Consider the following 60948-nt stretch of genomic DNA (forward strand, 5'->3'; position numbering starts at 1 on the left):
CGACGTTCGTTTCTGGTATGGAAAAGAGCAACGCCAATGAAGGTCCTTATTAAAATTTTTGAATGGTTAAAATTTTTAAATTATTGAATGAGATTTTTTTATGGGTAATTTAGACGAAGTGTTTTTCTTTTTTTTTTTAATTTTATGGGCCAAATTTCCAATTCATTGTTCACATTCAATTCTCCATTGTCTACTTAGCGGAGCCATTTCATCAATTCTATTAATCAAAATTTATTTTACTTTATTGGATATAATTATACAATTAGTTAATATTTTTAGTCCATATCAGTTACTTTTTGAATTATTTTATTTATTTTAAATTTTAAATCATAAATTTTTAATATTAAATTCTAAATTATAAATCACAAATTTAAATCTTTCAAAATATACAAATTTTTAAAATTAAAATATTAATTAATATAGACTATCTAAAAATTTATTTTTATACTTTATTTTTTTTAATTTGTGTATAATAAATTAACAATTATTTAATAAAATATATTATTAAATTATTAGAATAAAAAAATTAGATTAATGACTAATAAATCAGCAAAAACAATAAATTGTGATGCTGAAGGCCATATAGCATTTTTCTTATTTAATTATTTGTTCTGTCTTGCGCATCAAGCAGCAGAAGCAACCCTAACCTCCTGCAATAATAACCTTTATTTTGACGGAAGAAAATTAGAGTCCTCAAAATGCATCGTTCTCTCATCAAACACAGAAGAAAAAGAAGAATAAATCCCCATAATTTCCATTTCCATACACGAAAAAGAGAAATTTATTTTCATTGTCCGAGTCATGCGATGGAAGCGGAATTCCAACGCCGCTTGTTTGCACCAGAATCATCGCCTCCATCATTCAGTTGGTATACGAATCCATTATTGCGCCGCCCCCACCAAGAACGCCAAGAACAGAGGAGTAGTAGAAACTGGCTCCATCTTCCGGTGGAACTCATTCTTATCATCTTCGAGAAGCTCGGAGCCATAGAGGTTCTCACCAGTGTACAGCGAGTGTGCATGCTCTGGCGGACCATCTGCAAGGATCCGTACACGTGGCGCGTGATCAACATGCGCGTCGTGGGGTTTCCCAAATTCATGGACTACCAATTGAGTTCGCTGTGTCGCCGTACCATCGAACGCAGCTGCGGTCTCTTGGTGGACATAAGTATTGACTATTTTGCTACCGAGGATCTCCTCAACGACATCGCTAATTTGTAAGTGCTTGTTTATAATATATATTGTGTAAAATTGTAGATTGATTCTAGAAAAGAAATTCTCATAATTTGGAAATAAATAAATATTTTAATAAAAAATATAAGGAGCCAACTATAATATAAGTGAATTTAAGCTAATTTTTTGTATTTTTAAATTTAAAATTTTAAAAACTAGGGTTGTAGGGAGTTGTGTTTTTTTTTATAACAAATATCTTATTTTTTAATTAATTAATTTTAGTTGGCTACTCTCTTAATTGATTCTCTGTGCCGAGTGAATTAAACACGCACATTTTTTATTTTTATTTTGTTAGAATGTATTTCAGTTTATGAATGTATTTCTCATCAAGAAGACAAAAACTTTATGTCTCAAACTCGAGTTAATACTCAAATTGGCCCCTGAAATTTGATCCCCAACTCAATTTAGCTCTCAAAGTTTCAATTGACTCTAATTGTACTCTGAAATTTTGACCTGGGCCTCAAATTGGCCCTTCCGACGTTTTTCGTCACCGGAAAGCTGACCTGTCGATTTTGGTTGACACCTGACACCCTTGCAGTTAGATGACATGGCAAAATGTTTGAAGGCATCAATTTAACCCCTAAAAATTTTAAATAAAACCTAGAAGTCCCAATTTTCCCAAATCGTAAGAGTGTCTCTAAGAGTTGAGAAGAATGTTGGGAAGCAGCAGCTAAGGCTCAGGTAGCTCTAGTAGAGCTCGTTCGCATGGTAGCTGGGTGAAGAACGCACACCGTGACAGAGGTGGAAAGGTTCCGCATTGGTGCGGTTGTGGGTTGCGTCCTATTCTTCGGTGGTCTGGGACGGATTCCAATTCAGAAAGACCATTTTATGGATGCTCTAACTATAATGTGAGTTGGTTGAATTGTTGCAAGTTGATTGTGTGTCTTATTTCTCAAATGCTTGTTGGTTTTGTAGTTGTTCTCCCTCTCAATTTTTTTTTTTGGAGTTTTGGTGTTGTAGACTACCGGTAAGAAATGGTGCGGCTTTTTTAAATGGGCAGATGTTGAAGAAGAATAAGCCATAGTTGGCAGAAATAAAAGTTCAGTTAGTGAAAACCATTGGAAAATATTTCTGGGATGGAAAATTAGTGCAGTTGAAGCTGAAATTAGAATATTAAAAATGTGAAATATTATGTTGTCTGTGTTTGTTATTATTTTTGGAATTGTGATTGTAGCTTATGGATTAGTTTGGATGAAATATATGTAACTGTGATGTCAGTTATGTGAATGAAGCATTGTTATGTATTTAATGACAAAATAGAAATGGAATTTTATGTTCTCTTGGTAATGATATATCCTGTAAAAATTCTTTAAAACTGAGATTATACAAAAGATGAGGTATAACTTATGACCAAATAAGTATCAGAAGAGCATAGTTTGATCAAATCGGTCAAGCTGTTATGAGTCTGTATATGAAGACAAGATCAAGAGCTAGCTCTGATAATTATATATGTAGTATGCACTTCCATTAGTGACAAAAGAAAATCTAATAGAACCTTTTGTGGTTCTTGCAATTGACAGAGGACCCACAAATAAGTAATTCATAAAGTAATTCATAGTCATTAATCATTGTCAATATCATAGCATTAGCAATAGCAGTATCTGTATCATACTTCAAATACCCTAGATAACATAGTTTCAAATATCCTAAACCAAAACAGATTACTCTACATAACATAGTAACAAAATATCAAAAGAGCATAGTTTGATCAAATACTCTCTACAAAATATGTTGTACACAACTTTCAATCAACATTGCAAATCGTTTTCTATTTTGTTGTTGGTGATTTCAAGCCCGGGATGGGGACGAATGTCATAAACTCTGCCAAGAGTGAAGCTGTCCTAGAACTTGCTCCTTGCATTGGGTCCACATTGAAAGTTTTTTTCCTCTTAGATTGCAGCTTGTCAGGCCTTGTGACCTGTTGTGGAGGTGGAGGTGGGTCTAATGGAGGGACCTAGTGAAATTGTTAACAGAATTAGTGACCAATACAACCCAATAAAAACCAAGCAATATATTATCAAATAGTATCAATCAATTGGATCTACCTAATATTTACTCATGTATTATAAACCAATACAAACTAGTTAACAGTTAATCAAATATTAGAAACCAATCACTACATGTTCCTGATTTTTTGGCTGTGAGTAAGTGGGTTGGGTGAGATCAATCTCTGAAGCATTTGCATCATCAACAGCTTGCCCTGGTGTTAATGGAGTATTTTCATTAATCTCAGCAGCTTGGGTGTTAGTAGTAGCAGCATTTGCTGGATCTCTAGTCTCTCCAGCCTTAGAACCTTTTTCTTTTGCAACAACAGCTGTTGCTGCATTAATAGTCCTCTGTACTCCTGCTCTTTTCATTGTTTGTTAAAATTCTTTCATAGATGCCAGACACAGAATCGATGGTGTACATTGGGCATGAGCTCCTTTACTGCTGAAGCCAAACCATGAACCAGTAACACATGAAATTTCAATTATCGTGCCTCAAACAGACCCCCAAAAAATATTAAGTGACCTCAAACAGACCCCCCAAATATATTAAGTGACGTCAAACAGACCCTCGCAACGAATACATTTACTAATCACAGTCCTCACAGCAAGTATGAATTGATTATACAAATACATTTACTAATCACAGTCCTCACAGCAAGTATGAATTGATTATACAAATAAATCTTTTTAATCACAGTCGTCACAGCATATATGATGTTAATTATACAAATACATTTACTCATTTACCTTTTACATGTCTAACACAAAAGTTATTTGTTAGCCATGTAGTCACCCAACTCATCAAGCAGCAGGTCCAAAAACCACCTCCAATTCTCTTTATTCTCAACATCAACAATTGCCCACGTAATTGGATATATATGGTTATTGGCGTCCTGAGCCACTGCTGAGAGTATTTGTCCACCAAACCAAGTCTTCAAGAAGGCTCCGTCGAGTCCGATCAGTGGGCGGCAGCCAGCCTTAAAACCTTTCTTACATCCATCCAGGCATACATACATTTTTTTAAATATAGGATCATCCCCTTGAAGATATGTACCAATCTTTACTATTGAACCATGATTACTCTTAAGTAGAGTTTCTGCATAATCTCTAACCAAACCATACTGGGCAACTGCATCACCGTAAACAATATTTCTTGCATCCATTAAAGCTCTGGTTAGTGATGATTTGTTTAGATCCAGGTCACACCTTCTCCTGAAATATGCTTTAGCTTCACTGTGCTTTAAGCTCGGATACCTCCTCAATTTCTTTACCAACTTTCCAGCAAGCCATCTCCTGTTGGCTGCCCTGTTTTTGCTCATCCTAGGACATATGTGTTCATTCTTAAATGTTTTTAATTGCCAGCATGTCTCCTCAGAATCCCTGGATGCATAAGCAACCCATGGACATCTAACCATATCCTCATCTTCTCCAGTTGTCCACTTGCAAATAGCTCTGATTCTGTAGCTCTCATTCCTTCTAAATTTAATCTCCCTACCCTCTTGAATGGTGAATTCTCTCACAGCATCCATAAATTCATTCTTGTTACTGAACTTCATTCCAACTTGTAGCTTTAGTTCACCAAATCGGCCACCCTCAGAGAAGATTGGGTGCACATCATCAGCATCATCGTCATCACTCCACTCGTCATCTGAGTTTGGGGGGTTTTCAATTCTTCGGACTTTCAAGAGTCGTTTCCATCAGAATCATCATGAATTGGATCATATGTATCATAAGATTCTTGGTTGTTTTCTCTGTTGTCCAGCACTTGCGCCCAATCTACTTCTTCATCAGATCCACAACCAGACCGTCATCTTCTTCTACTATTTTCTCCTTGCCCTTCTTCCATGCAGCACCTGGAGCATGCTTTAACTTAAATTCCCTCAACCTAGCTGCCGAAAGACCATCTTCAATATCTGATTCAGTAGAACTGTCTTGTGGTCCAGGCTTGTATAGGCTGTCTTCTGCAGATTCGTACGAGTCATGTGAATCACTGTCACTGCCATTATTGTCATCGAGGCGTATATAGGTTTTCTTGCTGCCAGTATCTTATTTTTGTCCCACTACTCTTCCTTTTAGTCTAGCAGAGGATCTTGTTGCACTATGAATTGATTTGGATGAAGTGTCTTTAGATTTGAGGGCTGATTTGGGTGTTGGATTGGGTTTGGACCCGGACTTGGGTATGGACTTAATTGTATTTGATGTGGGATTGGGTTAAGGTGCTGGTTTGGATGTGGACTTGGGCTTAGGTGTAGGTTTGGGTATGGGCTTAGGTGTCTCATTAGGTGCATGTTTGGGCTTAGGTGTAGGCTAAGTTTTCTCCTTAGTTGCTAGCCTGGGCTTAGTGTGGGTTTAGGTGTTGGTTTTGGTTGGGGTATCTCCTTCACCAGGGGGATGGAAGCAGATGCTAGTAGGGACTTGGATGCCTCTTTAGAAGGGCCTTCACTTGTGCTGTTGATGGGTGATTTGATATGGGATAGAATGGTTGGTGTATCATTCTTTGGGCTAGGTGTGGTCCCCTTGACAACGTTTTCAGTGGCATTGGGTGTTAGCTCTATCAATTCAGATGCTTCTTCCTCTACCATGGGTTGAGAAACTCCATGCTCATAGTATATGTGCACTGTCCCATTGTTCTTTGCATAGAAGCACATCTCTACTAGCTCTTTGTCATGACTTAGTGCTCGCAGTCCACTCTTCATAGATCTACCAGGAACAAGCCACCAACACTCAACCATGTATCATAACCTAGGATCTTGTAGTAGTTTCTTAGTGAAAATACATCTAATACGTCCTCATGCAGCCCAGTCAACTCATCAGTGTGATTATTGTCATAAACCAAACTGCCATTTGATTTGGTGACAAAACTGCCTCCATGATGATACACAATCGTTATACCTTCATCCATCTATAAATAAGATTCAGGAGACACAATGATTAAAAATAACACTACAATAAATTGAAAATAATAATTTAGATTACAGACAATTCAGTTGGGGATTAGTTCTAATATATTAAACAACTTAATCAATTAAAAGTGTTTTGACTACCATTAAAAAACATGAATATTTTGTTAAAGGTATTTGGTTTAATTTCAATCTGTCTCATGCAATCCTTAATCATGAAACATGAAAGAATAAATCAAGTAAAATCAACAATATTTGGATACAATTACAACTTTGCTAATCAAAGTAAATTCAACTCTGGCTCAAGTATCAAACTATTATGCCATACAACACTACCAACATTGCCAATACTTCACAAAATATAATAAAACAAGTACAATTCCTTTTACTTTATGAATGGCCAGAATGAATAGGGACTAGGACACTAGGTATCTTTAACCATAATAATAATAATAAACAGGGAAACCTTCAACAAAACATACCAGCTTGATCTGCATTTTAATTATTGTTAAAACCAATGAGTATTATTTTTAATCTATAAGTGGAAAAGAAAATAAGAGAAACTCATTGTCCTATCTAAAAAAAGAAAAGAGAATAAAAGGGCAAAGATTTGTCACAACTGATTGCCAAAGTAGAACAAAAAAGTTATAATCTTCACACAATCAATTACATAACTAACAGTCACAAGTATCTGAAATACTTAAACATAAAGGATTATATGCTTTTTACAAGGATAATTAATAGCAGAGTAATTCAGACACCAGAAACAAAAAAAATTCATTTCACTTCTCATTTAACAGCTTATTTGCTGTACCACTTAATGCAATAATCTGCACAATAATTATGCATGGAACAACAATATAATGTTCACATCTCAACAAAAATAAGTAATTTGTAATGAATCTCGTAAAAACTTATTAAGAAAGTACGAAAAAGTAAACTATCACATGCATTATCAAAAATATTAAGCATTTAAGAATATGCCTTTTTTGCTTTTTAACAAGTGCCGTGTTAAAATACTCATTGGAAAATTTAAGGGAAGGGTTCTTGAGAAATAAAATAGACTCCACGTTAATCATTAAGTCATTCTTTCCCTCAAAGATTTCAACTAGTAATCACATCCTCAAAGTTCATGTATAAAAGTAAGATTTTTTTTATCAAAATTATTAAGTTATGATCATTACATAATGTAGTACTCCCTTTTCACTATATCAGTACTCTTGTAAATAATAGTACAAGAAGGAACAAGGAAACACATGAAAGCAAAATTGTCAAGTGTGTTCATTAAGCAAAATTATATTCCAACTAGTAATCACACCCTTAAAGTTTATGTATAAAAGTAGGATTTTTTTTATCAAAATTATATTCTTGTTATGATTATTACATAATGCAGTACTCCCTTTCCACTATATCAGTACTCTTGTAAATAATAGTACAAGAAGGAACAAGGAAACACATGAAAGCAAAATTGTCAAGTGTGTTCATTAAACAAAATTATATTCCAACTAGTAATCACACCCTTAAAGTTCATGTATAAAAGTAGGATTTTTTTTTATCAAAATTATATTCTTAATTTCTTATTATGATCATTACATAATGCAGTACTCCGTTTCTACTATATCAGTACTCTTATAAATAATAGTACAAGAAAGAACAAGGAAACACATGAAAGCAAAATTGTCAGGTGTGTTCATTAGTCAGGAAACACATGAAAGCAAAATGGAATACGAAGAATCAAAGACTGCTCAAACTGACAAAGAACTGAACGATTCAGTTGATCACAGTCACACACATGCAAAAAAATTAAACCCTAACAAACAAAAACTCTATCATCATCAACAACCATAATTAACCATATTCTCCCAAAGTTTCACTGATGAAGTAGAGTGGAAAAAATGAAAAACAACCCACAACCAATATTTTGAGAAAAACAGAGCATGGTAGTTGAGAGCAGCGTTTTTGTTACTAACCTGTTTTTCAAAAGATTACTCCCAGGTAATTAATCTTCACAATGGGAGCGAAACAAGTAAGAAAAGTTTCAAACCTCTATTACTGCGACACCCATGGCGCTTCTCTAACGGAAACGTATACGACGGGAAGAGAAGGAAGAGAAAGGGTCAATTGGGTTTCACTTTTGAAGTGGTTAATGTTTAGATTTCATTTAACCCCTTTTTTCATGTCAACGACGTCGTTTCTAAGGATTTCGGCGCCAACAGTAAAATGGCGTCGTTTTGAGACTGCCAGGTGTCATCTAAAATTGCCAGGTCAGCTCTCCGGTGACGAAAAACCATATAAGGGCCAATTTGAGGCGCGAGTCAAAATTTCAGGGTACAATTAGAGTCAATTGAAATCTTGAGGGCTAAATTGAGTCGGGAGTCAAATTTTAGGGGCCAATTTGAATATTAACTCCTCAAACTCTGAGTGAGTTTTCTTTCTATAGAATAAAAAATATATTATTTTCAACTCTTAACATGCATGTGTTTGATGAAATTAAAATGTGACTGTGACCGTTGAAAATCTTTGAATTTTCATAAAATTTAATTGTAATTCTCAATTTGGCAATTGGATTATCTTAACTTTCATGACACTGCAGTTTTAATTTGATAGAAATCGTGTGTTTTTGTTGATTTTCTGCATGTTTTCTTTTGTTTAAGTCCAAATAAATTGTATTATTTACGAGTTTGCATTTGAATTTATGCATATTTGTGTCTCTTTTGATTGATTTTACCTTTAATATAATTTGAAATTTATACAAATATCACTCCTTATTTGTATAATAATATTAGTTAAACGATAAACTAAATTATACATTTTTATTAAATTTTAACAAAATAAATTCATAAACCATCATAAAAGATATGAAAATATAACTCTAATTAGAGAGTTATCAAGGTATTATTAACACTTTGTTTTGTATTATATTTAGTAAATAAAAAATATATATTTGTGTTTACAATTTTTAAAAATTAAGATACTTTTAAAAATATTTAAAAAATTATTTTTATTATATTTATCAAAATTAAAAGATCTAATATAATATTTTTTTTAATTATAAAAATTATTTTACTGAATATAATTATTATTATTTATATTTATTAAAAATAATTTTTTTACCAAATATATGTACTATAGTATTAAATAAAAGGAAAAACCCCTTTTGACTTTCTATTCTTTTACGATTTAGACAACTTATATTTAACGATTGAAAAATGATAATTTGTTGCATGCGTTTTTTTGTAAAAATTTTTCATAAAAAATGACGAAAAATACTTATGTATGACATAACTTATATATATATATATATATATATATATATATATATATATATATATATATATATATATATATGACCTGCCCTTTATTAGTTTTAATAACCATTTTATTGAGATACTCCTATATAATTATCATCTATTTGCAAAATGGTTTGAATGACTGTATAAACGAAAATAGTTTCTATTATGGTTATTATTCATGTAAGACATGTGAAAGGCAGATCATAAAAACTAACGTTACATCACTCATATATAAATATTTTTTGCTATTTTTTATCAGAAATTCTTATAGAAGAATTTATGTGTCTAACAAAAAGAAAAAATAAGAAACAAATTGTTATTTTTCAATGTTAAAATAAATGTGAGTTGTCTAAATTAAAAAAAAAATTAAATAAACCACATTTCAAAACACTTCTAATAATAGAAAAAGAATGCTTGTATATTTCTCTTATACTTATAAAAGATAAATTTATTTGTCTTATTTCTATTCTTATTAATTAATTTTAATTCTTATCAATTATTTCTTTTAATAAAAAATGGTTACAAAATAAATATTTTTTATTAATATTAATCAACACTTTATCAATATCTTAATTTTATACTATTAAAATTATAGATTTAGAATCCAAAATTTAATACTTTAAATTTAAAATATTATCTAAACATTAATAAAAAATAATAAATTTTATTAATCATAACGCATAATAAAATTCCTTTTGATAATAATGTTATGAATTATGATTGTATTGATGATTTTATATACAGTTGTGGAAGTCGTCTTCGACGTTTACGACTTAACCGGTGCTACTACCGCATATCACCAAAAGTGTTGTGTGACTTGGCAAAAAAGTGTCCTTGGCTTAAGGAGCTTGATATTACCCATTGCTATTGTATTACCCCAAGTTTTTTGGAATCTTTTGGTCAAGCTTGCCCTCTTCTAAAAACCTTCAAATTCAACTACGACCGCCCACTTGATCATTATTACATTTCTTCTAGGCTGCGCCGCACCAATAATGAATATGCATATGCTATTGCACGAAGCATGCCACAGTTACGCCGTCTCCAACTTCTTGGAAGCACGTTGGATTATGATGGTTTGCATGCTATTCTTAACGGTTGTCCACATCTGGAATCTCTAGATCTACGTCACTGTATCAACTGTGATACGAAAAGAGAAATAATAATAGAAATGGTGCAAGGAAGAATCATGAATTTTAGACTTTCAATTCTAGGTGCATCAACAATTGACTATGAGTTTTGTTCGTTACTACCTTACGAAGAGGCAATGAGAGATTGGGGTTTCAACGCTTTAGTAGAGGAATGGCACATGTTTCAAGCTAGGATCAAGAATGAAAAAATATCCAAACTTGCCTTAGTAAAATATGAAGACGAGGAGGTTTGGGAGGATATAGATATGATATGGGTCACTGTGAAAAATAAAAGAAGACATAGGTGAGAGAGTACTAATAATTTCAAAGCGCTTCAAAGATCTCGCCGGAGAAAAAAACACCACACTGTATCCAAAAAGAGGAGAAAACATGGAGAAAAGGCAAGCAAGATTGACCTCAGAAGCATGTGTTTTGGAGAGGAGTTACAATTATTATTCTGAAGATTGAATTCAAGAACAAGAGGAGATTTAATATGTGTGTTTTATGGTGTCACTCTGTTAAGTCTGTTTTTTATCTGTTTATTGGCTGAGCTCATTTGGCAGGTGTAGTGTGCTTGGCTTTTTACTCTTGGAAGGACATGGACTATGCCAGATAACCTAAAGCAATAATTTGAGAGTTGGACGAATGCTTCACAAAGAAAGAATAAGAGGAAGCGGTGGTTGATTGGATTCTTTGCTGTTATCTGAGAAATTTGGCTTGAACAGAATGACAGAGTATTCAATAATCAAGGCTCAAGTATGGTGGAAATTTTAAATAGATCCTTGGTACTTTCCGACGAGTGGAGTGGTGGCGAACCTTTTGGTTGTTGATGGCAATGTCGAAGATGACTAGAGATTGATTTACTTTTGAGTTGTTCATTGACGTGTTGTTCTTTGAGATTTTTGTTACTTGACTTCCAGTTGTTGCTCCATCCTCGCGTGTTGAGCTTTTTCTTTCTTCAAAAAAAAAAAAAAAAAGAACAAGAGGAGGTAGGGGCGGATAGAGATATCATATGGCCAAATCTGAATTTTCAGCGGGACAAAGTGTTTTTTTGTCAAGGTTATTTTTTTATAAATTTTTATGATATTATTGATTTATAAAAAAATAAAGATGATAATTGAAAATATTCTAAATTATATTTTGGATTATGTTCTATATTTGATTGATTAAAAATTTAAAGATGTTTAATTATATGTTTTGGATAATGTTTATTTTGTTTTAGATAATATTAGTTTTATTATTTTGTTTTTAAAAATTTAATTTATGATTATGTTTATTATAAATTTATAATTATAAAATCTTTAAAATTTATAAATTTAAAAATTATAATTTTTTTGTATTATTAGAAATTATAAATTTATTGAAATAATTATCGTTTAATATTTAATGGTTTATAGTTGTGAAATTATAAAGATTTGAATGTGAAATTATTTTATTTTTAATTTGATTTGAATATTAAATGACAGTGAGATTTTGTATACTAATTTGTGATTATTAGATTCTTTTTTCAGATAAAGGTAAAAGTGAATGTGATTATGGTGCATTTATGTTAATTTTATGGATATAATTAATATTCAGATAAAACTGATATAACTTTTAAAAATTTATATTCTTGTGATGTTATTATAAAAAAATATTAATAAAAATAAAATATCAAAATATATTTTGATGAATATTTTAATAATTTTTTTAATAAAAATAATTTAAAAAGTAGCACAAAATTAAAACTGATATTTTTTATTTTTAACATATTTTAATTTTAAAATACAGCTATTTTTTATTTATTTGCCATTAGCTTCTCATACATTTTTGCCGTGAATATTGTTTGCCGCTGAGATTTTTTAAGATTTTTTTTGGGAAGTTTTAAAAGTAGCTTTTTTAAATTTTTTATTTATAAAAAGGAGTAGTATTAATATTTGGTGTAACTTTTAAAATTAAATTGTAACTTTTTAAGAAGTTATTTAAGAATTTATAAAAAAATTTAAAAAAATAATTTCTATCATAATACTACTACTTTTTATCACATTTTTATAAAATAAGTAATTTTAGAACTAAAAATTCAAATACAAAATAACTTATTTATAAAATACTTTTAATATAGTCATTTATTATTTAAACTATTTTTTCAAAAGAAATTTAATTAAGATGTTTACCTAAACGGAACCTAAACAGTGAAAATCCTTTAGTATTGAGTGTGAGTGTGTAGTGGGAGTGTATTCGTCTTAGGGGTGTCCGCGGATCGGATCGGATCGGATATGGCCGAAAATTCGATCCGATCCGCACAAGTTTCATCTGATCGGATCGGATATGATATCCGCACTTTTTAGTGCCGGATCCGATCCGATCTGATCCGCACATTTGCGGATCGGATCGGATCGGATATCGGATATATCCGCATAATTAAACTTTCTCTTTTTAATCATATTTCTATGTAAAAGAATTCGATAAAAATATTTCTTTCATACTTTTAAACTTATTTATTCCTAAAATATTTTTAATCAAACTCTCTCTAAATAACAAAAATAAAATAATACAATATATGAATAATAATTACTAACTAAAACATACAAACAAGTAAATATAATACCAAACATATATATATTTATTTATTTTTTAATTATTATAGTGCGGATCTGTGGATCGGATGCGCGGATGTAGAGCAGATATCCGCGATCCGATCCGCAAAGGGTGCGGATCGGATCGTATCCGCATTTTTTTGGATCGGATGCGAATATTTACCGTGGATCTGCAGATACGATCCGATCCATGGACACCCCTAATTCGTCTAACTTTTTTTTCGTTGTTTGTCAAATTTCTTCTGCCGTATGTTTTTAATTTGATTTGAATGTGAAATTGTTTTAATTTTAATTTGACTTGAATATTAAATGACAGTGAAATTTTGTATACTAATTTGTGATTATATATTCCTTTTTTCAGATAAAGGTGAAAGTAAATGTGATTATGGTGCATTTATGTTGATTTTATGGATATAATTAATATAATTAAAATTATTTTAGTGTACGCAATTAATTTAAAAGATTATTTTATAACTTAAGTCTTGTAAATTAGTATTTTTTTAATTTTGTGTAAATTGAATTTTCTATTTTATTATCATCAAATCTATTAAACAAACATTTATTTTACTTTACTGAATATAACTATACAATTTTTTTAAAGAGTAATGCTAGAAGGTTAATTTTTTCAACTAATATTAATTAATTTTTTAAAAATTATTTTATTTATCTTAGATTTTAGGTATTAAATTTTAAATTTTAAATTTAAATTTTTTTAAATGAAAATTTTAAAGTTAAAAAATTAACTAATATAGACAAACTAACAATTAATTTTCTATACTTTGTTTTTTTTTTCCCTAAAAGGATTAATCTCTACATACAAGTAATTTTGCTATACAAGTCTTACAAGTTCTTTAATTGATATTACACTCAAATGCGCTTGTTATGCACATATGTTTCACACGCCTCTAACAGATTTTTAATTTTTGAAAGGATTCCGTTTCCTTTTTCGAATTTCTTGCCTTCTCTTTCTCCTTCTTCATTTACGTGCTTTTCTCTCTCTGTTCTCTTTCTTCGTTATTCTTGATTTCCATTGTTTTTTGACATCAAGCTTTGAAATCGTTTTTGAAGATAATGGATAATTTAACTTCAGATTATCAGATGAACCAGTGCGTGAATCTTGCCTGTGAAATTTGCTGTTAATTCTTCCTTATTTGAATTGAATCTAATGTACTAGTTCTGATTAGAATTAATATAATCTTGTCCATTTTATATCAGACGTTCGGGTGTAGATCAAGAATATTTGGGTGTATTTTTATAAAAGTTTGGGTGTATTTACAGTTTATTACTTTTCATCTGACGGAGGGTGAATTGTCTTATTCTTTTAGTTGAATTGTTTTAGTTTCTGTTTAGTTATGATTCATGAATCTGGTTTTGTTATTTTTTATGATGGTTTTATAGTTGTATTTGCATTCTATAGTTTATGCTTGTTTTAATATGGTGTATTTTGCAGTCCACTACAAGAAAAAAGGCCTGTCGGCACCCTTTTTTCTTGCCACGCTTTTAAAGCGTGCCCAAAAGTGGTCTATGGGCACGCTTTTGCGAGGGTGGCCACTGATTTGAGATTTGGCCACGCTTTTTTTGTCACGCTTGAAAAGCGTGGCCATAGAAATAAATCGGCACGCTTTTTTAAGGGTGGCCATTGATTTGAAATTTGGCCACGCTTTTTTTTTGCTACGCTTGAAAAGCGTGGCCATAGAGAGTAACCGGCACGCTTAAAAAGCGTGGCTAGTTTGTCTTCTAATAGTCACATTTTTAAAGCGTGCCCATATGCTGTGTTTATTTTGGCACCCTACAAAAGCGTACCGATAAAATTTTCTCCCCAAAATTTAATTTCCATACTTATTTAAGCACCCTGCAAAAACGTACCAATAGAAGTCTCCCCCAAAATTTTAATTTTCCACCTTTTTTTTCTCACACTTAAACTTTTTGTTTAACCTAGCAGAAGTGATAAGCTCATACATACACTTCACCACATCTCTACTTTTAACCCTAGCTAGAAGCCGTCGCACCCAGCGGCACTGTTCATCACTGCCGATTGCGATAACCGTCGCACCACCCAGCTCGCCTTCGTCTAACCCTCACACCCAGCCCTCTTTGTGTCGCACCCTAGTTGTTTCTCAACGGTCTCTCACACCATCAACGCTGCTCCGTCACACACCTAGGAATCGGCTCTGCTCCGTCCACGCACCCTCGTTAGATTCGGAACCTCCATCGGCGAGGAGAAGAGGAAGAGGAAAACCTTAGAGGAGAAGCCCTCCGCCGATTCCGCAATCGAAGCTTCGGAGAAGAAGAGGAAGTACCACGAGTCAATTGAAGAGGAGAAACAAGACTCACACCCTCTGTGTGAGGTGCGGCCACCGCAGCTTTCACCTCCAGAAGAGTCGCTGCTCCGCCTGCGCTTCCCCCACTGCACGCAAGATGAAATGTAAACCCTAATTTCTTCCATTTTCATTCACGATTTCTGATTCTACGCATTTTAGTTTTAATCCTCACTTCATTCACCGATTCTCTCTTTTTCCTCATATTCCGATTATCACTTTTTGCTTACTTCATTCATTGCAGTACGAGAAGGTTGAGAAGATTGGGGAAGGAACCTACGGCGTCGTTTACAAGGCTCCCGACCGCGTTACCAACGAGACCATCGCTCTCAGGAAGATTCGCCTTGAGCAGGAGGATGAAGGCGTTCCTAGCACGCATTTCGCGAGATTCTCTCCTCATGGAAACGCAGCACAGGAATATTGTTAGGTATTCTTTTCTTCATCCTAATCTCACTTCTTGCTATTATTATTTGAATGCGTGTATCTCTGATGAATGCTGCTTTTTAGTAATTTCTGTTTGTGGTTTCAATTGGTGAAATTCATGTGCTTTTTCAATTCGTGATTCTATCAGCTTGTTTTTAGAGTAAAATTTTCAAATTTGTACTCAAAACGATACATGTTATGTTCTGATAAACTTGATTAGTTTTGATTCCGAGTCAGATTGTGTTCAACTTTTCGGGTTACACTGAAACACTTGACCAGAAATCTGATATTGTGGTCCTTGAAGATGATCATGGCCTCTATGCAATTGATATTCTAGACCCATCCTTGGTAATTTATTCAATTGTTAATTGATTAAACCAATAATCAACAGTTCAACATAGCCTGTTTTATTTTTTGTTATTTTTTGGAAATTTTAATTAAGTGATTTGACTTGATTTTCTGCTATTATGTGAAATGTTGTTGTAGCTTACGAAATGTATACATTTGACCGAGGTGTATCATTTCCATGATATGATTGACATGCTTGTTGGGTGTGGCTACAAGAAAGGAACCACATTGCTTGGTTATGGTTATGACTTCAGGCAAAGCAATAGGTAAATTGCTCGGCCCCTTCAGCATAATATCAAGTTTAATCAGTGATTTATTTATTTGTTTAGTGGTTTTCCAATGGTATTCCACCTTTCAATTATCAAGGAAGGAAACTAATCCCCTTCAGCATAACTATGTGCCTTATTTTTGTTGGTGTTGACAGAATTGACAAGCTGATGGATGGCCTTAAAGCCAAGTTGTAAACTGCTTGCAAAGCCACTGGTGGAAGGAAAGTTAACTTGTTACTTTTCTTTGTTGATGTTATTTCTGGCTTGAATGTAGCTCTAATTAATTTTTATGAATCTGTATTTGTTTAATTGCATAGTTTCTCAGTGCTAGGAGTATTAATGCATTTCGTTAGTGCTCACTGTTGGCTAAAACAATGCTGCAGGTGTAATATGACCTTGTATTACCTGTGATGAATATGTGTTTTCTTTCTTTCCTTTTAACCAATAATCATTGATCACATACACACTACTTTTGCTGTATGTTGCCACAAGACTACGAGAGCATAGGTTTTGTCTTCTCCTCATAAATTTGGAAAGAAATGACTATAAGCTTTTTCGACTCCTTGTGTGCCTTTCTCTTGATTTAAGTTTATTATGCTGAGTTTTGGTTGTTTAAATAATATTGTTGAAGTAAAATAGACCTAGAAGAAAGTCACATTGAATAATCACGGTTGGGCATTTCATAAATTACATTTGAGCCTTGAGAAGGTGTGAATAAGATGTTGAGTCGAATGCATTATTTATACCTAACATGCATTATTTAGGATATAATTTTTTTCATGATTAATTATAACATGTGATTAACTCCGATTTCTGTACTTTATTATATTCATGCACCCTTTTTGGCTCTGAACTTATTCTTGCCGCCTAAAGAATCTTATTTTGGTTTATAGAAGTAATGTTTGACATTTAATGCTTCATATATAGACAAAATGGATTTTGATGAAAAAGAGAAAGAAAATTCAATTCACCTAAGGGATAGATATGGTTTGGTTAGGTTTTGTGTACTAAATTATAGGTACAAGGGGGAAGGTCCTGGTTCTCTGGATCTGAAAGGTGATAGAAAAGAGCAAATAATATGAAATGCCAATAGGCACTGAGGCAGAGAATAAAAAATGCCAATAGCAATGCAGATTGCTAGGTATTCAAGTTTCTTTTCAGCTTCAAATTATGCCTCGTTCAGGTTTTTCGAAGTTGATTGTGATTTCTTTCTTTTGTATTCTCTCCAGGGAGTTCCATTACAAATAAATCACAAAACTCCTCCGCAACCAGCTGCTCGCCTCTGTCTCGTGGTTCTGCTCGCCTCTGTCTCGAGGTTCTGCTCGCCGTGCTGCTCGAAGGTTAGTGCTCAGTTGTGCTGTTTTACTGCTAACATGATTTTTATTTTGAAAAACTTATTACATGTTCCTACTCTTGAAAAGAACTTAATCAGTGTTTTCAAATTTTGTTTAGATAACAATGTGTTTTTCGAATTTTATACGTTCTCAAAAATCAAAATGCTGATGTATAAAAATGAATTAAAATGCACTGTTCTTTTATTATGCATTCTTGCTAAATGCTAATACGAAACACCCGTTTTCAAGGTTTTTTCCTTTTTTTTTTTTTGAAAAATCCATTTTGTCCATATTGTTAAAGTTCTGGAGTTACTATGAATGGATTAAGCCTTAATGATAATTAAGCAAATACTTAGTTCAATTTGTCAATCATTATATCAAATATACAAACTTATCAAATACTTACAAAGAGCCGAGATATATATGATGTGATATTAATATGAAAATCCATTTTGAGTGTTCAGTCTTACAACAACATTGGAAAACTCTAACTGCAAAATACTAAAGTTGGAAAACTCTAAGGAGGTGCTCCTTCAAAGTGGAGGGAGACACAGAGTGACAATCTTAAATCCCATATAGATTTGTTCCATATAGAAGAAGTCACCTTACATGACTCAAATGAGTTTCTTTTATTTTTTTTCTCTCTTGAATTTTTGATGATATTTGCCAATAGCATTGAGGTATTACTACTATTCAGTACTGTTTGTAGACTGCAGAAAAAAATCGAGCTTAGACTACTGCAGTTTTGCTTCTTGATTTGTTCTGCATAATATTAATATTTTAGGTGGATGAAACTTCTTAATCTGTTCTTCTTAGATTCATATCTTCAAAGGAGTTTGTGCAAAGGAGTTGATGATTGACCAGCCTTGAAGTTTGGTAAATGTGGTGATTCATATCTTCAAAATTTGCTTCAGGTGCCACTCTTCACCACCACCGCTTTCAGTTTTTCAAACCTAATTTCTCTGTTTATTCTTTTGTTAATTGTTATAACTAATGTTTTTTTATTTTTTATTTTTTATTTTTTATTCATATTAATTTTTTGTATTGTTTGCTTGATGGAGTATATTTTCTTCTACGATGATAAGCTTGTTTTCTTTTTCAACTTTTTAATTTTCTGATTTGATTTGATTTATTTTGGGGTTGATGGATGATGCTACGGCTCCTAATCACTTTTTTAACGAGTTTGATTGTGGTTTTGCTGGTGTGGCTTCTATGTTTGTCTCCTTGTTTCTATTTTAAGATATATGCCTTTTGTTTTGACTTCTAGTCTCCTTTAATGGAACCTTGAACCCAAACATCTCATTTCAACTTTGGCTAAATTTTTTTGGACAGATATCTATTAGTAGTTGGTTGCAGTAATTATATTTAAATAGTTCAGATTCATGGGATTATTCGGGTTATTTTCATTTTTTGGTCCGCTTGTTAGTTTTGTATTTTTGTGGTGTACTAGCATGCTTTGAATTGAAACTCACTTATGTCTTTACTCTTTAACAGTTCTTTCATTTTACCAGTTGATGATTGAAATTGATACTGGGTAAATACTTCCATTTGTGTTTATAGCTTAGCTTGATGTGTTGTTTGAGTGTGGTGCAGCAATTTGCTATGAAACTATGAATAAGGAGTTTAAAAGGGGGAAATTGTAATGTTGTTTTATTGTATTCAGAATGTGGTTGGTTTTGTGCTTTCTTACTGTTACTTGAGATTAGGGTTTGAAATTATGCAAATTTACTTTAGATGAAGTTCTTTCATATCGTTACTGTTCTGTGCATAGTTCATTATTGAGAGGGGGTGGTAGATTTACAAATCAATTTTCTTCTTTCTAGATACTAGAGAGGGATTAATGTCTTTTGGATTATACCAGTGAACTTTATTTTAACTTGTATATTCTTCACTTTTTTGTGTTGCTTTTGCTTATGCTGAAATTAATAGAATAGGTCTATAATTACTACATATAGTGTCAACTTATGTTCTAAACAATTTTTGATGATATCTGCAGGATGATGAGAGCCACAATCACACACAGAGTTTTAAAGCAAATGGTAGCAAGAGTTTTTCCCACATCAACTTTTTGTTAATCATAGTTCTGATGTATATCACTTTTTGGTTTTTCATCCTTCATATCTTTGGGAATATTACAGTTTTAATTTAAATTATTATTATAGCATGTACATAATTCATGTAAATCAATAAAAAATCAATTCTTATGCATTCTAATTTTCTCTTTTTAATAATTATTATAGAATTGTAATTTTTTAATTATTATTATGCATTCTAATTTTCTTTTTTTTTTTAATTTGACAAAGGAATAGGCCACGCTTTGAAAGCGTGGCAAAAGGCTTTAGTGGGAAAGCCACGCTTTTAAAAGCATGGCTGTATGTGTTCTATTGGCACGCTTTCAAAGCGTAGCCAAAACCAACTTTCTTGGTACGCTTCAAAAGCGTGGCGATATGTGAACTTTTCGGTACGCTTTAAAAGCGTACCGATAGATTAACATCTATGGCCACGCTTTTAAGCGTGGCATGAGTTGAAAGCGTGGCCAAAAGAAAAGCGTGCCGATAGATCTATAAAAGCGTGGCGATAGAGCAACCGGCACGCTGGCAGATGTGACCCTTTCAAAAGCGTGCCGATAGCTCAAAAAGCGTGGCGAAAAGCTATCGGCACGCTTTTTAGTACTTTTCGGCACGCTTTAAAAGCGTGGCAAAAAGCTTATTTTCTTGTAGTGGTCTTTGCTTACTTTGGTGGCTGATTTTAGTGTACACGTAACATAACTTATTTCTGTATCTGCAGCAAATTTGGGTGTATTTTTATTCTGATGAGTTCTGCATAATTCAGAACTCTTCCTCTTCCTCCTCTTCATCTTCTTCTTTTTGGGAGGAAAAAATCAAACAAAGAAAAAAAATACATAATGTTACAAAATCAAAAGAAGAAGGAGGAGAAACACGATGATGAAGATGAAACACGCGAAGAAAAAGGAGGAGAAACACAAAGAAGGAGGAGAAGAAGAAGGAAGAAGAGGAGGAGGAGGAAAAACGCGAAGAAAAATGACAGTTGTGGTTTTCATCGAGGAAGAAGAAGAAGAGTCGTTCATAATGGTGAGTAGCGCGCTTTGGAAATGGGAAGTGGTTGAGTAACGTGCGTGTATTTACTCTTTAATGTGGGAGTGTAATGCGCGTGTGTTTTGTTAGGCTTGTGCCAACTTGTAAGACTTGTAAGCCGAAAAGGCTTGTATGTGTAGCATACTTGTTTCTAAAATTGTTTAACAAATTAACAGTTTTTTTTTTAACAAAGGGAGCTCAACACAATAAAGTGGAGCATAAAGAAACACAGTATAACAAAACATAAGACAAGCATAGATAAAATGGTTGCATCCGTTGTCATCTCCAGCATTGCCATCAACAACCAAACGGATCAACTCCACACCATTCCCTGTAGCTCAAGAAAGACCTAATCTTTACTCCTTCAACACTTGTCTGTACGCTCTGAAAAACTCTACTATTACGCTCCAACCAAATGTTCCAGACAACCGCACAGAATCCTGTCAGCCATTTCCTTTGCTCATACTTGCCACCTGGTACTCCAGTCCAGCTCTCAAAGAACTCTTTTCCAGTCCCCGGAATGACCCATGCTCTAGCATCACCCATCAACCAAGCACACCAAACCTGCCAAGTAAACTCACAAGCAAAAAATAAATGATGCACTGATTCTATGTCATTGTAACATAACACACATATATTGTCATTATGATTAATAATGCCTAGTCTAGTCAGTCTCTCCTTCGTGTTAACCCTGCCTACTAAGACAAACCATGCAAATAGTTCAACCCTTGGAGGAACCAAGCCTCTCCAGATGGAACTAGTGAAGCTGTAACTCGTGATGTCCATTGGGAGGGTCTCTTTCTGCAACACCTGCACAAACGATTTAGTGGAAAAAATACCTTTCCAGACCATTGAATCCTCTCTATCAACCGACAAACTTACAGCCCGTAACTGCTCGTAGAGTTGATTGAGTATCTCCAACTCCCATTGGAAGAATTCTCTCCTCCACTGGAAGTTCCACACCCACTCTAACCCATCCCAAAACCCACAGTCCCCTATTACAGATCCTTGTTGATTTGAAACCGAGAAGAGTCGCGAAAAACAAACTTCCAACGATCCACCTTGTAACCAAGCATCCTCCCAAAAACGAGTGCTTCTGCCGTTTCCCACCTCCATGGACAAGCCACTGATAATCATATTTCTTATATGCTGCTCCTTAATATTGAGCTGACAGATATCTTTCTACGGACTCCCTTTTGATGGCAAAGGTTGCCTTGACAACATTACAATTGGGTCCAACTGATTACAGGAGCAAACAACCTTCTTCCAAAGCGGGCATTCCTCCTTCGAGAAGCGCCAGCACCACTTGAAAAAAAGCGACGCATTTCTAATTAAAGCATCTCCCATCCCCAAACCACCTAGCTTTTTCGGAGCTTGAACTACCTCCCATCTCACCATTGGTATCCCGCTATTCCCATCTTCTTTACTCCATAAGAACCTTCTTTGTAGTCCAATTATCTTTTCTGCAACCTCCTTTGGCATCTTATACAAGCTTAAGTAGTAAATCGGCAGGCTATTGAGAACAGATTTTATGAGGACCAACTTACCCGCTTTGTTGAGAGTTCTAGCTTTTCATAGGCTCAGCTTGTCTTCCACCTTGTCTATGATTGGTTTCCAGGTCTTCACCAACCGAGGGTTAGCACCAAGGGAGATTCCTAAGTACCGTACAGGTAACGCCGCTTCTGCACATCCCAACAAACCACACATATTTATCACCCATTCCTGCTCGTAGTTAACCGGGATTAGGCTCGACTTCTCAAAATTGATGCTCAGACCAGAATCGCAGTCTTTATTCTAGCCTTATTTCGCACTAGCCTTCCATTAATCACTAGAGAATCAATTCTGTTATTCCTCCTTCTTGCCGATGCCAAGTTATGGAAGTACCTAGTGTTCTTGTCCATATCTCGAGCATGTTGGGAGCGGGACATTTGCTTCCAATGAATCTCCTTTCTGACATACCACTTCGCACAGCAAGTCACCAGAGCCTTTCGTCTAGCCTCCATTGTTCCATCATAGCTACCAGCACCAACCAAATCATCAATTTTCTTAATCTCTTCCTCAAACTTCTTTATCCTGCTGTCCATGTCTCCAAACTTATCCTTATGCCATCTTCTCAGTGGTACTGTCAACGCCTTAAGCTTGTTGGTGAATATATCATCTCCCAAGTGCCTCCACTCATCCTTTACCAACTTCAGAAACCCGTCATGCGTAAACCAAGAATCCAAGCTGCGAAAAGGTCTCGGACCCACACAAAGTCTAGAATCTTCTAAAATCAATGGGCAATGATTTGACAGGCCTCTCGGTCCTCCTTTCAAACGAGTATCTAGGAACTCCTCAAGCCACTCCACACTGACGAGTATTCTATCAATACGGCTACAAGACTAACCTCTAAACCATGTGAACTTCCGATCAGATAACGGTAAATCTACTAACTGTAAGTCCTGTACCCATTCCTTGAAATCCTCCGCAGATGCCGGTAAACTAACAGCGCCTTTTCTTTCTTCCAACTGTAGTACCTCGTTAAAGTCTCCCATGAAGCAAAACGGAACCTGACATAGACCCGCAATGTAACTTAACTCCTCCCACATCACCTGTTTCTCACTCCGAATATGTGCACCATATACCAAGCAGAAAGCACAATTAAAATTATTTTTTGTCAGCACACCTTCAACACACAGCCAACATCTCCTTTATAGCACTTCGTACGTTTAAATAAAAAATTATCCCACATTAACAACAAACCGCCAGAGGCGCCAACTGATTCCACAGAGTCCCAACCCACCGTATCACTCCCCCACAAGCGTGCAACATCAAACTTGGTCACCACCTCCCTCTTGTTTCTATTATACCTAGCATATTCAACCTAAATTTCTTCTTCAACTCTTTCACCATACTCACCTTTCCACACCCTCCTAAGCCTCTAACATTCCAACAACTATAAATCATTTAAACGAATTGCTACACACCTTGTTATGTTGTTTGGGCCTACTCCTCCTAGCTTTCTCCTTTTGTTTTGCCATCTTTCTTTTTGCTGCGATGGCTTCATTTTGACTCTGTAGAATCGCCATGATATCTTCTTCATCGTCATAGACCGCACCTGACTCCACTGCTAGCTTCCATGTTTCCTTGTTTTCTAATATCTATCCTGCCTGGGTATCCCGCTGATCAGATTCTGGTCTTACGCTTCCAATTTCTGCTTCAGAGCCAGCATCCTCTGTAAACCGGCCAGTCACGTCGTCTTCCCACACCTTCATCATTCCCTTCTATCTCTTCCAACCCGCTCCCCTTCCCATCCCTTCCTTGAACCAGCAGGCGTTGTTCTCCATCTACGGCTCGCCTTCCTGGATCGTAACCAACCTCCTCTACTTCCAGTTCGTCCTCAAAACCACCCCTCTTTTGTTGTTCCACCGTGCTCATTCCTTCGCGGTTGTGTTGCTTCGGGCCATGGCTGCGTTCCTCCGCTTCTTTGCCTGGCCCACTAACATCGCCTCTTCTCCACGCAATGGGAAGCGGGCATCCTTCATCATGCGCTCCACAAGTGTTCACGCCCTCTGCTGAAGGATACGCCGCGCAGCAATCATCGCGGTCCTCCTCCATTACTGGACCACCGATCTCCTCCCCAGACCCGGTCTTGCGTTGCAACCGACCCGGCCCAAACTCCCTTCCGCTTTGCAGGTTCCTCCCATCCGGCTTTCCTTCAAGACCGTGTCTTTGTTTCCTATGGACTCCAACCAGCAGCCTCCCAAGCCCAATATCTTCTACAGGCTCAATGTTCAGATTTCCCAATTGATGACTTGCTTTGTTTGAAGCCTTGTGGGCCTCCTTCCTTTGTGGACTCACATGCATCATATTCCCACCGTGGAAGCTTGTCTCCACGTGTTTGGCCCCACTCCTTTTTCCCAAGCATATCTGTGTAACCGTGTTCTCTGATTCAGCTTCTATGCAATCATCAGATTCCCCAAAATCAGCCATTTCATTGCATGCATTAATTTTGATTGGATCCAACATCCGTTGCCTCATCAATGCCATTGAATTATGTTGATTGCACTCGATCAAAAGAATATCAGTTATGACCGTTGTATCCTTGTTCTCACCACCATCATTAGCTCGTGTCCTGATTAGGTTAGCCGCCGGATCCTAGGCCGCCATCATCGACACCATTTTGCCGGTCGGTGTACTTTCGTTTGTACCTATTAACTTCACGCTTGCGTTTTCCAAAACACAGTCGTCTCCATATATTTCATGTCCTATTTCCTTTACAAATACATCGAATTCACTAGTCCCAACCGTGATATGGATCCATTCATTGATCACATCAAAGACACAGGAATCGATTAACACGCGGCCAACACTGAAGGATAAAGCAGATTTTGTCATATCATCACACTTGAGTACTTCTCCCCATAAACCGCCTATCGTATTGAACGTCTCTACTGACCAAACATGTAAAGGCACTCCGTGACATTCTAACCATACTCTCCTAGTCTCACTACGTTCAGATTCCTCCTATCTCCGTATACTGTCGAAGAATTGTAAGAGGCTATTCGTTTTGAAAGTAAACACTTCCTCCGCATTCTTCACAGAATCAAACACTGGTAGGGCTTTGTAGGCTCCAAGCTCCCTGACTTCAGCAACCTGAGGAAAGTTCTTAACGATAGCTCTCCGTAATGATTTGAAGTTAATGGGACTTGTGGTTCCGCCTACTAGACTCCTCATCAGCCACTCGAAATTCTCTCTTGCTATCGGCACTTCAACCTTCCTCGCCCACCCATTACCTTGACTGTCCTTGGCGGGTTTTATCTTTTTTACTTCTTCTATTCTTGTAGAACTTTCACCCTTCTGAAGTTCCTTACTTTCCGCATCCGCTGTTCTTACACAATCTCCTTTATGTATCCCAGTGTTCTCCTCTCCCGTAGCCCTTCTGTACTTGGCTTCACCGACGGAGATAATCTTACCTCTTATTCTCGTATGGTGCATCTCAGTTATGGCCTTCAGCGCTCCTCCTTTTGTTGTATACCGTATAAACGCAAATACATACACAGTTCCATTCTTCACCTTTTGAGTCAGATAAATGTCGTTGATTCGTCCTGTCCAATGGAATAAGTGAAATAATTCATTTTTCGAGATATCATTCGGCAGATTGTTAACAAAAACTAAAAAAGACACGTTTTTCAAGCGTTGGTACTCTTCTCGATTCCAAATCCTTGGATCTCTTTTCTGAAAAATCCTAGTTCTACCCCACTCGGTGTTCCCCCCTCCCCCTCTCTCTCTTTCTCTCCTCTCTCTCTAAAAATTGTTAATATTTATGAAATTTTTTAAATTAACAGTTATTTAAGGTAAATACTCACGTGTAGTTATTTTATGTAAAGTTGATAGTTAAAAATTATTCGATAATAATTTAATCAAATTTATTATATCAATTAAGAGTTCTCAAATATCAGTTTCACATGAACTCAATTGCTTGCAAGTTTTCACCAAAATTTAATGGAAAAGTATAGGTAGACAATGAAAATACTAAATAATGTAAACAATGGATATGTTGGATGTTCAATTAAATAGGTATGCATATGATTATGTTGATTATTTTTACTTATATGGTTGGATGTTGAATTCATTAGGTATGCGGATGATTATCCTAATGTTAGGGTTTAAGATATAACTTGGGATAGAGTGTTTTTTTATTTTATTAGATCAATTTTAAAGCACATTATTCACATTATTTACAAAAGTTATTGTCTATCTAACAAACCTGAAATTTAATTATTTGTTCTATCGCATCAAGCAGCAGAATCAACCCTAACGTCCTGCAATAATAACCTGCATCTTGACGGCATAAAATTAGAATCCTCAAAATGCATTGTTTTCTCACCAAAAACAAAGAAGAAAAAGAATAATCAATCCCTATTATTTGCATACAAGAAAAAGAAAAATGCATTATAGTTGTCTGAGTGATGCGATGGAAGGGGAATTCCAACGCCTCTTGTTTACAGCAGTATCATCGCCTCCACCATTCAGTTGGTATACGAATCCATTATTGCGAATCCAAGAACCCAGGAGTAGTAGGAACTGGCTTCATCTTCCGATGGAACTGACTCTTATCATCTTCGAGAAACTCGGAGCCATAGAGGTTCTCACCACCGCCCAGCGGGTGTGCATGCTTTGGCGGACCATCTGCAAGGATCCCTACACGTGGCGCGTGATCAACATGCGCGTCGGGGTTCCCAAATTCATGGATTACCAGTATCGTTCGCTGTGCCGCCGTACCATCGAACGCAGCTGTGGTCTCTTGGTGGATATAAGCATCGACCATTTTGCTGACGATGATCTCCTCAACCACATCGCTAATTCGTAAGTGCATGTATATACATATATATTCTCTTGTGTAAAATTGTAGGTTGATTCTCCAAAAATAATTTCATAATTTGGAAGTGACTAACTCTTAAAAACAAATATTTTATTTTAGTATCAAATTAGTTATATTTATGTTTGGTTTGGTAAAAAATTTAAGAGAAGAAAAGTAGTGTATATTATTGAAGAATGAATCTGAATTGCCAGACTCTAGTCTTTTTTAACTATTTTTTTTAGAGTAATTATTTAAATTTGTCATTGAAATTTTTAAAATTGGATATTTTAGTTCCTCAACTTTTAAAATACACAAAAAATACTCTCAAATTTAATTCTGCCAAACAAATAAGTCCTTTACCTTATTTTTTCCTCAATATACTTACATAAAAACATGGACTAACACATATGACAGTCAATTGTCCACCTGTGCAAATAAGATAAATTAGTTTCGAATATAAGGTTCCAAAATTGCATTTGATTCTCCTTTCGCCCAAGAACACCAACCCATATCCAATTAGATTCACCTACATAACGATATCTTTAATCATCAACCACGAAAATGCAATCAGGAGCCAGTCTTTCACCATTCTAGCAACGTTCGTGGTCAAAGCCAACATCGAATGAAATGGAGAGCATATTATTGGTCATCGTCTCGTTCTTGAAATTCTTCTTTTTGAAGAGAACACCAATAGAGTAGACGGTGATGAGCATGAGAGCCTTCAACATCTAGATGAAAAAAATGAAAAGATAGATGTAGGCGGAGTTGAAAACTAAAGAAAAAGAAAGTAGAGAGCGCCAATGAAAAGCATGTTGGCTATGGTCTTAGAGTTTAGTGCTTTCTACTATAACTACTTCCTTCTAACCTGATAAGTATAACGTAAGCTGATCAAAACTGAATCAGAATCCGATTGGATGAAAAAATCACGAGAAAAAAAAAGATTCAAAAGCAACAAGAAACTCAAGGGGTGGCAACCAGAGAGGGGATGGAGTCCAGAGATGGAGGGGAGAGGGCAATCAAATGTTGCGTTGCGTTTTGGGTATTCTCCAAAACGATAATTTTAAATATCAAAGCTCAGAGATTAATTTGTCTTGTTTGTACGTGTGGACAATTGAGTGTCACGTGTGTTAGTCCATGTGCTTCCAAATTATTATTTTCTATTTGTCATTGATGGAAAAATAAGATGAGAAACTGATTTGTGTGCTGGAATTAAACTTAGGAGAATTTTTTGTGTATTTTAAAAGTTCAGGAACTAAAATATCCAACCTTACAAATTTCAGAGATTAATTTGAATAATTACTTTTTTTTATGTATTTGTGTTTATGAACGTAATTTTCACTGAAAATTTATATCTCAATCTCTAAGTGAGTAATTTTTTTTATAGAATAAAAAATGCATTATTTTCAACTCCTAATATTCTTATGTTTGAAGATGTAATGGAGACAATTGAAAATCTTTAAATTTTTGCAAAATCTGATTGTAATTCTCATTTAGCAACTTAATTATCTCACTTTCATGATATTAAATTATGTGTTTTTATTAACTTTTTGTATATTTTCTTCTCTTTCTAGTCTAAATAAGTTGCATTTTATGAATTTACATTTGAATTTACCTATGAATTATGATAAAGCCTCTTTAATTGATTTTACTTCCAGTGTAATATAAAATTTATACAAAATATCACTCTTTATTTGTCTAACAATATTAGTTGATAATAATAAACTAAATTAGATATTTTTATTAAATTTTAATAAAAATAATTCATAAACGGTAAAAAAAGACATGAAAATATAACCCTAGAGAGTTATCTAAGGTATTATTAGCATTAAAAAAAATCATATGCATGCTTGTGTATACTTACACTTTTTAAAAGTTAGAATACTTTTAAAAATACTTAAAAATATATTTTTTAAAATTAATTTATACTTATTAAAATTAAAAAATTTAATATAATTTTATATATTATTTATAATATTTTTTTAATTTTAAAAACTATTTACCAAACATAATTATTAATTTTTGTGTTTATTAAAAATTAATTTTTTAATGACCAAATATAGGTGTTACGATTTTGAATAAGCTATATTTCAAAAGACAGTTTTAATAATAGAGAAACAATATTTGTACAACTTTTTCTTTATATATTTCTTATACTTATAAAAAACAAATTTTTTTATCATATTTCTATTCTTATAAGTTAATTTTTTATTTTTATTAATTATCACTTTTAATGAAAATAAAAATGTCATCAATACTTTTTTTTATCAAATATTAATCAATACTTAATCAACAATTTTATATTATTAAATAAAAATAATAAATTTTATTAGTCATATAGTTCAACATAAGATTTCTAAGTCATTATCTAATATTCTCACAGTAAATAAAAAAATTTATTCTCTCCAATTAATATATATAATTTTGTGGTGGTTTTCTATATAGTTGTGGAAGTCGTCTGCGACGTTTACGAATTGACCAGTGCTACAGCGACATATCAGATAAAGTATGGTGTGACTTGGCTAAAAAGTTTCCTTTGCTTGAGGAACTTGATATTACCTATTGCTGTCGTATTACCACCATTACTCTGGAATCTTTTGGTCAAGCTTGCCCTCTTCTAAAAACCTTCAAATTCAATTACCCTGGATGGCATAATCATTATAGTTCTTATTTGTTCCGTGACGCCGATAATGAATATGCATATGCTATTGCACGAAGCATGCCACAGCTACGTCATCTCTAACTTCTTGAAAACAAGTTGGATTATGATGGTTTCCATGCTGTTCTTAACGGTTGTCCACATCTGGAATCTCTAGATCTACGATATTGTTTCAACCTTGATACGAGAAGAGAAATAATAATAAAAATATTGCAAGAAAGAATCATGGATTTTAGACTTCCAGTTCCAGGTGCATCAACATGTGACTATGAGTTTGGTTCTTTACTAAGATATGAAGAGGCAATGAGAGATTGGGATTTCAACGCTTTAGTAGAGGAATGGCACATGTTTCAAGCTAGGATCAAGAATGAAAAAATATCCAAACTAGCCTTGGTACTAAATATGAAGACGAGGAGGTTTGGGAGGATATAGATATGATATGGGTCACTGTGAAAAATAAAAGAAGACATAGGCGAGAGAGTACTAATAATTTCAAAGCGCTTCAAAGATCTCGCCGGAGAAAAAAACACCACACTGTATCCAAAAAGAGGAGGAAACATGGAGAAAAGGCAAGCAAGATTGACCTCAGAAGCATGTGTTTTGGAGAGGAGTTACAATTATTATTCTGAAGATTGAATTCAAGAACAAGAGGAGATTTAATATGTGTGTTTTATGGTGTCAGTTTTGAGTCTGCGTCTATTTTTCATCTGTTTAGTGGCTGTGAGCTCACTTGGCAGGTGTGGTGTGTTTGATTTTTTGCTCTTGGAAGAACATGGACTATGCCAAGTAACCTAAAGCAACACTTTGAAAGTTGAACAAATGCTTCACAAAAAAAGAATGAGAAGAAACGGTGGTTAATTGGATTCTTTGCTGTTATCTGAGCAATTTGACTCGAACAGAATAACAGAGTATTCAACAATCAATACTCAAGTATGGTGGAAATTATAAACAATTACAACTATGTCTAAGATTTTGCTTTTGGCAGTGATAGTAGGTTAAAATCCTACTAGTCTATGGGTTAATGCCAATAACAAGTTACATTCTCAGTTGAAGAATTTTGCTTTTGCCAGATAAAGGTGAAGGTGAATGTAATTGGCTCAATTTTATCATTATGGAGGGCATGTGTGTGCTATGCTTGGATATGGAGTTAGGGGGGACTACACATATATATGGGACATAATTTTTGTCAGTTTGAGATGAAAGAACTCGGACCGTGCGAGTTCTTTGGATTTGAAAATTTTATAAACAAATCGCACGGTCCGATTTGTTTGGCAACCGGATAGAACTTCAAGTACAAGGAATCGGACCCAACGAGTTGACATCTTAGGAATGGGTATGAAATCGCACGGTCCGAGTTCTTAGGTGAGAGTATGAATTGGTGATCAATGAACTCGGACCCTCCGTGTGGCAAGGAAACATAGAAATCGAATGGTCCGAGTTCGGTCTTAGAAATTTTTTTTTTTTGGTTCAAGTTAACCTAGTCGTAGGGTTCGAGTTCCTCAAAGGTTGTGATATAAAAGGGTGAAGTGAACTGGTAGGTGGGACAATAGCTGGGTCTTCCTTCTTCTTCAACGGCTGCGTCTTCCTTCTTCTTCAACACTCTCTCTTTTTTTCAGTTTTGATTTTGATAATGTAGTATCTAAGACTAAGCTTATGTTTCTTTTATGGTGAGTGAAAAAAATGAGTGACCGAGTTCAGGTAAAACTATTTTATTTTGGTCAGATTTTGTTAGAAACGGCTGAAGGAGTAAAATTTATTTGTGAAAGCCCAGTAGATATTGTTATTCCTTTTGTTATCTCATTTGAGGAGCTAAAAGGAGTAATCTGTGAAAAAATTGGTTCTGAGAGGGCAAGAAATATATCATGTATTCTATACAGATATCCCATACAGGTGTTTGGTGGATTCGTACAGTATCAATCCAAATATGTGACGGACGATGCAAGCATGCAGGAGATGTTTTCAATGTATATGAAAACCGGTCTCAGATCTCGTTCATCGAGTTGTATGTTGAGTTTGAACAATCTTAGGTTGACCGGAATATTCTACAGGAAGATTATAATAGTGACAGTGAAGAAGAGTTCGAAAGCAACTATGAATTTGCTGTTCCAGATGGTGATGAAGATCAAGGTGAGAGAACCATGTGCCCAGATGTGACAGAAGTGGCAAATACACTTGCAAACGAAGTGCCATTTGAGGAGCCATCATTCATGCGAGTTTTAGACTTGGAAGCCATGCATGTTCCTGAATTTCCGGAATATATGACTGCAGGTACGTAATCGTGGTATAAGTGTTTTTGTAGTTACACATTGATTGAGTTATGAAGATTTTACCCTTTTTTTAGCATTATTTAATCATGTGTTCTGTGTCGTAGTTGTCAAGATCTAACCGGTCCTCGACCCGTTAAGGAATTTATTTTTTTCTTTTATATGCTTCATGTGCTTATTAGGAAATAATATTTATGTTGTATAAGATATGGTTGTAGCAAATTGCATGAGTTTGTATCAATTATCGGCACAGCTTCAAGCTATTGTACGGTTCAAATGGCATGAACCGGACTGGACCGGCACGGTTCGTTTGGTTTTCCGGTCGAACTGGCCGGTCCGGTCCGGTTTTTTACATTTGCTGCTGATGTGCTTATGTTGTTTAGTGTGATATCATAAAATGTTGAACGTTTTTTATGTAAAGCATACTGGTTTTTTACATTTGCTGCGTATTAATGAAATTGATCTTATGGCATTTGTCCCAGCAGAAATTCCTATGGTCGCAGATGGTGAATTCGTCGTTGGGATGGAGTTCAGTTCCAGGGAAGCTGTTATTAAGGCGGTTAAGGAGTATACCATACGACGAAGCGTAGACTACCGAGTATTAGCATTTTCCATTTTCCACTTTACATCCTTCACAAAGTTCTTGCATTTCTTGGCCGCTTTTTTGAAGACAGAAGGGGTGAAACGATTAGCACTCCGACGTGGCGGATCAATCCTCAGATTGTAACCTTTGACGTTGTCATCTGGACTGCGTGCCTGACCTATAAACAATTTTGAATAAACAAGTATGTGCAGCACATTACATATTCAAATACCAACATAAATACCACAAATCAAGAAGCAAAATCCAATAAGATATGCCATTTATGCAAAGAAAGTAAATAAGTCATGGAATATGTAATGCAAAATAGTAAACATAATACCATCGTTGTGAGATTCTTCATCCTCATCGAACTCTTCAATTTCATCCTCGTCGTCATCGCCCTCTTCATCCGGGTCATCTACTAGATACGCATCGGTTTCTTGTTCGAGTGCGTTAGTATCTTCCTCAACGAGTCCCATGTTACATCGGTTAGGATTTTGACTGTTCAGAACACCTCGTCCACCCTCACTCCTACTAGAGTCAACAGATACAAAGCCTCCAGAAGCAACGGATGAGGTATGGCCTGGATACCTTGCATCCAACGAATACCTGCCAGGCATGAAATCAGGCTGATCGCCATGTTGTGAATGTGCTCCTTCTGCGGACATGAACCCAAGAAACTGGCTAAAAGAAGTTCCATCACCTATTTCAAACTATGACATACCCCAATATTGTTGCTGTACTGGAAATGATGGGGTGAACTGTGGCTGAGGTAGATACTGGGTTGAGGCTTGAGGTTGTTCTTGTGGAGGCGGAATTGGAGGTGATATATGTTGCTCCTGCTCTTCATTGTCCTCATCCATATCCTGACTACCCTCATCCGTATCTTCATTACCGACATCCATATCCTCATTGCCCACATCCAGATCCTGGTTACCTTCATCATTCTCTTCACCCGCAAGATTCGACAAGGCTAAGCGGTCCCCATATTTTGATCGATACCAGTTCAGGTAGGTATCCAACGGATGCTGTGAAGGCATGGGAAGTTCAGAAAGAACGTAGTGATACCGATTGGTCCAATGCATTACCCAATTTGAATGAGTCGATGTCGTGGCCCAGTTAAGATTTTTAGGTCCAGTCAGAGTCTCTCCATGAGCCTTATCCAATTTCTGTTCCTGAGAAGGTACTCCCTGAACGAAACCGAACTGTCACCTGAACCTATCCGTGGCATGCCACTCGATACATTCAAACGACACCAATGGAATTGTAGCGCTCCAGACAATCGATTGCATGTATATTTCAGCAGGAATTATATTCGGATCCACACGATCCACAGCATAGGCAACCCAAACAAACTGAAAAATTAAAGAAAACTCATGATTACAACCCACAATACATAACTCTAACACAATGACTGCTGGTTTTGTCGAAGCCCAATATTCCCAAAAGTAATGCTTCTTTAATTAAAACACACCTGGCCTTCCTGAAGTTTATCAAAGGCCTTCCTAAAGTGAGCTAGCTTCAGATATCTATATCGTCGATCACCACGCTCCCAGTTACGCCACCTAATACGATGTCCTCAATTAGCTCAACTGAATGTTAAATATCAAGAAATGGATAAGTTGTAACATAATATTACCTGTTTGCAAGTGGAAAACTGCGGGGTTCTCTAGGAAGCGGCGATAGATATGGCAATCGGATCCAAGCCCAACCCAGCAGCAGTGTTAGTGGACCATCTATTTCCTTACAGTTATAACGAGATGCCCTGCATAACGCCCTGTAAAGGTGTGCTAGGCATGCCGAACCCCAACTATACTGTCCAATATTGACAAAATCACGAAGCAATGGTAGAAATTTCCAGTGCACACCTGCCCCAGACTTATCCCCAAACAGTATCGTCCCAATCAGCAGCATAATGTGACACCTCACATACCTAGTAATTAATGACAATCTAATATTATAACATTTCTGTAGCATTATATAAAACGATGGTTAATACATTAATAGAAAAATATCTAATGTAGCATATTAGGCTATTATGAGACAATATTACATAGTCCACATGGCTAAAACATAAATAACTTCAGCAACATAATATGACACCTCACATACCTCTGTATACTGATCTCATCATTCAATTCTAAATTCTCTTTTAGATTCCGGAGCCATGTCAGTTTTATGCAGCTTGATCTACAGTCCTCTCTACGAGGTGCAACCCCAAATTGAAGCAGACACTCCGCCTCCATGGCTTCAAAACTACTCATTGTCATCCCTGTGACTGGAAGACCATCTGTGGGAAGACCAAGTATTAGAGCCACATCTTCAAGAGTCACGGAACATTCACCAATGGGAAGGTGAAACGTATGGGTGTCAGGGTGCCAACGTTCGATTAGAGCATTTACCAATGCTTTCCGACACTGAACTATCCCAATCTGAGACACATGATAGAACCTAGTAATTCGTAAATGCTCCTCCACCCTATCGTTGTACCGATCCGGAGGAAGTGGGTGGTTACATGTCAACATTCTTAATTTCTACAAAAAAACATAACAAATAACTAGTCATATAATTAACAGTTACTAACTTACCATCATCAATCATTTCAGTAAATCCTTATATAACTAATTCTTTTAACTTCTAAAATTATTTAATTAATCCTTAAAATTATTAATAATTAAAAATAAAAGTCATGACCTATACATTTATTTATTCTTAACGAATATTCTCAACAATATTACAATAATTTAAATATTATCTAATACTAATTACTCATTCGTGAAACACATTTTTTCCTCAATAATAAAAAATATTAACATTCAGTATATGCCATCATCAACAATTCTACAAAATATTAACATTCATATTCTAAAAACTATAAACATTGTCATAATTAAAAAAATAGCATGGCTTAATTAAAATAATCCTATTAATCATTAAACATTAACGTTTTTCTCAGTCACAATACCAATAACAATAACATTAACATTTAAATTCTTCTCTAACAGTTATACTTACTTTTTTAAATAAATATTTAAATATGATTAATTAACTAAAACATATAATTATACTAAAAATTAATAAAATTTAAAAAAAAAATTAACATTCTCTACTGAATAAGAGATCTATTTACTTCTTCTTTTATACGTACCGAAATCTTTTCATCATTAATAATGATAATGTTTTCTTATTAATAATAATATTTCTTATTAAAAATCTGCAAAAAAAAATTTTAAATATTTAAGAAATATAGAAATATTAGTCATAATCCATCTATTTTTTTATTTATCAACTGCATTTTTTACCAACAATCACCATCATAATAATTAAATTCTTAATATTAATAATTATAAATATAACTAAATTTCTAAAAATTAAAAATAATTAAAAAATACTTACATAATCAGGATCACTGAGATAATGAATAATATGAAGCTCACATCGATCAACATCTTTAATTTTATATTTTTTGGACATGATTGCTTCTCCTCCACCATGCAAGGATGAACTTCAGAAATGAAGAAGAATGTTTGAGAGTGAACTGTGTGTAGCTTTCGTTTTCGGATGGTGAGAGAAGAGCAAATAGGTTTCTTTATTCAAAGAGGGGCACCGTTCGGGGAAAAACCAGAGAGCGACACGTGTTAAGTGCAAGTAGGAACTCCAACCGTGCGATTGGCTTCTTCAGAAATCGGACGGTCCGTGAGCTTCTTCAACTCGGAGGGTCCGAGTTCGTAACCTGCTACAGGGGATTGCATGGCACTCGGACGGTGCGAGTTTGGTTTAGTACTCGGAGGGTCCGAGTTGTTCCCCCTGACACCACCATTTTGTGTAGCACTCTCCTCCCCATATCAACGCACTTCACCAGCTGAGGTTCCATATGTAAATTAAAAAATGGAATGTAATTATGGTGTATTTTTGTTAATTTTATTGGCGTAATTGATATAATAAAATATTATTTATATACTAAAATTAGTCACTGTATTTTTATATTTATATAAATATAATAAAGATAAAATGATATTGATATAATAAAATATTTTTTGTATATTAAAATTAGTCACTGTATTTTTATATTTATATAAATATAATAAATATAAAATATCATTTTAGTTTATAATGTTTAGATCAAGTTTTAATTAGGTACTTAATGTTTCAAATATTCTATTTTAATTCTAAAAACTTTTAAATTTTCTATTTCAGTCTTAAAAAATTTTAAACGTATTTAATGTTGTCCACAATAATTGAATTTGTCAATTTGACACGAATAATTAGCATATTAAAGAGACAATAATGTTTGATTTTGGTACATAAATAAAATTGATCTACCAATAATTACTAATTTAAATTTTTTTCCGTTGATTCTAGTACGTTGATGATTGATGGATAGGATTTGAAATTTTTTTTAACACACTGAAGAAGATATGACTTAACAATAACGTTGTTAACGTCCACATCAGTCATTATCATTTGCGTCAAATTCAACAATAAGATAATATTGAACGCATTTAAATTTTTTTTTGAACAAAAATAGAACGTTTGAAATACTAAGAACTAAATTAAGATTTGACTCAAATGTTGGAGACCAAAATAATACATTACCCAATATAATAACTGTTTTGTCGATTTTTAGCAAATCGATGGTGGTTCGATATCTAGTGGTCTGGGAGCGAAACCTACTCCTCTTTGTAGGTACTAATTTTCTAAAAGTGTATCAAAATGTCTTCGATTAGACGGGTATTGAGAATAGAGATAAATTAAAATTTATAAATTAGTAAAAGAAACGAAAAGATAAAGTTTTCGAAAAGAAAATGTACTGAAAACGAAAAGGTTTGCGTTGAAATTGAAAGAAAGCAGTAAAACGTCTTCGACTGGGTCAAAGGGCTTTGACATGAAAATTTAAAATGCAGAAATGTAAATTAGACAATAAAGATAAAGGATACTTGAAAGATAAAATTTACAAGAAGATAAATTGAAAGAATGAAAATATGTTTTTCTGAGTTAAAGTTTCAACCTTTATTCCGTAAGACTTTCTAGTATTTATAATCTACTCTTGGTAACTGACAATAATTAATTACAATTAATTACAAAATCACAGCATTGAATGCATACTCTTTAGTAACCGTTCCCGCCTTTTGGCTACAAACGTTTTCCATAATTTTCTCGCGTAACCGGAGCCTTTAACTTCTCCACTACTATAAGATCTACTTATTCGAATGTCTTTGTTCGATTACCCGTTTTGAATATCTCGTTCGATTGGACTTATTTGATTTAATAAAGGACCTCAAGACCGAACCCTTATCTAGCACCTTCACCTAATACTTGCACGTGTAATCTTTCGAAAACTGCTTAAGTCTTCGACCTCTTTATTCTTTTGAACCAACCTATTTTCATTTGAAAATATTTTTCGATCAACAATAACAAACTATGCATTCAGGGCCTCATGGGCATGCGTCAAAACATATAGCTCTCAACAGCAATGGCATGACATACCCATCATTTCAGTTGTTTTACATGCAATTATGTACGGCGCGTACCCACACAAATCAAAATGTATCCCTGATCGATTAGGAAAATGGAAATGGATATTTTTAATTTTTTTTAACAATTGAAGGAGTAAAGTGTGATCTCTTACTATTAATTATTATAAATGGGACTAAGAAAAAATATGAAAAAGAGTGTATTAAAAAGTTATAGATCACATTTTACCCCCTTAATTTTTTTCAACAATTGAGAGGATCTATTTCTTTAGGAAAATAAACATGCCCCTGGCTGGTCATTGATTTGTTATTGTTCCAGTTCCACACGGACGACACTCTATTCTGGCCGTCCAATCTAAAAAATCACTTTATAACTTAATTCTTGTACATTAGTAATTTTTTTTTCTTTAATTTTATGTGTAAATTGTATTTGCTATTCTATTTTGTTATCATCAAATCGATTAAACAAACATTTAGTTTACTTTACTGAATATAACTACACAATTTTTTAAAGGGTAATATTAGAAAGTTAATTATTTTAATTAATATTAATAATTTTTTAAAATAATTTTATTTTAAATTCTAAATCTTAAATTATAAATTTTTAATATTTAATTCTAAATAATTAATCATAAATTTTTTATTTTTTAAAAAATAAGAATTTTAAAATTAAAAAATTAATTAATATAGACAAACTAGAAACTAAATTTTTATACTTTATATTTTAAAAATTGTGTATAACAAATTAGGAGTTAATACTCAAAATGATCCTGAAATTTGATTCCGGACTCAATTTAGTCCTCGAATTACCAAATGACTCAAATTGTACTTTAAAATTTTAAGACGTGGCACAAGTTGGCCCTTCCGTCTATTTCCGTCACAAAATATGACGTGACACATGTAGTTGACACATGGCAGCCTCAACGGTTGTCTGACGTGACGAAATTCTTGCATGCATCAATTTAGCCCCCAATAATTTGAAGGAAAAAACCCTAGCAACCCCCCATTTCTTCCAAATCATAGTCGTTTCTGGTGAGTTAGGGAGCAGCAACCAAGCCCCAGGTAACTCCAACAGCTAAGCATCAGGCTCTCTACAATCTCACCTCAGTCTCTCAACTCTCTCGTCTCGCACTCACACGACCCGGTCACAACGGCCAACACACTCACACACTGACTGCCACACACAAGCCAGTAATTCCGTTGTCGGTATTTCATCGTGGCTTTTGGCCCCTGTTTCCGGCCTCCTATCGTGTCATCTGGATCTACCCGCCCTTTGTTTGTGTGTCGTCGTCTTCTACCTCTTCTTGTGCTTCCTTATTCCGTTTGCCTTCGCCATCCTCTGGTTCGGCCTCTGAGTCATCATCGCTGTCACGGTTATGGGTCAGCATCTGCCTCTACTCTGGCTCTGTGTATTCTGGTTCTTCTTCGTCGTCGCGGTCGCGGTGCTCGAGTTGGCCGTCTACCTCCACTCCTCTCTGAATCTTCCGCTGCTTGTGCTAGGATGCTTTAAGTGACCCTGATCTGCGTAGTGCTAGGTAAACAAGTGTGAAAGTTTTCAACTTGGTTTACATACCATGTGCACACAACGTCGCCGGTTACCAAAAGGAGTTGCCGATTACCAAAATTTTCTTTAAAAAAAAGAAGCAAATTTGGGTCCCAGAATAATTAAAGATAAGGTTCTTCTCATCTTCCTCCTTCTCTCTCTCCGTGGGTTCTTCTTCACATGCCCCCAAATTCTATTCTTTTTCGAGGAAATGTATGCATCAATTTTGTCCCAACTCCATTTCAAAGAACTGTAAGATAATGCTATTTCAACCCAAAAGTTCTACACTTGGTTATAATCATGCTCTTTTATGTTGAAAAGTTGAAGTCTTTTAAGTTTCTAGCTACTAAGCGGAGCAGTAAGTTTAGTTGCCTTCAACAACACTGCAGTGAGCTATGTGAATGGCTATGATGAACTTCCTGAGAGGAAAGGTGAAGAAGCTAGTTCAGAGGGATTTGACTTCTTGTATTTCATGGAAGAACGTAGCCTTCGTGCAAATTCTCAGACCTTTCTGTGGTTATTAAAAGGATGTATTAATTATGGATCATTTTCTGATGGTTTGAAGCTTCACGGGAAGATTCTAAAGATGGGTTTTTATTCAGAGCAGGAGTTGTGTGATCGGCTGATCGCTTTGTATATCAAATTTGGTGATTTGAAAGGTGTAGTCAAGGTTTTTAAAGATATGCGTGTTAGACCTCTATCTTGTTGGAATAAGATTATTCACAGATTTATTGTGGAAAAATTTAATTGTCATGTTCTAAGTTTGTTTCTGCAAATGATGAAAGAAGAGGTGAAGCCTGATAAGAAGACTTATGCAGGAGTTTTTTTTTCAAATTATTGGAGGTTAAATTGATGCATACAAGAATTTTGTCACGTCAAACAACTGTTGAAGCTGCCAGGTATCAATTACATGTGCCACGTCAGCTTTTCAGTGATAGAAATAGATAGAAGGACTAACTTGAGCTACATCTTAAAATTTTAGGATACAATTTGAATCAATTGATAATTCGAAGACTAAATTAAGTCGGGTCAAATTTTAAGAATAATTTTGAGTATTAACTCAACAAATTAGTAATTATTTAATTATTTGTTCGATCTTGCGCATCAAGCAAGAAACGCGTGTATATAAATAAGCAACCTTAGCTAGCCTCTGCAATAATAACTAGTTAATAAACCCGTGCAATGCACGGGAACGAATAAAATGAATTTAATGATGCAATTTTTATAATGTTAATTAAGACAAATTTGGATTATTTTTTATTATTTTTTTATTAAACATTATTGTAAATCATATATGATAGATAAATAATTAGCACATCTAATTAATATCTTTCGTCTAAATTATTCATCAATAGAATTATTTAGATTTTTTTTTATATTCTTTCAAACTATTTTTGTCACTATAAACAATAGATTTGCTTAAAAAATTTCAGAATATGTTGTAGCTTACCACTTTATTTATTACCTAAAGTATTTTATTTTGTAACTAATTTTAGAAAAAAAGTTACAAATAAAAAATAATGAGAAAATTAAATAAACATAAAGATAAAATAATTTATGATAGAAAAGAGAGAAAGAGTTAGTTAATAGTAACCAGTGGTTAAAAAGCACCATAAAACAATCAATCGGAACCAAAACAATGTTCATTGTTTCCCATTGCTACCATTTTTTTGTTATCATCCAGCGAATAGTCTGTTATTATAGCAAAAGTTCTACCAATTACTACAATTTCCTAAAATAGTTTAAATAATGCAACATAAGTTCGTAGCAAATTTAATGTCTGCTCTAAAAATGTCTTATGCTACACATAAAATAAATATTATGTGGATTGAGGAATCAGCTTTATAATTTTCTTACCATAACGACAACCATGGCAGATGCAACACCAACTCTAATACCAGGAGCTACATATTTTTCATTGAAAAGAATTTCATTAGCAGATGATGGGTTCGCACCACTTCTAATATATTTTTACCTGATGAAGTATTGTATAAATACTTTGATTAAGTTTTATTTTTAACTTTAGAGGAAATATATGTGTACCTAATTAATATTATTATCATGGTACTTACAATTGATACGCCTTTTTTATTTATTTTGGTTTAACAAAGTAATGTAGACACCACAACAGAGATCATAGGAGAAATTACAGATTTATAGAAGAATTTTTTGTTCTTTTTCGCCTGCTATCACAATAGAATAGCAATGCAAGTTCTAAAAGAGAATAAATTTTAAGTGCTAAGAGGAGCTGTTTAATATAGTCCCCATGGCCTATTAACTTTGATCAAAGTGAGATTCTGTTACATACCTCGGAGAGAGAGAGAATGCTGACTCAGCAACAAAGGCAACCAAAAAAGGGAAGAAAATAATCCCTTTACTTTATCATTATTCTAGAAGAAGTAATAAAGAAAAAGGAGAAAAAAAATAATCCCTTTACTTTATCATTATTCTAGAAGAAGTAATAAAGAAAAGGGAGGAAGAAAATAATGGCAGGAGAAATGTGTAATCATAAGTGACAATAATTAATGATTAGATTAGTCAGATCAGAGAATCAGGGAGGCGTAATCGTAGGAGTTGAATGCTAATTATGATAATTAATTTGAGGGAAGGCAATAAAAAGAGGAGCTGATTAGGTGAGAGGTAGGAAAAGATTTGGAAAGGCCTAGGTTAGGAGAGAAGAAGACTCTCAAAATTCCTCTATTATCTTTTACTGTTCTATTGTATTTCTGTATTTCCATTAAAATAAATACCAGTGTAACAACTGGTATCAAAGCACCGATCTTAGGTGTTCTGTGCATGGTTTCCACGCGAGCTGCCATGGAGTCGAGGTTAGAAGTCTTGGAGAAGCAAATGGAGGAGATGATGCCCTCTCCAGAAAATTCCAATTTGCTGCTGTTTCCATGGTTTCAGCTGCTGAATGGACAAACTTAGAAGAGGAGGTGCAACATGACCAAAAACTCGAGCATCATGCAGGATCTGATTTTTGGAAAGGAGGTTACTGCTGGATATGCATTGAAAAATGGAAGGTTGCTGCACCAAGGGCGTTTGGTTATTCCAAAGCATTTGAAGTTGATTTCCAAGATATTGGAGGAATTCCATGACACAAAGTTTGGAGGATATTCTGGTTTTTCCGAACTTATAAGAAGATAGCTGGAGTACTGTATTGGGAGGGAATGAAGAAGGCCACCATGAATTATGTGAGATAATGTGAAGTATGCCAAAAGAACAAACACTCCACCTTGACTCCAGCTGGGCTGCTACAACCACTCCCTATTCCAACAAATATTTGATCGGATATAGCTATGGAATTCATTGGAGGACTACCAAAGGCACAAGGGAAGGACACAATCTTCGTTGTGGTTGATAGGATGACGAAGTACGCCCATCTCTTTCCCTTATCTCACCCTTATTCAGCAAAATAAGTGGTGAGACTTCATGGGTTCCCTACATCGATTGTTTCCGATCGTGACCGGCTGTTCATGAGTGGTTTCTAGTCCAAAATCTTCAAGGCAGCATGCACATCATTAAAGATGAGCTCAGCCCATCATTCGCAAACGGATGGGCAAAGCGAGACGGTCAACAAGTGTGTGAAAACTTACCTCAGGTGCTTCGTGGGGTCTACGCCAAAGCAATGGCCCCGATGGCTGAGTTGGACAGAATATTGGTATAACACCAATTATCATAGGTCGATCAAAATGACTCCCTTCAAGGCCCTTTATGGAAGGGAACCCCCAGTTCTGTTGCGGGATCAGGACGAAGCTGCGGTTGAAGAAGTAAGAAATCTTATGGAGGAAAGAAATCTAATATTGGATGAATTAAGGTTTCAACTAGAAAGGGCCCAAAATTGAATGAGGACATATGCTGATAAGAAGAGGAGGGATGTCACTTTTGAGTCAGGAGAGTTTGTGTACCTCAAACTGCAGCCTTATCGAATGAAAACCTTGGCAAGAAAGGTCAACCAAAAACTGAGTGCAAGATTCTATGGCCCTTATGAGATTCTTGCGAAGATTGGGCAGGTTGCCTACAAGCTTAAATTATCGGAAGGAGCTCGGGTGCATCCGGTTTCCCATGTTTTTTTATTGAAGAAGTGTGTCAAGCTCACTGCTCAGATTCAGCCACTTCCTACGACTCTAACAGAAGAGTATGAACTACAAACTGAACCCCAAGAAATTCTAGCTGTTAGGCAAAATGCGGTTGGTAAAATGAAGATGTTGATCAAGTGGAGGAACCTTCTAGAATTCGAGAACTTGTGGGAAGCAACAACTGCAATTCAAGAAGCCTTTCATGCTTCAAGGGGGAAGGTATTGTTACATACCCTGGAGAGAGAGAGAAAGAGAGAATGATGACTCAGCAATAATTCTGACTAAGTATATGGTCCATATACTTAGTCAAAATTATCCCTTTACCTTATTATCATTATTTTAGAAAAAGCAATAAAGAAAAGAGAGGAATAATAGAGTAGGAGAAATGTGTAATCATAAGTGACAATAATTGATGATTGGATTAGTCAAATGAGAGAATAAAAGAGGCGTAATCATAAGAATTGAATGCTAATTATGATAATTAATTTGAGAGAAGGCAATAAAGGAGGAGCTCATTAGGTAAGAAGTAGAAAAAGATTTGGAGAAAGGCCTAGACTAGGAGAGAAGAGAGCTCTCGGAATTTCTCTATTGGAATTCTTACAATATACTTGATTATAAGAAGGAAGATCAAGAATGAGTAGTCCAATGAGAATAGTTTGTCAATTCTACTATAAGTAGAAATTAAAAAAGTAATAATTATTTGTGAGCTTGTTCATCATCTAAATATAGTGAGTCCCACATAAATATTAAAATATAAAGAAAGATGAAGATTCATCTTATGGTGCACATTACTCCAATCCGAGATCATTAAAAAAACAATATCAGTATTCTTGGTGAAATTCTTTATACGAAGCAAACCTTTAAGCTATTGCAGTGCAATAATAATGACAGCTCCAACCATGAACTCTACCAAAAAAAAAAACAAAAAGAGAATTCAAGATAAGAACTAAGAAAACAAAGTATGGTTGCTTGGTGGCAATCAATAGAAGGATTTATTCAAATATATAAAAGAAGCAATTTACATTTAAAAAGAATAAAAATAATTGTAAAAGAATAGCATTCTTTAATATGATATTATGATTGAAGAAATAGTTTTGTTAGCAATGTACTGATATGTTAGTTATGAGAAAATAATTAAGTCATAAAAATAATGCAAATAGTAATTCTGACTAAGTATATGGACCATTCAAAACTTCTAACAATTTATCTCGCGTCGTCTATTTAACTGTATACTAATGATTTATGATAATTTGGCATAAAAATACCATAAAAAACATACTGATGCTTCATTATAATAATATTTCATTGCTTCTCTTTGAATCACATTTAGATTCATATACTCACTTAATCAACCTTAACAGTTAAGTTTGTGTTTAAAAATTGTATCTTAATCAATCTTAAATAGTCAGAAGCCATGCTTTCATTGAAAAATAGAGAAATAATAAACAGTTTATCATTTACATTTCAGCAACCTTTTAATTACCTATTATTGTGCTTTTAACGAAATGAATTTGCTAAGATCAACAATCACAGCTCACAACTAACTAAAATTCTCTTAAAAGCATATATTCCTTTTTGGGGATGGTCTTTAAATACACATTTCTTAAGCAAGAGAAAACATAAAAATATGAATACTTACTATATGTGTATCGTAAATACTTGTTTTTGTGTCCAACACTAATTGAGCAATACAAACCAGAACCAATCATAAAAACCTGTATAGAGTTAAGCATAAACAGATGAAATAAATTAAACTGATTAGCTAAACCAACATTGACTATTTGTAATTAACCATTAAAAGCAATCGTCATGATCATCATCTATAAGTTTCTTTCTCTACAGCAGCTGCTAACACCTCAGTTTCATTTAGCAACTCATCATGTCAGCCTTTAAATTTACTTGCTACTTTACTAATTACAAATCTATTCTCATTCAATCTATTCTCAAAGTTTGAAGGTTTTCTCTTTCTGCTTCTATTAACTAACACAAATTCTACCCAAAACATGCTATCGACTAGGGGTGCACATGGGCCGGGTGAAGCCGGGTTTTATGTGACCCAGACCCGACCCGAAATATACACCAGATCTATTTATTAGATCCGAACCCGGCCCTAGACCCGATGAAACCAATACTCTTTCGGGCCACAATTATACCGGGTGAAAACCGGGTAAAAACCGGGCCGTTAACATTACATTACGTTGATACCTTCTTGTAAGCTAGCATGTAAAAAAATTCAAATTTCCAAGACTCCAACTATTAGTTAACATGGTAAAATTCACTTAGAAAAATATAACAAGAACCAACCATTCTTCAAAATTAAAGCATAATCACAATCAATACTAAAGCATAACCACAATCAATACTAATATTGTCTAATAATACCAAATATTTAAATCAATACAAATAACACAATCTTATGTATTAGTCTAAAGTCTTATGCATTCTAAACATAAAATATTAATTTATAGTCTTATAATGACTAATAACACAAAATATTAAGGTTTACAATACTTAAATTCCACATAAGAATAGTCATGATCTATCACTAATAACACAAAATATTAATTGTGTATGATGACCGGGCCACCGGGCCGACTTCGGGTGACCCGAGCTATGGCCCGGACCCGACCCGAAATAATGACCGGATTTATTTTTGAGACCCGTACCCGACCTTAGACCCGATGAAATCACACCAAATTAGTCCCTAAAGTATTCGGGACCGAGCCGGGCCGGGTCTGTGCACCCTTACTATCGACAAAGAAATAAAATATCGTAATTCAACATCTTATGTTTATCATGCCTATATATTTTTACTTTAAGTAGTCCATCACTAAGAATTCAATGCAACATAAATATGATGAGAATAAGTAGAATAAAATTAAAATATACTAATCTAAAAAATATTATTTTTATTTTTCTTTCCACTCTAAAACCAAGAGAAAAAAAGAACGAAAAAAAATCAAATTTAATAAGATATTAAAATAATGATAGAATGAGTAAAAAAATTCTGAAACAGAATACACAAACAGAATAGAATAACATCAACTTCGGAAAAGAATTTATGAGCATGAAACTTTTAAGGGTTAATGATTTAAATTCATTTGGAATCATTCACCTAATACTAAAATATCTTTGAAAAAAAGAATTTATGAGCATGAAACTTTTAAGGGTTAATGATTTAAATTCATTTGGAATCATTCACCTAATACTAAAATATCTTTGAAAAAAATAAAATTCACTACAGAATTTTTTTCTTTAAAAAAAAGCAATTCAGAAATCAAAATGGATACTAAGAACGAAAATGAAAAAAAAATCCAATTTATTAAAAAAATGCAGCAAAAATAGTGGCATCATTTATGATTCTTCAAATTAAGTTGTTGTCTAGTCACCAAAAAAATTAAGTTGTTGTCTAACCACACCAACCTTATAGCCACCATGGAATCTATCATCTCGTGTGAAGATTAGGTCATGTAATAAGATAAATAGATTTTAGAAGAATTTCGTAATGAACTTGTAAGTTTATAAAGAGGGAGAAAAGTATCAAATAAGTTATTGAGAAAATTTTGTGATGAATTCATAATAATAATTAACATTTGACAGAGTTAGAGTTATATTTAAAATCATTAGAAGTTTTCACATGAGAGAATCTAATATATACTCTAACACAGAGAAACAAATACACATGAATGACCAAAAAAATAATGGTAAAAACAGAAGTTCTACAATAATTATAATTTTCATGGAAAAATTGCATGAAATGTTGAATACCTAATAGTCTCTAAGAGCTGCTTGAGCTATTAGGCTTTGTTTGTTTTTAGAGATAGGACAGAACATGACACTGAAATGGAGACAATAGGACCGAGAAACTAAAAATTATCTTTTGTGTATTGTGTTTGGATACGATGGACAAGACACTAATGTAATGTCTAGTATTATGTTTGGATACACATGGATAAGACTAAAATATTATATAAAATAACTAAAATAGTCCTGTAATTCCAAATTTTCTACATCAATACAAATTAATTTAATAAAAAATGAGAGTACGTAGGAGTACAGATGGAACTTGAAAAAAATATTTGAAGAGGCAAAAAATTTTAATAAAAAAATATATTAGTATTTATATTAAAATAAAATTTATAAATATAATTATTTTATTTTAAAATTTATTATTAATATGTAGGAATACATATGGTTAAGATTAACAAAAAAAATAAATTTGAGTTTGATTAATAAAAAATTTTGTTTAAGTTAATAAGCCAAATTAATTTTAAATAAAAAATTAATTTTAAAAAAATCCATTTTTACATGAAAAAATAATTAGTTTTTGCATATAAAAATCTATTTTTATTTAAAAAAACTATTTTTTTTTATCTAAAAACTGATTTTTCTTTATAAAAAATTGATTTTTCTTTAAATTATATAAAATCAATTACAATTTATAAATTATTTTTTAGCATTTTAAAAGATCAATTTTACTTTTGCTAATATTTATCTTTCAAAAGTTTTAAGATTAATTATTTTTGTTATTATTTTTATTACAAATCAAATAATATAATATAAGGTTAAAATGGTATTGAAGTAAAACGATAAAAAGAAAAGAATTATCTACCTGAAGAAAAAAGTATCTCTGAACAGCGCAATAGGAAAAATAAGAAGGGGTAATAGTGGAAAAAAAGGAAAACAAAATTTATAAAATTGTCTGTTTCCACTCTTCCAAATCCCGTGTCCATCATTGTCCTTCGTGAAAGAGTGGACACAAAAGTATAAAAAACTGTCTCAGAAACAATATGTCAATTGTCCATGTCTCTGCTTCCAAACACTTTTTAAATAAGTGTTGTCCATATCTCCGTGTCCTGCCTCCGAAAACAAACGCTATCTTATAGTTGCATTTGTAATTCTCAACATGATCCTCAGATCCACCATCAATAATAGCATCTTGTGTTTGTGCATTGGCCTTTTCACAACCCTACCATCAATATCCGCATTTTGACGCTGTAGAAAAGTAGAGTCGTCAAAATGCATTGTTCTGATCTCTCGACTCTCGCCAAACAAAATGAAGAAAAAGAAGAATAATAAATCCCTATTATTTAGATACACGAAAAAGAGAATTGCATTTTCATTGTCCGAGTTATGCGATGGAAGCAAAATTCCAACATTGCTTATTTGCACCAGAATCGTCACCTCGATCATTTAGTTGGTATACGGAACCATTATTGTGCGGCCCCCGCCAAGAACAGAGGAGTAGTAGGAGCTGGCTTCATCTTTCGGTGGAACTCACTCTTATCATCTTCGAGAAACTCAGAGCCAGCGAGTGTGCATGCTCTTGCAAACCATCTGCAAGGATCCGTACATGTGGCACGTGATCAACAGGCGCATCGTTGAGGTTCCCAAATTCATGGACTACCAATTGAATTCGCTATGCTGCCGTACCTTCCGAGAATTTCGCTAGCTGCTTCTGTGCTTCATTCAAGTATTTCTTCGTAGTGGGATCGGGATCTTTGGCTTGATAAGTGTCATTAATTTGTGAAGTCATAACTTGAGAGTCACTAAATACTATCAATCTTTGTGTCCCTACTTTTTTAGCCAGTTTCAAACCAACAAGCAAGGTTTTGTATTCTGCTTGATTGTTGGAAGCAAGAAACTCGAATCTTAGGAAAAATTTTATTCGAGTTTCTTGGTCGCTTTTCAGAATGACCCTTGTTCCACTCCCGATTTTATTAGACGATCTATCTACGCACAAGCTCCAGGTTGTCGGGCTTCCCTGTGTCAGTGTATTCGGCTATGAAGTCGGCAAAGTACTGTGACTTGATTACTATCCAAGTTTTGCATTTCAGATCGAACTCGAACAACTCTACAGCCCATTGCAGCATCCTTCCCGTCAGGTCCATTTTTTGCATAATGTGCTTCATTGATTGATTAATACGAACCTTTATGGTGTGAGTTTGGAAATAAGGTCGGAGCCTTCGTGAGGTAAAGATAAAAGCATATGCGAACTTTTCTATTTTTTGATAGTTCAACTCAGCTCCTTGTAAGTCTTTACTATCAAAGTAGATAGGTTGCTGCCCGTTTTCATCTTCTCGCATCAAGGCTGAGACTATAGCTCGGCTTGCTACTACTAAGTAGAGAACGAGCTCTTCTCCTATCGCAGGTCGGGTAAGTATGGGTGGTTGGCCCAGAAATAAGTCTTGAAAGGCCTGTTCACACTCCTGGGTCCACTCAAATTGTTGTCCTTTTCTAAGGATTGAATACAAGGGTAGGGACTTTAATGCTGACCCTGCTAAGAATCTGGATAGTGCAGCCAACCTTTCGTTTAGTTACTAGGCTTCTTTAAGACAAGTCAGACTTTTCATCTCTAGCACAACTCTGCATTTGTCAGAGTTTGCTTCTATGCCTCTTTGAGTAAGCATGAAGCTCTGGAACTTACCGGCTTCTACTGTAAAGGTGTATTTTGATGGGTTTAATCTCATCTCATGCTTTCTTATTGTAGAGAATACCTCGGAGAGGTTGGACAGGAGTGCCGAGTCATCTTGAGTTTTGACGAGCATGTCGTCCACATATACTTCCATGAGTTTTCCTAAGTGGGGGAAAAAGACTTTGTTCATCAGTCGTTGGTACGTGGCTCCGGCACTTTTTAGACCAAAAGGCATTACTACATAAAAATAGTTAGCCTTAGGAGTGATAAAAGAAGTCTTTTCTTGGTCCGACTTATACATCGAAATTTTAAAATTCAATATTATTTTAAAATATAAAACTCTTTTAATCTAATCAGAAAATAGAAATTAAAAATAATTATTTTAGTTTTATCATAAATTGTATCTATCCTATTATTTATCAATAAAAACAAAAAATTAATTACAATTTAAAAATTAATAACCTTATAAATTATGTAAATATCTAAAAATAACAATTTAAGAAAGCATATTTAAAAATTTAAAACTAACAATCTAAGTAAATAACTTAAATTTTAAAAAATAACAACCTAAGTAAAACAATTTAAACAAATAACTTAAAATTTAAAAGATAACCACCTAAACAAATAACTTATATTTAAATTTTATTAACTTATCAATATTTAATTTAAGTAAAATTTAAATTTAAAAAAACAAATTTAAGTTTGACTTGAATATAAAAAACAAACAAACTTCTTAATTCAGTGAGTTTTTAAATCTAATAAAAATAAATAAATAAGATGAATAACTAAAAATAATCTATGTACAACGAATTAAAATTATCTTTTTCTTATTTGTTTTTCAGTTAAGCATATTAACTGAAAGTAATTGATTGTACTAAACAATAAAGATATTGTATTATGTATTTCTAACTCGTACTTTTATAGTTGACTCATAGATAGAATTTTCTGAAATGTAATTGAGTTTGATTTGAATTTGACTTAAATTTATAGATAAAACAAATAAATCTAAGAGTAAAATATCGTTTTTGTCCCCAACGTTTGGGGTAAGTCCCAAAGTTGTCCCTAACATTTCAATCGTCCTATTTAAGTCCCTAACGTTTCAAAATTGACTCAATGTTGTCCTGCCGTTAGGAATCCGTTAACAGAATTGACAGCAGGACAAAATTGAGACGATTTTGAAATATTAGGGACTTAAATAGGACAAAAACGTTGGGGACAAAAACAATACATAGAAATAAATTTTAGTTTTATCCTCCAATAATATCAATTTTCTACTGTACATAGTATTCAATTATTTTTTAATCACATCTAAGTAAATTACACTTAATCACATTACTTTCATTATAAATAAATTTATTTTTTATAATTTTACACTTAAAGTTATAAGTTAATATAAAAATATAAAAAAATTTATAATTTTACATCTAAGTCTGTGCACATTACTTTCACATCTATGGCCACGCTTTTATGTGGGTTGCGATTGATTAGAGATTTGGCCACGTTTTTTCTTGCTACGGTTAAAAAGCGTAGCCGAAGGGGTCTATAGCTACGCTTTTATGAGGGTGGCAATTGATTTGAGATTTGGCCACGCGTCAGTCACTATCGTGCTTCCTGGTTGCTGATGAGGGAGCCGCGAGAACCGTTGCCGTCGCGGAAGAGGGGGACACGCGTGAGGGAGCCGTAACGGTGGTCGCCATTGTCGCTGTTGAGTACATGTTCATGCTTTTTCAGTAAATCTTCTTTCATTATTTAATCATTTATTTTGAATATTACAATAAATCTGTGCTTTTAATTATTATTACTCTTCTCCAATTGAAAGGAACCGATGGAAGGAGAGAACCGCAAGTACCGTCAAGTTCCCGAAGAACAAGGTTACTCGCAAGGTTTAGCTTCTCATCTGAACAAAATTCATTTGTGCTTCTTTGTTTATGTTGTTTATTCTCTGATTCATTTGTTTATTATTTTCAAGTTTAACTCTGTTTATTCAGCTTTTCGGTTTTTGCTGTTTGAATCCACCTGCTTTTTCTGGATTGAGATATATAAATTAACTCCTTTTTTGATGTTGCTTGTTGTAGAATTTTCTTCTGCTGCAGCAGATTCCATTCATTCAGTCTTATGCGGAGATGTCAACCAAGTTATCCACATTTTTTGTCAGTGTTTTCGTTGGGTTATGCAAGTTATTTGTCTCGTTTTGTTGTTATTGGATTTAATACTTTGTATGGTTTATTGTGGATCTTCCAAAAAATACTTTGTTTAGATTAGAAGCTTAGTTGTGTATTATTTCTCACTTGATTTTCTCTTTTTTTGTTGAATCGCCTAATCCTCTTACTGTGTTCTTATGTGCCCTAATCTGACTGTTATTTACTAAAAGAGTACCAGATTCAATTTTTGGGAATATACCTTTCTGTTACCTAGCTATCAGTTGCTACATGTGAAACCAATCTGTGGTTGCAATATCTTTTGGGTTTTACTATTCTGTCACTGAAAAATTAGGGTTTCAAAGAACTTGTTTATTGTGAATGAATGGAATAATAAAATGGTGCAGGAACAATGAGAAGTCCTTTGTTTATCTATAGAAATAGTTGGGACTTGGGATGGAGTGATATTTCTTATGGCTTATTTTGCCTAGGCACAAATTCAGTCATAGCTTTAATATCGTTAACCTTTTAGATTTTTATTTCACTATGTTGCTACGGCTTATGGATTGTGTTTGTTTTTGTGACTACATACATATCACATATGCTTGATTATAAACAGGTGCTGGTGGGAAGAATATGCTAGTGCACCCTGTTTAGTTTGAAGTTAGAGTTTATAATCCTTTGATATCTCTAGTTCTCTAATGAAAGTCTTGTAACTTGGCTTGATTTGCTTGCATATTTCCATGTTTGTATGATCATATCTTTGCTGAGAATTTTAAGATTATGGGTAGAGGTTGAGGAAAGGGTAAAAAGCTAAATGTTAATCATGAAGATGCTGGAAGTGGTGAGGATGAAAAGCTTCCCACACAAAAGAGAAGAGGAAGGCCACAAAAACCTCTTAAAGATGAATTTGATGACGAAGGAGTTGAAAAAGTAGAGTGCCTACGTGTTTATGTGTTTTGAAATGTAGCTAATTTCTTTGGCACAATCCGGCCAACCAATAACACAAGATCTTCTTTCTAGTGGTGGTGAGTTTTTGTACTTCTAGATTTGTTTACTGTTGTTTGGTTTGAATATATTTTTTTTAGTAGTTGAAGACTTCATGATGGCTGTAAGTATTTTCTAACTTTTAGTGTTATTGTGGTAATTGATATCTTAATGTTTATTTAGAAAAAGTGCTTACTATTTAGTTTTGTTTATCCAGAAGAAAAGGTATAAAGAAAAAGTTAATTCAAATGGTAATTTATTCCCACTATTACTGAATATGGGCATTTGTATTCCTTTGGTTTCTATATTCCTTCTTTCGTCTTGAAAATCCAGTTTCAGTAGTTAGCAATAATGCAGGTAGTTCTCCATTGCAGCCATCACCATCTTCAAGTAGTTGATTCTCTTCGAAGTCAACAAGAAAGGTAACAATCTTGTTACCGTTTCATATGGAATATTCATTTCATTTTTCAACTATTGACAGTCATTTCTATAGTTTCTTTTTACTTTTTGTTTTGCTGCTTCTTTGCTATTTTCATTTCTTTGCTATAATTCTCAGTTTCTCACATTAAAAGTTTTAAAAAGAAAATTCAATCCAATTAGTGCTCTAAAGAAATTCTTTTAAAATACAAAATTATTCATGTATTTGATGTTATTAATTAAAATCTAGCATTTTTTCTATTGGTAATAGCTATTACTAAAGGAAGGGTAATGCTCAAGCACTCTAATGATTTCACTGTCACTTTCTTTGCTTCGCACAGTTGTTGGATTGGATCACATGGCATGGCATGTTGGTAAATGGTAATTGATGTATGAGCTGACTGTGATTCGAAACTAGTTTTATGGAATACTTTTAACCAATTAATTCACACAAAAAGGTTTGAATTTCCTCTGTGCATTAATTAAAGTTTGGTTTATTTTTCAGGGGATGCACAGTTGTATTGTAAGCCTCACTTTAAGGTACAATCAATGTATTTTTCCCTCCTTTTCCAGTTAGAAAGGTAAATCAATTTTCTTTCTGTTTGATGTATGTTCTGTTAATTTCTCTCTCTCTCTCTCTCTCTCTCTCTCTCTCTCTCTCTCTCTCTCTCTCTCTCTCTCTCTCTTAAACTATGAGCAGAAAATGTCAAAGTTGCGGTCAGAAGACAGTGAATTTACCTCTGTTCGGGGAGGCCTCTATTGTCTCACTTGTAGTGTTACTATTTTTTATGGCATTTGCGATTTTCTGAGCTGCTACTACAGCAATCATATTCATGGATTGGCCAAGATATTCTTGTAAGTTCTAGATACTAGTACCTGCAAAATGGGTCTTTCTATTATCATTGTTGTTTCTGAATTCTTTTAAATGGCTAGCAATTCTAATATCTGTCTCGTAAGGGTAACTTATTATATCTTGGAAGCAACATATGTCTGCCACGTGGCTTAAAAACTAATCTTCACTGTGTGGATGTTAAGGATTCTACAACCAATCTTGAAAGATATTCCCTTATATTCCTTTCTTTAAACTCAACTTAGCCACTATAATAAGTCTTTATAGTGTTCATTATTTCCTCTGTAGTAAGTACAATTACTCTCTGCTGCTACAAGGACAATAACACAGCCATGGCAGCTTCAGTTTCAACTATAGGAGCTGTCAAAGGAACTCTAATCAAGTATGAATATGATCTGTTACCTTTCATGTAGTTAGCTATAGCTTCTTTCCTATTCATAGTGTGCAATTTTTATGTGAAATCAGATTACTGTTTTTCATTATGATTTGATTTTTGATTTCATGTGTGCAAATCCTTTTTCTTTCTTGTCATATTTGCTTTGATCATTGTGAACATTTCTAAACTTGTCATTAAGGGAGAGGGCCTACCAAACTAGATATATTTGTTTAGGATGATCTTAACCAGTAACCGGTGGTGAGTGATTTTGATATGAAATATCATTTTGATTGTTTGATCTACTAAATCAATGTAGCAACAATGCAGCAATATGTTTAGGACTTGGGAGTATGACAGTATTGTAACAAGTTATTAAGTAGGTGAATCATTGATATTTGAGCTTAAAAAATTGAGATGTCTAGTTATGTAATATTCATAACCATCTGTGTGGAAGTCACTAAATCTTGAAGATATCAATGAATCTCTCCGTAATTTGTAATTCCATTTAAACATCTTTATTATATTCATTGAGACATCTCCTTGTGTGGTTGAATGGCAGTCTTGATATTCTTGAATTTCTCTTCATGTATCATTTCTTACTGAGAATGTTCTGATGCAGTGGCCGGTGTATATCTCGTTGAGAGGCTTAACACTATTCTGAGGATGAACTGGAAAAACTTCTCTAGTCAAAACTATTTTGATCCAAATGGATTATTCATGTCAGTTCTTTAGTCTGGGCCCCTTCTCGTCGTTGCTATGATAATTCTGGTTAGTATTTTTCATCATGTAACTCATTTAAATGGTGGTCCTCGTTTCTTATTCAATACGTTGAACTGAAGTATCTTGTCTCTCTGGCAGATCAACACACTCTTCTCCTTGTGTTACTTGATTGTTAGGTGGAAAAGTAACTCTTAAATAACAAGAGAATAATGTAATTTTACATTGCAGGCGAGTTTGAATGGTTCTGGAGCTGTGGCTACATCAGTTCCCAGTTCATCAACTTTCTTTGGAAGCAGCTTGAAGAAGGTTCATCGAGAATTCCCAGCAGCAGCAAGGTTTCCACCGGAAGCTTCAAGATTGTGGCGATCAATGAGGACAAGCAGACAGATAAGGACAGATGAAAAGGGTTGGCCTATGATATCTCAAATGACCAGCAAGATATCACAAGAGGGAAGGGTATTTTGTAGTTTTTAATGTGTATTTTGTAGTTTTTAAAGGAAGTAGATAATGTAATAGTTGTTGGAATTGTAATGCATGTATTACAAATTCAGGGGTAGCTGTTCTCACTTTGACTTTTTGTTAGAGCTTGTCATGTGATCAACCACTATATTTAGTGTACAAGTTTATGAAGGTTTTATATTGTTAATAGTAATTAAAATTGTTATGAAAGTTTTATATTGTCTAAATTTTAAATTATCTATTAATTCTGTTAGATTTTATTATGAAGATTAAAAAAAAAAACAATTAAACTTGAACAAACCTATAGCCACGCTTTAAAAGCGTAGCTATTCCGTACAGAGTCATTTTTCGCTACCCTTTAAAGCGTAGCCATATCTCTAGCTACTAGCACGCTTTTAAAGCGTAGCCATATCTCTTGCTATTGGCACGCTTTAAAAGCGTAGCCATATCTTGATATTGGCACGCTTTTAAAGCATAGCCATATTTCACACATATGGCCACGCTTTTAAAGCGTGGCGATCTTTAAAAGCGTGGCAAGAAAAAAAGCGTGGCGATAAGTCACCAAAAGCGTGGCGATAGAGCAACCGGCACCCTTGCAGTTGTGACCATTTCAAAAGCGTGCCAGTAGCTCAAAAAGCGTGGCAAAAAGCTATCGCTACACTTTTTCGGACTTTTCGCCACACTTTAAAAGCGTAGCAAAAAGTTTGTTTTCTTGTAGTACGTTGGTTTAAATTCACCACATACTCATGTCTTTATCGAGCCAAACCATCTCAATTGAGTATGATAATGGAGAATTTTCATCTCTATAACTTTATCACTCGTATACGTACACACAAAATTTTAAAAGGAGTAATTACTTGTACTAAGTAAGGAAGGTGTGGTGCTATGTATCTCTAATTCGTACTTTTATAATTGGCTCATAGCTAAAATTTTTTGAAATCTAATTGACTTTGATTTGAATTTAAAATAAAATCCTAGCAACTAACTAAAAGATGATATAATGTAAACAAAATTATTATTTTTACATGAAAACTAATTGAATAATTTTTAATTATTATCGTTATTAGCTTAGGAATAAATTTGAATTAATTCGAGTTGACTCATACAATAATTACGTGAACTTATTAGTTGAGTAATAAATTTGAATTACAATAAATTTAAATTAGTTTTTTTAAAAATTTTAATTTACGAACAAATAACTTAAAATTAAAAAATACAACTTAAACAAATAATAATAATTTATAATTTAAAAGAGTAAGTAACTACCTAAGCAAAACAACTTAAATTTTCAAAAATAACCACCTAAATAAAACAACTTAAATTTAAAAATAACCACTTAAGAAAATAATAATTTATAATTTATAAATAAAAGTAACAACTTAAGCAAATAACTTAAAATTTAAAAAATAACAACCTAAACAAATAACTTAAAATTAAAAAAATAACTACCAAGTAAAATAACTTAAAATTTAAAAAAATAACAACCTAAGTAAAAGGGATAAGTATTGTTTTGGTCTCTAACGTTGAGGGTCAGAATCGAAACCGTCCCCATCGTAATTTTGGATTTAAAATTATCCTTAACGTTTTTTCGTATTTAAATCGTTCTTTTTAATAAAATTATTTATTTTATTACTAAACTACCCTTCTTTTAATAAAAAATATAAAATTAAAATATAAAAAAGAACGCAATTTGGGGGAAGGGGTAGAGGAAACGCGTTTTTATTTGTTGGGGGAGGGGGTGCTGGGGGTGGGGGAAAGGAAACGAGAAGGAGGGAGGGGAGGAGGCCACCGCCGATCTACCCAGCCCACCGGTGGTCCTACTTTGGCCTCTACATCTGCCGTCGCCGTGGAGTGCGTCGCCGAGAAGGGGAGCTCGAGCTGCCGATCTACCCAGCCGTGGAGTGAGTCGCCACCGTTCATGCATGCTCCTGCCACCGCCGATCTACCCAGCCGCTGCTCCTTGCCGCCTCGCCGCTGCTCCTCGTAGCTTCTGCTTCTTGCCTCGATCTATGTTTCTGCATCTTCTGCATCTTCTACTTCATCTTCTACTTTCTGCTTCTGTGCTTCTGCTTCGTCTTTTACTTTTTGCTTCTGCTTCTGCTTGAGTGCTTCTGCTTCTACTTCTAATTTAGTTTTAATTTGTTATTTACTGATTTTATCATTGTTGTATGTTGATTTGTTAAATCTGAATTTGATTTATTGAATTTGATATTAATTTGTTGAATCTGGATTGGAATAATGGATTTGTTCATCATAATCCCTAATTTTTATTGTTGGTTTTGTTTTTGTTTTGATTTGTGAATTGCTGTTACTTTTTTCTTGTTTTTGGATTCATTGTTGATTTGTTTTTGGATTTCTTGAATTTTTTATTTTGAGTTGTGTATTTTTTTGTTGAATCTGTATTTTTAATTTGTTAATGGAAGAAGAATTTGTTCTTTTGGAAGAAGAAGAATTTGTTTTTGGATTTCTTAAATTTCTGATTTTGAGTTGTATGTTCTTTTTTTTGTTGAATATGTATTTTTAATTTGTTAATGGAAGAAGAATTTGTTCTTCTGGAAGAAGAACCAGAAGAAGAAGAACAAGAAGAATGAAATGGTAAAAAAAGGTATTTTTGTCATTTAGAAAAAAAATTTATTAAAAAGGACGATTTTAAAATAAAATGTAACATTAAGGACGATTTTAAATCAAAAATTTTATCAGGAACAGTTTCGACTCTGACCCTCAACGTTAGGAACCAAACAATACGACTTATCCCTAAATAAAACAACCTAATTTAAAATTTAAAAAGTAACAACTTAAGCAAATAATAATTTATAATTTATAAATAAAATTCTAAAATTTTTTAATGATTATACCTAAAGTCCTAAACAAATAAATTTTCAAACCCAAAGTATGAGCCACGTCAACATAAGAGCTTTTTATTTGTATCTATAACAATATATAATGCCAAAACAGAGTTTTTGGTGTCCAACTTTATGTTCCAATATTGCCTTTAATGATAAAAGTTCTCCGTACATGCATGCGTCAGTTACTTTAAATAAAAAAAACTTCCACCGTTAACAACAACAGGTAAAAATTCAGGTGAAATCGACTTCACGTGAAGTTGATACCTGTGTTTTCACTAATAAACCGTAAAAACGCGTAACCTCTTCTTCAATTCTTCATTTCAATCATTTATCCTTTTCAATTTTTCTTAATTCTCTTCTCCATTCTGGATGTGCTTCTCTGTATATAACAATTATTTGGATGAGTTTTTGTGGTTTTATGACATAATATATGTATTCCTATAAAAAATGAAAATGACTTCATAATTTACTTTTTTTAATTTAAATTTATTTATTTTATACTTTTTACATATATTAAAGTACTTAAAATATTATATTTTTATAATTTATTTATTAATTATTGATATTAAATTTATAATTTTAAAAATAAAAATATAAAAATATTTTTTTAACTCAATATAAAAATACTTTATACCAAGAGTTTGATCTCATTCATCTGTTATTAATTTTTTTTATCTTATTATTAGATTCATAGTGCTTTTACTCTCACCACTAGATGCACTTTTCTATATTTTTACTATTGCCATCTTTCTCCTTCTTTCAACATAGTGATTGTCTCGTCTCCATTCACTATAATTACAAATTATTGCCTTTTAGTTAAATCTCATTTTTTTTAAATTGTTTTGTATTGAATGATATTATTTTTTTATTTTTTAAAATTATTGATTATGTAAAGCATTGTAATTAAAATTTGAGTGCACAAATATTTATTTTTAAATTAAATTAAATAAATTATATAACAAAAAATTTAATAATTTTGTATTCCACAATATTGTTTGGTATATAACCCTGATTATTTGATGAGTTTAATTTTGATAGCATTGTGTAATTAGATGCATGTGAAACTATTTTACACTAATAGAACATCAAAATTAAATTCTTATTTGATTAACATAGAAAAGACGCAAAAAAAAAATTTACACCTACCAATGATTTGTTAAAATATTAATATGTTTATTTTCTAAACAATTAATGATGTAGAGTACTGATATTTAAGTACATGCAAATTCGTTCATATTTAAATTAAAATAAATAACTTATATTGCAAAAAAATTTATTAACTTAATGTTATTCATTTGACATATGGTACTAATTATTAGATTGGCATATAAAAAGACGCAAAAAAATATGCACCTATCAATGGTAAAATAAAAAAATTCTCATGGATATTTTGCTAATTTTTTTTTTGAATTTTTAATCAATTTTATGTTGATTAATATTATTTTTTTTATTGAATATTAGATAACATATAACATTGAAGATGTGGTAGGATAGAAATATTTATTAATTAATTTTTTCAAATAACCTGATAACACAATAAATATCTAAATTTTCTATTATATATTTTTTAACGTTTCAACTTTCACGATATTATACCGCCTAATTTAAATAGTCAAAACACAGTAAAATAAGTAATAAGAAGATATAGAATTTTATTTTTTGTTATGTGGTACAAAGATGATATAATAATATAATAAACGGTAATAAAAATAAAGTAAAATAAATAAAAATAAGAAGATATAAAATTTTACTTTTTGTTATATGGTGCAAAGATAAAATAATAATATAATAAATTGTAATATTCCGATACATAAATGCAAAGATGTGACCTTTTATACATTAGATAATTTAAAAAATTTATTATAGAACAAGTTAAGAAATAAATTAAAACT

The 60948-nt window shown here is 33.5% G+C and overlaps 3 protein-coding genes and 1 long non-coding RNA gene across 8 annotated transcripts; 2 read left to right on the top strand and 2 right to left on the bottom strand.

The window, feature by feature from the left end:
• The first annotated feature begins 608 nt into the window (after positions 1 to 608).
• On the top strand, positions 609 to 11561 carry LOC112780080 (putative F-box/LRR-repeat protein 9). 3 transcript variants are annotated; one of them, XR_011877887.1, is made up of 3 exons: positions 628 to 1216; positions 1771 to 2080; positions 2193 to 2483. XR_011877887.1 is itself a non-coding variant. In XM_025824421.3 (2 exons), the coding sequence occupies exons 1-2, from the start codon at positions 699 to 701 to the stop codon at positions 10846 to 10848; spliced, it is 1209 nt and encodes a 402-aa protein (XP_025680206.1). In that variant the 5' UTR covers positions 628 to 698; the 3' UTR covers positions 10849 to 11561. The 3 variants fall into 3 exon arrangements, 1 of the variants encoding a protein (XP_025680206.1); XR_003190987.3 differs by having other exon boundaries at positions 609 to 1216; positions 1771 to 2483; XM_025824421.3 differs by lacking the exons at positions 1771 to 2080; positions 2193 to 2483 and adding an exon at positions 10158 to 11561.
• A 3422-nt stretch (positions 11562 to 14983) lies between these two features.
• On the top strand, positions 14984 to 20022 carry LOC112779647 (uncharacterized). Of its 3 annotated transcripts, none has more exons than XR_003190806.3 (8): positions 14984 to 15541; positions 15679 to 15861; positions 16095 to 16205; positions 16344 to 16471; positions 16630 to 17615; positions 17704 to 17814; positions 18625 to 18722; positions 19805 to 20022. It is a non-coding gene; the product is annotated as an uncharacterized lncRNA (long non-coding RNA). The 3 variants fall into 3 exon arrangements; XR_003190807.3 differs by having other exon boundaries at positions 14996 to 15541; positions 16078 to 16205; XR_003190809.3 differs by lacking the exon at positions 16095 to 16205 and having other exon boundaries at positions 14988 to 15541.
• Positions 20023 to 22672: 2650 nt separating this feature from the next.
• Positions 22673 to 23971, bottom strand: LOC112779046 (uncharacterized). Its single transcript, XM_072228597.1, has 3 exons — positions 23870 to 23971; positions 23290 to 23494; positions 22673 to 23169 (listed from the first exon to the last, which is right to left on the bottom strand). The coding sequence occupies exons 1-3, from the start codon at positions 23969 to 23971 to the stop codon at positions 22673 to 22675; spliced, it is 804 nt and encodes a 267-aa protein (XP_072084698.1).
• Positions 23972 to 33957: 9986 nt separating this feature from the next.
• LOC112779047 (serine/threonine-protein phosphatase 7 long form homolog) lies at positions 33958 to 36501 on the bottom strand. Its single transcript, XM_025823308.1, has 5 exons — positions 36412 to 36501; positions 34862 to 35283; positions 34389 to 34682; positions 34224 to 34314; positions 33958 to 34104 (listed from the first exon to the last, which is right to left on the bottom strand). Exons 1-5 carry the CDS (start codon positions 36499 to 36501, stop codon positions 33958 to 33960), a joined length of 1044 nt encoding a protein of 347 aa, XP_025679093.1.
• Between the last annotated feature and the right edge of the window lie 24447 nt (positions 36502 to 60948).

This window comes from Arachis hypogaea, chromosome 19 (genome assembly GCF_003086295.3).
Source record: "Arachis hypogaea cultivar Tifrunner chromosome 19, arahy.Tifrunner.gnm2.J5K5, whole genome shotgun sequence".
NCBI lineage: Eukaryota > Viridiplantae > Streptophyta > Magnoliopsida > Fabales > Fabaceae > Arachis > Arachis hypogaea.

Bases quoted from the DNA above. Each gene is read 5' to 3' on its own strand.
- LOC112780080 (XM_025824421.3), top strand. From the start codon at position 699: ATGCATCGTTCTCTCATCAAACACAGAAGAAAAAGAAGAATAAATCCC. The intron at 1,217-10,157 runs GTAAGTGCTTGT...TTTTATATACAG, and splicing joins CTCAACGACATCGCTAATTT to TTGTGGAAGTCGTCTTCGAC.
- LOC112779046 (XM_072228597.1), bottom strand. From the start codon at position 23,971: ATGGCGATTCTACAGAGTCAAAATGAAGCCATCGCAGCAAAAAGAAAG. The intron at 23,495-23,869 runs GTGTGTAGCAAT...AGTGAGAAACAG, and splicing joins GGCCCAAACAACATAACAAG to GTGATGTGGGAGGAGTTAAG. The intron at 23,170-23,289 runs GTTAGTCTTGTA...CATTGATTTTAG, and splicing joins GAAGTTCACATGGTTTAGAG to AAGATTCTAGACTTTGTGTG.
- LOC112779047 (XM_025823308.1), bottom strand. From the start codon at position 36,501: ATGCAATCCCCTGTAGCAGGTTACGAACTCGGACCCTCCGAGTTGAAG. The intron at 35,284-36,411 runs GTTGGAGTTCCT...GTTTTTTTGTAG, and splicing joins CTGAAGAAGCCAATCGCACG to AAATTAAGAATGTTGACATG. The intron at 34,315-34,388 runs GTAATATTATGT...ACATCGTATTAG, and splicing joins AGTTTTCCACTTGCAAACAG to GTGGCGTAACTGGGAGCGTG.